The sequence below is a fragment of the Malus domestica genome, chromosome 15 (genome assembly GCF_042453785.1).
Source record: "Malus domestica chromosome 15, GDT2T_hap1".
Classification (NCBI taxonomy): Eukaryota; Viridiplantae; Streptophyta; class Magnoliopsida; order Rosales; family Rosaceae; genus Malus; species Malus domestica.
In genome coordinates this window covers 36089024-36161112 of record NC_091675.1, presented here as the reverse complement: position 1 = coordinate 36161112, position 72089 = coordinate 36089024, and the positions used below count along the sequence as shown (strand labels likewise).

At 37.7% G+C, this 72089-nt stretch overlaps 2 protein-coding genes and 2 long non-coding RNA genes across 5 annotated transcripts; 3 read left to right on the top strand and 1 right to left on the bottom strand.

Moving 5' to 3' along the window:
- Positions 1 to 16114: 16114 nt before the first annotated feature.
- Positions 16115 to 17154, bottom strand: LOC139191886 (uncharacterized). Its single transcript, XM_070812915.1, has 4 exons — positions 16901 to 17154; positions 16654 to 16774; positions 16453 to 16555; positions 16115 to 16287 (listed from the first exon to the last, which is right to left on the bottom strand). The coding sequence occupies exons 1-4, from the start codon at positions 17152 to 17154 to the stop codon at positions 16115 to 16117; spliced, it is 651 nt and encodes a 216-aa protein (XP_070669016.1).
- Positions 17155 to 30890: 13736 nt separating this feature from the next.
- LOC103401695 (uncharacterized) lies at positions 30891 to 36837 on the top strand. Of its 2 annotated transcripts, XM_008340409.4 has the most exons (7): positions 30891 to 31172; positions 31424 to 31509; positions 32230 to 32376; positions 32477 to 32585; positions 34381 to 34504; positions 35528 to 35798; positions 36423 to 36837. In XM_008340409.4, the coding sequence occupies exons 1-7, from the start codon at positions 31049 to 31051 to the stop codon at positions 36528 to 36530; spliced, it is 969 nt and encodes a 322-aa protein (XP_008338631.1). In that variant the 5' UTR covers positions 30891 to 31048; the 3' UTR covers positions 36531 to 36837. The 2 variants fall into 2 exon arrangements, with proteins under 2 accessions (XP_008338631.1, XP_070670876.1); XM_070814775.1 differs by lacking the exon at positions 32230 to 32376 and having other exon boundaries at positions 30908 to 31172.
- Positions 36838 to 43966: 7129 nt separating this feature from the next.
- On the top strand, positions 43967 to 45743 carry LOC139192404 (uncharacterized). Its single transcript, XR_011576550.1, has 3 exons — positions 43967 to 44089; positions 44629 to 44695; positions 45521 to 45743. It is a non-coding gene; the product is annotated as an uncharacterized lncRNA (long non-coding RNA).
- Positions 45744 to 51280: 5537 nt separating this feature from the next.
- Positions 51281 to 53057, top strand: LOC139192413 (uncharacterized). The gene is made up of 3 exons (XR_011576571.1): positions 51281 to 51403; positions 51943 to 52009; positions 52835 to 53057. It is a non-coding gene; the product is annotated as an uncharacterized lncRNA (long non-coding RNA).
- Positions 53058 to 72089: the final 19032 nt, after the last annotated feature.

Genomic DNA, 72089 nt, shown 5'->3' with positions numbered 1-72089 from the left:
TCCCTTGAGTGTGTATTTTACTCAAGTAGATTCGTCATCAAGTAAAGTTGAGGAAGTCGACTCATCAATACTAAACTAGGAACACGTTAGTCTCAAAGAGGAGGAACTTGCATATGGAAATAAGTCTCACAAAATCCAGATATGGTAAAACCCAATATGGGACAAAAACCCATAGTCAAAAGAAAACGGTAAGTTAAATGCAAAACCAATTTAAATGTCTACGGGACACAAGTGTATGACCAGCCCAAGATGGTGCCTCGTTAAAACTTCAAAGGGAAAAATGCTTCTAATCTTAGGGAAAAATACTACATTAAGTTTAAGCTAGTATCTTCGAGATACTCCCCCTAAGTATGACATAATTCCAAAGAGAACTAATAATATTACAACTTAGGAAGTTTACGCATACCAATTCCTTGAACAAGCTTTTAAAACGTCGTCTTCGACAAAGATTAGTGAAGAGGTTGGCCAGATTGTCCTAGAAATGGATTTGCTTGACTTCAATCTTCTGATGCACTTTGTTGTTGATGAAAGAAAAAGTAGTGCAATGTGCTTGGTGTTGTCTTCTTTGATGTATCTATTCTTAAGCTATGTTACCTTCAAACTTCGCAGGTATTTCGAATGTGTTCCACAACTGCTCTCAACCAGAAGCATCTTTGAGTAGCTTCATGTAGGGTAAGAATCTCAACATGGTTTGAAGAAGTTGTAGACATGTAAATTTCGTTGCATACAAATGATGCATCACAAAGCTCCACGTGGCATATGATTCATCACAAATGGACAAGTCATCAATGACATGTGGCACAAATCAAGCAAAGGAAATATAAATCTTCCTAAACATCGGTACAAGAGAGAAAACTCCCTTAAATTTGGCAGAAGGGTCTAGATTAGTCGTAAAACCGAAAAGAAAGTTAAGGCATCTTCATAAAACAAGCAAGAAATGAAGATTGCTCACAAAATAGGCAACAAGGCCTCATAATTTTTGCCAAGGGAGTAAAGTGGTTGAAATTAAGACACAAAACATTCCTAAATTCTCCCATGAACGAATTAGGACATAAATCAAAGCCAAATCCACCCAAAGGCAAGCCTTGACTATAAATACAAGGTCCTCTCACAAGCATAAAGGTCAAAAATTTTACATTGAGAAGAACCTCTGCACAAATCTTTAAAGACTAATGCGCTGCCAAAGCTCTATTCGAAGAATGTTCAACCAAAGCCAAAGCTTTATTTCGACCAAAGCTGAAGCATTCTCTTGAAGAATTAACAAGCACTTATGCCGATTCGTTCAAGACTTTGTTACAAGCTCAAAACTTGTAAAGACGTTCGATTTAAGATCAAGTCGCCAAGACCCTTGTATCAATGAAATCCTGCATCAACACTACCTTTGCCGCAGTCCTAAACCTAAGGTGAAAACTATCCAAACATTGTTTCAAGCTCAAAACTTGAAGCATTGTTCAATCGTTCGTCCGAGATCAAGTCATTGCGACCCTTGGATGAACAACCCTACACATCTACATCAAATTTGAAGGCTGAATCAAAGGAAAATTGTAAGCAGATATTGTAACCTACAAATTTAAATCAATACAAATCTACTTTGTACACGTGTGGGGCGGCAAAGAATAGTAATGATATTATTCTTAAAGCACTTGAAAATACCATGGCTATAACAAAATAAACAAAGCAAAATAAGCACAAAAGTGGGATGGCAAAGAAAGAACAAAAATTGTTTCACTAAAGCAAAAGACATGCAAGACAAACCTCGTGAATGTTGAAGAATGACGATGACAACGTCACAACAAGAAGAAGAAATCAGGCATGAAGCTTGATCATGCACGACAAAGAGGACAGCTACAAGATGGTCCTTCAAGGCACGCTACAGTAGCAAAGAAAACCAAAATGCCACTTAATCGCACTACGCAACCCCACAGTGATTACGCAAGAAGTTTCTTGCACTGCATGGCCAAGAGGGCAGCTACAAGATGATCCTTCAAAGCGTGCTATAGTAGCAAAGAAAACCAAAATGCAACGTAATCGCACTAAGCAACCCCTCAACAATTACGCAAGCAGTTTCTTGCACTGCACGACAACGTCACCATCGAGGAAAATTGTGACCAAAATGCACTATACAGCATAAACTTGATGCAGTCTTTTGTACAGTCCTACACGGTAAAAGTGACGCACTGCAACAAGCTTCAAGCAACTACAACTCACACCAAACAACAACAAGGGGCACAACAGCAACATCAACAAATACGCATAGCAACATCACTACCAAGGGAATACTGTGACCAGCGTAAACACGTTGCAATCTTTTGCACAGCACCACATGGTAAACAATGACGCACTGCAACAAAGCTCCAAGTAGCAGCAACAAGCAAAACCCATGGCAAAAGCTCCAAGCAAGTCCACGACAAGGAATTGTGTGTGTGAAAAAAATACACACACAATGGTCCCATATATAGAGGTCAATTGCTTCCTAATGCTATAAGGGAAATACATGCCCAAATAGCAAAAGGAAAATTAAAAACAAAGAAGCACATTCCAACCAAAAGAAGGAAGAAAATTCCAAAAAAATGGCAAGTTTCAGCCAATTTGTGCAAGCAGAACGTTTTTGGTGTTAATTCAACTTTCTGAAGGCGTTTTGATGCAAGACCAATTGGAGAAGGAAGCTAAGTGGCTGAGGATCATTTTTTCCAAATTTCATAAGTTTCCCTAAAGCCAAACATTCCAGTTTTCAAAGTTATTCCCGCAGAAGTTGTTTTCTCGTCAGGATTGCGCAGCTGTAGGAAAATGCAAAGTTGAAGTCTTTCCCGATTTTTTCATAGTGGCGTGCGATATATGCCTGAAAAGATAAGGGATAAGTCTCTGTTTCCCATATTTTTATGGAATTTTCCAGAAAAGAAATCAACCTCAAATTGGGCGTGCAAGTCAGATGACATGTTTCCCAAAACAAAAAAGGGAAAGAAAAAATACCTCCTTGCTGTGGGGATTCAAAAGAAAAAGAAAAACCCCTCCTTGCTGTAGGAAATCAAAAGGGAAAGAAAAGCTCCTTCCTTGCCATGGGAAATAAAAAAAAAGGAAAGAAAGATGTCTTTCTTGCCATGGAATCAAAACAAGGAACAAAACATCTCCTTCCTTGCCGTGGGAAAAAGAAAAGAGGAAACAAAAAAATTCCTCTTTGCCGTGAGGAAGAAAGAAGGAAACAAAAATGCACATCCTACTTACCTAAGGACAAGCATTAAATCTTTCCAAAACCTTGAAGGAAATCACCAAAGCTTTCCAACACTTTGAAGGAAGTCACCCTCGTTACCAAAATTGAAGGGGATTCCTATTGAAGGAAGGAAAACATTTTTCCTACAACCACAAGGAAAATTTCAAAATGCACCAAATGTATTTTGTCAAAGATTATGGAAAATCAAATACGCACAATAAGTATGTGCCGATTTATCCATTTTCAAAATTTCTTTCAAGATCAATCCTCTACAGCCCTTGAAGAAACAAATTTCATTTCTTTCAAGATCAAGCCTCTACAACACTTGAAGAAACAAATTTCATTTCACTCAAGATCAAGCCTCTATGGCCCTTGAAGAAAAATTTCATTTCATTCAAGATCAAGCCCCAATGGCCCTTGAAGGAATGTTTCGTCCAAGAAATACGCCTCAACTGCCCTTGACGAAATTCATGATTTCAATTCAAGTTCAAGCCTCTACAGCCCTTGACGAAATTCATTATCTCAATTCAGGATCAAGCCTCTACGACCTTTGAAGAAATGTTTCATCTAAGAAATACACCTTAACGGCCCCTGACGAAATTCATCATCTCAAGTCAAGAAATACACCTCAACGGCCCTTGAAGAAATGTTTTGTTCAAGATCAAGTCTCTATGGCCCTTGAAGAAGCAAGCTAATTAAAGATCAAGTCTCAACGACCCTTGAGTTAGAACATTCACATTGCAGGACTTCAAAACACGTTTCCTACATGTGACAAGCACATGCTTACAACGCGCCTTGAAGTGGGGACATTTGTAGACATGTAAATTTCATTGCATACAAATGATGCATCACAAAGCTCCACGTGGCATATGATTCATCATAAATGGACAAGTCATCAATGACATGTGGCACAAATCAAGCAAAGGAAATATAAAATCTTCCTAAAAATTGGTAGAAGGGTCTAGATTGGTCCTAAAACCGAAAAGAAAGTTAATGCATCTTCATAAAACAAGCAAGAATTGAAGACTGCTCATAAAATAGGCAACAAGGCCTCATAATTTCGGCCTAGGGAGTAAAGTGGCTGAAATTAAGACACATAACTGCCCTAAATTCTCCCATAAATGAATTAAGACATAAATCAAAGCCAAATCCACCCAAAGGCAAGCCTTGAGAAGCCTATAAATACAAGGTCCTCCCATAAGTATAAGGGTAAAAAATTCTACATTGAGAAGAACCTCTGCACAAATCTTTGAAGACTAATACATTGCCAAAGCTCTCTTTGAAAAACGTGCAACCAGCGTTAGTTCGACCAAAGCCGAAGCATTCCCTTGAAGAATAAACAATCACTTGTGCCGATTCGTTCAGGACTTTGTTACATGCTCAAAACATGTAACGACGTTCGATTCAAAATCAAGTCGCCAAGACCCTTGAATCAACTAAATCCTGCATCAACACTACCTTTGCCTCAGCGCTAAACCTGAGGTGAAGATTATCCAAGCATTGTTTCAAGCTCAAAACTTGAAGTAATTGTTCAATCATTCATCCGAGATCAAGTCATCGCAACCCTTGGATCAATAACCTATGCATCTACATCAAATTTCAAGATTGAATCAGAGAAAAATTGTAAACAGAGATTGTAACCTACAAATTCAAATCAATACAAAAATACTTTGTACACGTGTTCTCGTTTCATTCGTTACAGAATTTTCGTGTTTACAGAAGTGGCAACTAAGGTCTGCTTGGTTAAACTCCAAGATATTGTGGTACCTCTAACTGTAGAGACGTATCCTGTTTAAGAGTGCACCTTGTACTGGATGGATAAGTACCATGCGTTAGCATAACCAATAAGGCGGGAATCGACTGGAGAACCAAGGAGGGCTCTTGAGGATTTGTAAGGATAGAACAAATGCAAATTCATCGTACCTTTGAGGTAGCTGAATATGTCTTCTAACACCTGTCCATTGTTTGTGTGTGGGCGCGTGATTATATCTTACCAACAGATTGATAACAAATGAGATGTTAGGTCTAGTGCACTGAGCTAAGTCCAATAAAGTGCCAATTGCACTTATATATGGAACTTCGGTTTCCAAAATCTCTTCCACGTCCTCCTTAGGATAGAAGAGATTTCGTTTTGCATCTAGCGATCAAACGACTATAGCAGTACTCGAAGACTTCGCTTTATCCTCATTAAAACAATGCAACACCTTTTAGGTGTAGTTCAATTAATGTACTAGGATTCCATCCAAACAATGCTTAATCTCCAGACCGAGACAATATCGAGTTTTCCCAAGATCTTTCATCTCAAATTTCGAATTCAGGTGCGCGACAGTTTTCTCAAGCTATTCAGAAGTCCCAATGAGATTCATGTCATCGACATAAACTACAACAATCACAAATCCAGAATATCACTTTCACATATCCCTAACTAATCAAATACTCACTTAGACAATTATACCACATCCGCTCGAATTACTTCAATTCGTAAAGTGAACTCCTCAATTGAATGGAGTGGGTGTTCCGTGGTCTAGAATTATTTGATCCAATCAATGTAAGTCCTTCAAGAACTTTCATGTAGATTTCCGTATCAAGATCCCCATAGAGATACGTGATTACCACGTCTATGAGCTGCATATCCGTTTTTCGGGAACTACCAAACTGATAAGGTAGCGAAACATAATCACATCTATATGGGAGAATACATTTCATCATAATCAATCCCAAGACGTTAAGAGAAGCCTTTCGCTATAACACGTGCCTTATATCACACTATTTTATTCCTCTCATTACACTTTCTTACGAAAACTCACTTGTGGCTAACAGACTTCACATGTGGCGGTGTAGGAATTACAAGCCTAAACATATTGCATTTCGCAAGTGAATCGAATTCGACTTAGATTTCTTGTTTCCAGTTTGACCAATCAGTTCGACGTCGACATTCATCAACAAAACATGGTTCAATTTTATCGCTCAACATGATCTCAGCGGCTACTGCATATGTTAATGCATCATCCATTATCATCTCATTTTTATTCCAAACATCATCCAAGCTAGCATAATGGACTGAAGTCTCTCAATTCTCATGTGGTGAATTCATCTCTTCTAAGACGCGTCCATAGTTTAGAATTTCCTCATGCGTTGGATAGAATGAGTAGGCGATAGTCAGATTCCCGATAGGCTAATTGGCACACTTTAATTTCAGACTGGGTGATATGGGGATCTAAATGAGACAATGTAGGAGTCGTCCATGATAATTTGCGCCGTTCTTCTGGAATGTTGACGTTCTTATCTCCCTTTAACAATGAGAAGATTGTCTCGTAGAAATGACTCAAAGGCTCTAAGTGACGAATGATAGAAAGAAATCATAATCAACAGAGACTCTCATCCTTCTCTGATGGCCCATTTTTAATACATAAGGGCGTCACAATCATCACATAGACCATGCAACCGAAAACACCCAAATGCGAGATGTGTTGAGTGCATAAAGTTATACTTTTACACCCTCTTTTACTTAGGTTTTTTTACTTTAAATCTCTATGCATCACAAGGTATTTTGTTGTTTGTATTGTATTTTAGGATGAAAGTAAGGACTTGAAGAAATCATGTTATTTTGAATATTTTAAGAGCCTAGAATGGATAGTTTGAAGCCCAATTTGCCCAAGATCCACTAGTAAAGGCCCTTGTAGAACAGGCAACTTGCGAGCTTTTCCCCGAAGTGCTCAGAATGAATTAGAAAATGGGCCATATATGCTTGGAAAACCCTGGAAATCTTCTTTCTCATGGTTTTTACAACTTATGATTCGGAGGTTTCGACAAGAAATTATGACAAAATAAAGAGGAGTTGTTCAGTTACAAATTCTGATAACAACTAGTTTTCAGTTACTCTTATACTAAAAGCTGATTGTAATGAGCTATAAATGAGAGTTAATTTAAGGATGTAAATGTGTCAGATGTTAGAAAACTCCTAAACCTTTTAATAGGAGAAAAATACATAGAAGGAGAAGAGGAGAAAAAACAAAAAATACACAGAATCTAGAGAGAGCAAGAGTCTTCAACCTTGAGCAGTTTTTAGGGTCTAGCCTTCCTAACTTTTTATGTATTTTGTTATGTTTTTAATTCAGAATATGGATACTTAGGGCTTCATGATTGAATTAATGTTATGATGCAGTTTTAGTTTATCAATTTCATTTGCAACCTAGAATCAATTTTTTGTCTCAATTGTTTCAAGCACATATTTTCAAGCTTAGCTACCTTGTTAATGTTGCTTTCTATTGAGAATGATAAGGATGACTACTGCCACATCTTCTTTCATTCCTTAGCAACATGTGGTTAGGTTTAAAACTAATCATGTAAGCTGATTCCATGAAAATCTAGGATAAATGCCATGCTCTAGGGTTCATATGATGTTCATAATCCTCTTTGTTCTTAATGAGTTTCTAGGTGCTAAATATGTGTATATGCCATGCTAGGTTGCACCTACAAATAAAAGTTTGATGTATATGTCATGCATCTAACATGCAAAGAAAGTGAGAATTCATACAATCTAGTTATATGCCATGCTAGATATGTGAACATCTTAGTTGTGCATTTGATATGGATAAGTTAAAAGATCATCTCATTCATTCATGAATGTTTAGGGGAAGGCCTTAGATCATTTTAATTCAAATTTATGTCCTAAAAATGTTTCTAACCTATTTCATGTCTTAGGTTTATTTTTAGATAGTTCTAATTTTTCCCTTTTCTTTTTGTCTTTATTTCTTTTCCAAAATTACTTAAACCCCCCAATTTTAAATCATAGGAGTTGTTAACTGATGCTAATATGTAATAGTCAAAGGTTTTACTAAGTTGTTTATCAGTCCCTGTGGTTTGACACCCTTACTTGTGCCACTATATTATCCTTATATTTGCACTCGAAAGGAACTTCAACAAGATGTTAGGCTCGTATCTAGTAACCAACTCAAGCGCATAATAAGGTTAGGCTGCGACAGGTCTCAGGTGGGCCAACATAGCTGCTTGCAATATTGCATGACCCCAAGTAGCGATTAAGAACTTGGTACGTATGACCAATGACTGAGCAATCATTTGAAGATGCTTAATGAAATCTTCTGCCAGGCCGTTCTGGGTATGAACATGGGATACATAATGTTCAACTTCAATCCCAACCAACATGCAATAGTCATCGAAAATTTTTGATGTGAATTCTCCAGCATTATCTAATCAAATAGATTTGATTAGATAATTAGGGCGGTAAGCCCTGAGCTTGATAACCTGAGCCAACAGTTTGGAGAATCTAGCATTTCATGTGGACAAAAGGCACACGTGTGACCAACGTGTAGAAGCATCAACCAATTCCATAAAGTATCTAAATGGTCTGCAGAGTGGTTGAACTGGTCTACAAATGTCCCTGAATCCTTTGTAGCAAAGTAGGAGGATCCGAACGAATCTTGTCATAAAAAGGTCGAATGATGAGCTTGTCACGCTGTAATTTTTTTTAAGAGCATGAATTAAAAGGGTAACTTAAATATAATAACAGGTGAATGTGTAAGTAATTTACATAGTCATTACACATAAAAGAAATAACAACAACTCCTCAAAAAGTTTTAAACTATTTACAAGCAGTCTCTTCCAAGTCAACCATTGTCTTATATGATTAATCTTATTAATGTTTTATGAGTAATGCAAGATTGTATTTCTTTTCTATCCAACCTGTTAATATATATATTAAAAACAAACAGACTTGCATGTCGTGGTATGCATTTTACCACTCTGGTCCCTAGTGCTTTTAAAAATAATCCCCATATAATATCCAAAGTTCATAAACCTCTTTTGCTATTCATCTTATCTAATTCATTAATCTCCAGCCCAAATCACCCACATCGACGATTTATCCTGCTGATACCCTATTCTAATGTGCATATCGGGCTTGCCTCGAACTGGTTTTACAATGAATAGATTCAACTACACAAAAGTTAATTTCCATATTTTCCCACAACCCAAGTAACTCCTTTTACTTCATTGACAATGATAATGATCATGCTAGTATAAATATACGACATGTATAATTTATCACATTTAAGCTAATAGTTAAAATATAGCATGTTAACATATCAACATTTCACGTAATACAAATAACCCATGTAATTAATTAATCCCTAAATTTCCCCTACCTCAAATCTAAAGCCATGCACTACACGAGTAAAGCACCTCAGTTCTTATTCCACAAGTACTTTTTCCGCTTATCTCCTCTACCACTCTCTTACTCACTTTCTACGTAATGCATGTATTGCATGAGGCTCTGTGTTATAAAAACAAGGAGTGTTGCTCCTATTTATACTACCATGAGGCGGCTCCAAAACTTAAGGACTAAGGAAATATATAATAATATATACATAAGGATTGGATGAAATGATGACTAAAAACAAAGTAAAACAAGGGGTGGATAAACATAGGTTAACAAGTAGCTTGGTAAAACAGGTGGTACACATAAGCACTTGACAAATGGCTAAATGAATGTATGAGAATTCGACACTTGTTTCTTAGGTGTCTATCAAGATACAAGAGTAACAAAGGTTTGTCACAAGGTTGCAAGAGGTGGCTGGTAAAAAAAAAGAAAAAAGAAAAAAGAACTCATATTGATCTCTTTCTCCAAATGGAGGTGTACAATTGGACAAGCGCAACTTAGAAAATGAATAGGATAATAAAACTAAGTTCTAAGTAATGCACGTATGGAGGCTCCCATGCATGTAATTATATTTATATAGTTCTACAAAAAAATTAATACATAATAGTTTATGAAAACATTTTGAAATAACTTTCAGAATACATGATCTTACAATCTACCCTACTTAAAAGAAATTTCATCCTCGAAATTTAAAACTTACCGGTGTCGAAAAATAATTGACACACCCCGACCGAGATCGAGGCATGCTGGCCGTCACGTGGGGGTGACGTAGCCATGTGCACAGTGCAGAAGCAATAAAGATAAGAGTTATACGAATAAATAAACACCGAAACCTACTAAGGTGCACTAATAAATAGGAAGTGTTAGGAGTGAGATACAAAAGTAAATACTCTGAATCATAGCATAGAAAGTCTAGGTGCAGTCTAGTAGGACAAATACTAATTATACAGTACCAGAAGATGTCCTACAAATATTTTATTATGTCAGAACCACCGAAATCCTCGATGCCACCAACAGCAAGCTTACCTAAAACCTGGAGGGGCGCAAAACAAAAAACGTGAGTGGGCAAAAATAAATGTTTTACAAAACCATTTCATTTCTCAAAAGTTCTAACCCCTCGCCGTAAAACATGTATAATTTTTCCAGAAATAAAATATAAACAAATGCATAAATATATAAGTAAATATCTCAATTCAAATCATGCTTCACATATTCATAACCATAAGTATGCCATGCCAAGATATAACAGAATAAGTAATTTAGGTGAGAATAAATTCATGGAAAATAACATATTAGCCGGAACCCTTGTAAAAGTCTGTATGGCTGAATTCGTAGCTCATTAGTCAATCTAGCCAGAGTCACTATAATGACCTATACGGCACTACACTGCACATAAGTCGGAACCACTAAAAAAGGGTATGTGCGACAAGACTGGGTGTAATATAATTATGCTCAATACTATTCTCTCATGATAGCTGGGCGATAAATCGCTAGTCACCTATGAGTCGGAACCACTTATGATGGTTTGTACGACAAGATTGTGCACCTAAATTGAATCCAATATGAGCATATGGTACTGGAGGTGACATTAATAACATGCATGTACTCTATCTTTAGCTAAATCACAATCACCCTAAGTGCAAGTTTATGAGCTCAATGTTTCTCAATTAATCACAACCGTTAATCACATTCACAATTCATAAACTCACCTGGGCTTACATGAGCGTCCACAGTACCATTATATATTATGCATCATGTATCAACTCATATACAGAATATAAATTTATATGCATGGCATTTCAATGCATACCTTCATTTATACGCATTTTTTGGGAAAATATCAAGTATATAAGTATATACTGAAAACCAAAAGCCCATTCACTGGAATGTTGAACGGTCGTAGCCCCTGAGTCACCCTTAACTACGCTCGTCCTCAGGATAAGCCTCCCTTATATGCGAAATAACTATAAAAACGTTAATTTAAAGCACATAACCAATACTAGATAATAACTTCTCATACATTCCTCAAATGGGATGTTTGAATATACCAACGTGATCTACATAACCTCACGAACATCCCTATATTTTTAGAAACATTTTTCGACCACTCACGCGCCGGCAAAGGCACGGCAACACGCGCCACCCACGCGCAGGGACCCTAATGGAATCCCTTAACCCCGTTAGGAATATTCCTTTAAACAGTAACGGAATCTGTTAAACTAACCAACGCCTTAGGAATATTCCGTCATCCCCTACCTCAGAACTCCAGCGACCGTCGCAGGCGTCGGAAACTGGGAAATTCTTTAAACCTTCATTTCTCGCCCATTTCTCAATCAAATTTCACGAATTATATACCAAAATGAAGCTTAAGACAAGTAGAACAAACCTTTACCAGTTTTAGGACCTAAATCTCACGGAATCTCGCTGGAAAAATCCACGATAATTCGGCCAAACTTAAAACTCGTCGTTCTCGATACTCCGACGTCCAAATTCTTCCAACGAACCACTCCTAGCCTCATGAGGACCTCCTTAAGCTACCTATAAGCTTGAAATCCCCAAAAACATGTGATTTTATGTTTGCATGAATAGTACCTAAATCGGAGTTCGAGAGAAACTAGGGTTTTCGAAAGAGTTCTTACCTAAAAATGGTACCATTCAACTCGTATGAACTTCAGGAACACGATGGAGTCATTTAAACCCTCGATCTCCAAACTTTCTGCTAGATTTGTTGTTCGTCCGTACGGGAGAAAGGAGGGAGAGTGAGTCCGAGGGAAAGAGAGCACAGGAAAGAAGAGAGAGGAAGGGTTTGTATGTGTGTGAGTGGTCCACGTGGGTCACCAACCAAAACCATAAAAACTAAGTGCTACTTTGGTCCAAAAATTAAGGAAAAACATAAGTTTGGACCACCCCTAACATGCATAATACACACCACAACATTCACGTCCAAGGGTAAAATAGTCAATTCACGTCATCGATAATTTATTTCAGGACGTGCTGTGACAATCTACCCACCTTATAAAATTTTGTCCCCGAAATTACACACAACCTATACATCCACTAATAATCATAAAATAGATGTGGATATATCTCTTTCATCCGGTCCTTTGTCTCCCAAGTAACTTCTTCAACTTAATGATTTCTCCACAATACTTTAACCAAATGCACTGTCTTATTCCTCAGCTCCTTATCTTTCCAATCCAAAATAGTCACTGGTTCCTCATCATAAGTCAAATCCAAATTAATTTCCAAAGGTTGATGAGGAATCATAAGTGAAGGATCTGCAACATAATGATGAAGCATTGAAACATGAAACACATTACGCACCTTAGACAACTCTTGAGGCAACTCAAGCCTGTAAGCAACCTCACTGACTCGCTCGATGATCATATATGGTCCAATATACCTAGGACTCAACTCGCATTTCTTTCAAAATTGTACAACACCTTTCCAAGGTGATAGCTTCAGAAATACCCAATCACCTACATTATACCTCCGGTCAGTGGTATGCTTGTCTGCTAAACTCTTTTGTTGATCATGGGCCACTTTCAGGTTAGACTTAATTACCTGAACATTTTGAGTAGTCTCGTCCACAATCTCAGGGCCCACTAAAACTCTTTCGCCAACCTCTTACCAACATAATGGTGTTCGACAAGACTTGCCATAAAGTGCCTCAAAAGGTGCCATACCAATACTTGAATGGTAACTGTTGTTGTAGGCGAATTCCATCAAATCCAAACAATCATGCAAACCATCACCAAACTGCAGCACTGAAGATCTCAGCATATCTTCTAATGTCTGAATGGTCCTCTCAGATTGCCATTTGTCTGAGGATGATATGACGTACTATAAAGTAATCTCGTACCAAGAGCTTCCTAGAAAGCTACCCAGAACTTGGAAGTTAATCTAGGATCTCGATCTGAGATAATATTAACTGGAACACCATGGTACTTCATAATCTTCGATATGAATAACTTAGCTAATCGACTTAATGAATATTTCTCCCTCATTGGAATAAAATGTGCTGACTTAGTAAGCCGATCAACTATCACCCAAATGTCGTCATAACCATTCTGTGTACGAGGAAGCTTGTACACAAAGTTCATAGTAATATTTTCCCATTTCCACTGTGGAATGGGAAGTGGCTGCATCAATCCAAACGACTTCTTCCTTTCAGCATTAACCTGTTGGCAAATGGCACACCTACTCACATATTTAGCAATTTCTCTTTTCATACCCGGCCAATAATAAAATGGTCGAATGGTATGATACATCTTGGTACCTCCTGGATGCATTGCATACGCTGAAATATGTGCTTCATCAAGGATTTCCTTCTTTAACTCTGCGTTATTCGGTACATACATTCTACTCTCCTGCATAAGCATACCATCAGTTTCTCGAATCTTGAAATCTTTCTTCTTCCCCTGATTCGTTGCTTGAATTATTTCATGGGTCTCTTCATCATTCATCTGGGCCTCGAGCACATGATCAATTAAAATTTGCCTAACTTGAAAATTTACAAGCAAGGCTTCCTCTCGATGTTCCACTCCTAACTCCACTCTAGTGGACCTCAAATCCACAAGAAGAGGAACATGACAATCATAGATGACATTAAGTCTAACTGGAGTCTTCCTACTAAATGCATCCGCCACTGCATTTGCACGACTAGGGTGATACTCAATCGTGCAATCATAATCACTAAGTAACTCTATCCACCTCCGCTACCGAATATTAAGATCCCTTTGAGTAAAAAGATACTGAAGACTCTTATGATCTGTGAAGATTTTACATTTCTCACCATAAAGATAATGTCTCCAAATCTTCAAAGCAAAGATGATAGATGCTAACTCCAAATCATGAGTAGGGTAATTCTTCTCCTGATGTTTCAACTGTCTCGAAGCATAAGCAATCACCCTACCATGTTGCATTAATACACAACCCAGACCATTCAAAGAAGCATCACTGTAGACCTCAAAATTACCGTTATCATCTGGGAGTGTTAAAACAGGTGCATGAGTGAGATAATACTTCAACTGCTGAAAACTTTGCTCACAATTAGCATCCCACTCAAACTTAACATCCTTCCGGGTCAACCTCGTCAATGGCAAAGCAATCATTGAAAAATCCTTTACGAACCGTCTATAATAGTCTGCTAGGCCAAGAAAAGTCCGTACCTCAGTGACGGTTTGAGGTTGCTCCCAATTCTCTACCGCTGCCACTTTTTGAGAATCCACTTAAATGCCTTGAGTAGAAATGACATGTCCCATAAATGCCATTTGATCCAACCAAAATTGACATTTGCTAAACTTAGCATATAACTGGTGTTCCCTCAAACTTTTCAACACCAATGTAAGCTGTCTAGCATGCTCAACCTTAGACTTAGAGTATACCAGAATATCGTCAGTGAAGACAATAACAAACATGTCCAAATATGGCTGGAATACTCGATTCATCAAATCCATAAAAGCTGCTGGTGCATTAGTTAACCCGAATGACATCACAAGAAACTCATAATGACCATATCGAGTCCTGAATGCGGTCTTAGGGATATCTTCATTTCCAATCTTCAACTGGTAGTAACAAGACCTCAAGTCAATCTTAGAGAACATACAGGCACCTCGGAGTTGATCAAACAAATCATCTATATGGGGTAACGAATAACGATTTTTAATGGTTCCATCTTTCTTCCTTACAAATAAGACTGGAGCTCCCCAGGGTGAAGTACTAGGCTGAATAAAACCTTTATCCACTAATTCTTGAAATTGAACTTTCAATTCCCTCAATTAGCAGGAGCCATTCTATAAGGAGTCAAAGATATAGGATTCGTACCTGGAAGCAGATTAATAACGAACTTCACATCTCTATCTGGCGGCAATCCAGGCAAATCATCAGGAAACACATCCGAAAAATGCCTAACCACATGTACATCCTCCATGCTACTAAGAGCATTATTATCCAGCACCATATGAGCCAAATATCCTTGACAACCTTTCGACAACAATCTTTTGGCTTTCATGGCAGAAATAACATTATGCCTCACCCACTAGGTTCTCTTACAAATGTAACTTCAGGTAATCCAGGATGATGGAAAGTAATTGTCTTTCCATAACAATCTATCTTGGAATGATTATAATGCAACTAATCAGTGCCCAAAATCACATTAAAATCCACAATGTCCAACAGCATAAGATTAGCTGGCATAACAACATCCTCCACCATTACTGGACATCTTGGGTATACCCGATCCACAAAACATTTATCCCCTATAAGCATAGAAAACTCTAAATCGTATCCTAGAGGTGTAGGATGAGGTTGCGTCATTTGAACAAATGCATGAGAAACAACAGAATGCGTATCACCACAATCAATCAATACTCTAGCAAAATGACCAAGAATATTTAACGTACTCATGAGTAAATCAGGATTGTTCTGAGCATCTTGCAGTGTTATGTTATGGATACGTCCCTGATTCTGTTGTCGTCCACCACGACTTTTGTTAGCATGAACACCACGTCATTGCCTTGGCTGACTAGACTGCCTCAAAGATCCTGCATTGCTAGCAGTAATCTCTACCTGCTGGGGCTGTCCCCTTTGATACCACTGGGATCCACTGGCTGAATGTGGCTGATAAGGCATAGAACCTCCCTGATACTGTCCTGAAGTATAAGGAGCGGCGTCGCCTTGATAATGATAAGCACTTCCTCGTCTAGTCTAGGCATAACCACTAGATCCTAAGCTTGCTGGGTCGGCGCAGGTGGTGGTAAGGGAGGCTGTTGGGGCCTCTGCTGATTCTGAGGGCAATGAGCAGCCCTATGCCTCATTTGTCCACAAGTATAGCATACATTGCTGCCTCTCCTACACTCCCCATAAAGCCTATTATTACACATGCGGCATAAAAGACCACCTGAACCACCAAAGTCCATTTGTCTTTGAAATCTCATGCCTCCAGAAAATCTACCACCTCTCATCTGCATATTAGAGCTCAAACCTCCACTAGAAGAGCTGGAACTGCCACTGCTTCTCTTTAAACTCTAGGTCTTACGAGGTCCCTAAGATGATTAACCTTTACCTTTATCATCTTGCCTCTGGTTCCCATTCTTTTCTTCTTCATCTTCACTTTCACTAGGCATGTTCTCTGAGTCCTTAATCTGCAGTAAAACCTCATAAAACTCCTAGTAAATGACACAGAGAGTCGATGTCGCTATAGAACGCATTTCTTCTTAGTACTTAATCTGAAGCGACGGAACATCTCGACCGGGTTAGCAGCGACATTCGGATCATATCGAGACAAATCAGTGAACTTCCTGTAATACTCATTTGCTGACATCTTTCTTTGCTTCAAATGGGTAAACTCTTGTTTCTTGCGATCAATGTACTCAGGATGAATGAACCTTTTTCAAAACAACTGCTTAAACACTTCCCAATCCACTACAACCTCTGGTGTCATCTGATATGACTCTTGTCTCCACCATGATGCAGGCTCCGGACCCAGAAACCAGGTAGTCATCTCAACCCACCTATCAGGAGGAAGATTTCCCTGACTCTGCATCACAAGGAAAGTCTTCTCGACATAATTAAGCCACTTATTCGCTCCCTCATATCCTTCATTTCCTATGAAGTGATTTAGCTTCAGATTATACATAGTCTCAAGAGGTGTCCTTTGAAGAGGCCGAAGCGAAGACTGGATGGCATTAGCTATAGCTTCCCCTAATAAAGCAATATCAGGGAAACTAGGCTCAGCTGAGTGATGGGGCTCTCTATGAGGCTGCATAGTTCTGATAGAAGACATCACAAAGATTAGAATATTCATGAACCATACAAGACTGCTAAACCTATGCTATGATACCAAATTGACACACCCCGACCGAGATCGAGGCATGCTAGCTGTCACGTGGGTTGACGTAGCCATGTGCACAGTACGGAAGCAATAAAGATAAGAGTTATACGAATAAATAAACATCGAAAGCTACTAAGGTGCACTAATAAACAGGAAGTGTTAGGAGTGAGATACAAAAGTAAATACTCCGAATTAAAGTATAGAAAGTATAGGTGCAGTCCAGTAGGACAAATACTAATTATACAGTACCAGAAGATGTCCTACAAATATTTTATTATGTCAGAACCGCCAAAATCCTTGATGCCACCAACAGCAAGCTTACTTAAAACCTGAAGGGGCGCAAAACAGAAAACGTGAGTGGGCAAAAATAAATGTTTTACAAAACCATTTCATTTCTTAAAAGTTCTAACCCTTCGCCGTAAAACATGTATAATTTTCCCAGAAATAGAATATAAACAAATGCATAAATATATAAGTAAATATCTCAATTCAAATCATGCTTCACATATTCATAACCGTAAGTATGCCATGCCAAGATATAACAAAATAAGTAATACAGGTGAGAATAAATTCATGGAAAATAACATATTAGCCGAAACCCCTGTAGAAATCTGTACGGCTGAATTCGTAGCTCAATAGTCAATCTAGCCGGAGTCACTATAATGACCTATACTACTCTCTCATAAGTCGGAACCACTAAAAAGGGGTATGTGTGACAAGACTGGGTGTAATATAATTATGCTCAATACTACTCTCTCATGATAGCTGGGCAATAAATCGCTAGTCACCTACGAGTCGGAACCACTTATAATGGTCTATACGACAAAACTGTGCACCTAAATTGGATCCAATATGAGCATATGGTGCGAGAGGTGACATTAATAATAGGCATGTACTCTATCTCTAGCTAAATCACAATCACCCTAGGTGCAGGTTTATGAGCTCAATGTTTCTCAATTAATCACAACTGTTAATCACATTCACAATTCATAAACTTACTTGGGATTACCTGAGCGTCCACAGCAATACAATTATATATTATGCATCATGTATCAACTCATATACAGAATATAAATTTATATGCATGGCATTCCAAGGCATACTTTCATTTAAACGCATTTTCTAGGAACCAAAAGCCTACTCATTGGTATGTCGAAGGGTCGTAGCCCCCGAGTCGCCCTTGACTGCACTCGTCCTTGGGATAAGCCTCCCTTATATGCAAAATAACTATAAAAACGTTAATTTAAAGCACATAACCAATACTAGCTAATAACTTTTCATACATTGCTCAAATGGGATGTTTGAATATACCAACGTGATCTACACAACCTCACGAACATCCCCATATTTTTAGAAAAAATTTCCAACCACTCATGTGCCGCCACGCGCCGACCAAGGCACGACAACACGTGTTGCCCACGTGCAGGGACCTTAATGGAATTCCTTAACCCCATTAGGAATATTTCGTGGAATATTCCATTAAACAGTAACGGAATCCGTTAAACTAACCAACGCCGTTAGGAATATTCCGTCAAAGTTGACGAAATATTCCGTCATCCCCTACCTCAAAACTCCGGCGACCGTCGCCGGCGTCGGAAATTGGGAAATTCTTTAAACCTTCATTTCTCGCCCATTTCTCAATCAAATTCCAGGAATTATATACCAAAATGAAGCTTAAGACAAGTAGAACCCTTACATGTTTTAGGACCTAAATCTCGCGGAATCTCACCGGAAAAATCCACGATAATCCGGCCAAACTTAAAACTCCTCGTTCTCGATATTCCGACGTCCAAATTCTTCCAACGAACCACTCCTAGCCTCGCGAGGACCTCCTTAAGCTACCTATAAGCTTGAAATCCCAAAAAACATGTGATTTTACGTTTGCATGAATAGTACCTAAATCGGAGTTCGCGAAACTAGGGTTTTCGAAAGAGTTCTTACCTAAAAATGATACCATTCGACTCGTATGAACCTCAGGAACACGATGGTGTCCTTTTAACCCTCGATCTGCAAACTTTCTACTAGATTTGTTGTTCGTCCGTACGGGGGAAAGGAGAGAGAGCACGGGAGAGAAGAGAGAGGAATGGTTTGTGTGTGTGTGAGTGGTCCACGTGGGTCACCAACCAAAACCACAAAAACTAAGTGCTACTTTGGTCCAAAAATTAAGGAAAAACATAAGTTTAGACCACCCCTAACATGCATAACACACACCATAACACTCACGTCCAAGGGTAAAATAATCAATTCATGTCATTGATAATTTATTTCTGGACGGGCTGTGACAATAATTCTGGGTACCTTTCTCTCATTTCAGTTTCTAATTTTCATGTAGCTTCCTCTACATTTCCATGTAGCCAAATAACTTTGACTAATGAAATAGTCTTTGTACGCAACACTTGCTCCTTATGGTCTAATAATTGTATTGGTCTTTCTTGAAATGATAGTTTCTCATCCACGTTAAGTTCTCCCCATTTTAGAACATGTGTCAGATCCAGCTGATACTTCCGAAGCATTGAGACATGAAAGACGTTATGTACCTTCGAAAGTTGAGGTGGTAATGCTAACTTGTAAGCCACTTCTCAAATCGTTCTAATATTTAGAAAGGTCCGATAAATCTTGGAGCTAATTTTCTGGATTTTCCAAAACTTTTAACTTCTTTTCTTGGTGAAACCTTAAGGAAGACATGATCGCCAATATTAAACTCCAATGACCTTGTTCTTTTATCAGCGTAATTCTTCTGTTGACTTTTAGCAATAAGTGAACATTGTTTTATAATCTTGATCTTCTCTGTAGTTTCTTGTACCATATCTAGTCCTAGTAAAACATTTTCACCTACTTCTGCCCAACACAAAGGCGATCGACATGGTCTTCCATAAAGTGCTTCATAAGGTGCCATCCCTATACTTGAGTGAAAACTATTGTTATAAGCAATTCTGCTAAAGAAAGATGATCTTCCCAGCATCCATGAAAATTCAAGACATAAGCTCGTAGCATATCTTTTATAATTTGAATAGTTCTCTCTGATTGACCATCAGTTTGGGGATGAAATGCACTACTAAAATTCAATTGAGTCCCTAATGCTCGTTGTAAACTATCCCAAAAATGAGAAGTGAATTTCGAATCTCTATCTAAAACAATTGACAATGGAATTCCATGTAATTTGACAATCTCTCGAATGTAAATTTTTCCAAAGATTCTTGTGGAATCCATTGTTTTCAATGGTATGAACTGAGTAAATTTAGTCAAATTATCTACAATGACCCAAACATCATCTTTCTTTTTAGGTGAATGCAATAAACCTGTAACGAAATCCATAGTTATATGATCCCACTTCCATTCTACAATAGGTAAAGATTGAAAAGAGCCAGCCGATTTTTTATGTTTGGCTTTTACTTGTTGAGAAGTCAAACACTTGGGTACATGTACCATTGTAGCTTTCTTCATACCACTCCACCAAAACTAACGACGCAAATCATGATGCATTTTTGTACTGCCCGAATGATTAGTGTATGACAAGTAATGTGCTTTATGAAGAATGTCATCTCCCAATTCTTGGAAATCTTGTACATATAACCTGCCTAAGTATTTTAGACTATCATCATCATGAAGAGTCCATCCTTCATGCTTATCTTTGACTAAAATTTGTTCTCCAATTAACTTGGAAAAGGCATCACCTTGTTGTTTTTCAACTACTTTTCCCAACAAAGTTGGTCTTGTAACCAAATTATAAAGACATGCCTTAATTTCATGTATGTTCACTTGTAAATTGTAGTCCAAAATAGACTCAATCATTTTCCATTTCTGAATTTGTAACCACGCTACAAATCCATGTGATTTTCTTTTAAAGGCATCTGCTACGACATTCTCTTTTCCAGGATGATAGTGTAAACCAAAGTCAAAATCTTCTAAATATTCCATCAAACATCGTTGTCTTAAATTGAGCTCTTTCTGAGTAAAAAAATATTCAAACTCTTGTGATCAGAGTAAAGCTTAAATCGATCACCATAAAGATAATGTCTTCAAGTCTTCAAAAGCATGCACAATTATAGCTAACCCTAGGTCATGTGTTGGATAATTCCTTTCACATGTTTTCAATTGGCTAGAAACATAAGCTATTACTTTATCAAATTGCAACAAAACTCATCCAAGTCCTTGTAAAGATGCATCAGTGTAAACTACATAATTTATGCCTCTTTCAGGAATAATTAATACTGGTGCCATTGTCAAGAGAGTTTTCAATTCTTGAAATGACTCTTCACAGTCCTCATTCCAGATAAACTTCCCCCCTTTTGTGTCAACTTGGTTATTGGTGCAGCTATTTGAGAAAAATCCTTTATAAATTTTCTGTAATAACCAACCAATCCTAGAAAACTCTGTATTTCTGAGACATTCTTTGGTTGGTTCCAATTCAATACTGCTTCCACCTTAAAAGAATTAATTGCAATGCCCTTACTGGAAATTACATGTCCTAAAAACTTTACTTCTGTCATCCAAAATTCACGTTTACTCAACTTGGCATACAATTTATTTTCTCTTAGTGTTTGTTTAACAATTCACAAATGTTCCTCATGCTCTTCTTTGGTTCTAGAATAGACCAAATTGTTGTCGATGAATACAATCACAATTTGATCTAAGTAATGTTCAAAGATTCGATTCATCTTATCCATAAATGATTCTGGTGCATTTGTCAATCCAAAAATAATAACTAGAAATTCATTGCCCATAACAGAGAAAATTCCATGTTTTGAGTTTCTAACCCAAGAGTAGATGCAAAACATTTTGATATAAACGAGTGTGTAGCGCCACCATCAAATAACACTCTAGCCAAAGAGTTGAAAACTAGAAACATACCTTCCATTAGTTCATGCTCAGCTTGATTTATCGCAGTTCCTATGGTGTAAACTCGTCCTTGTGTGAGTTGTCTAGATTTGTATTTGGAAGAGCACTTGGTCTGGCTTGTGAAAATTGCCCTCCTGGACGTTGGGATGGTTGAATAATTTATGGTATTGGCCAACTTCCTTGAGTTTGATAAGGAACATAGTTCTAAGGCGGTGGTGCACGACATTGTGTTTGTGGAGTATAACATTGTACTTGGGGGGCACAATATTGCACTTGAGGTTCTTGATTCCTTTGTCGCCGTGGACAATTCTTCCTAATATGTCTGATTTGATGACTCTGATAACATATCTGGGGTTCTTGCCTTTCCTGTGGTTGATACAGAAGAGGAATAAATCTTGTTCGCTTATTAGTATGTCCATCACTAGAGTTCTTATAATCCAAGATTCTCTTATTTTCAGACCGTTCCGCTATGTACACCTTTTCCTTTACATCAGCATACTTGCTTAACATTAGAATTTCCACCTTTTCCAAGATTGGTTGTCTCAATCCTTCTTCAAATTTCCTTACTTTTGGCATCGTCAGGAATCATATACGATGCAAAACCCATAAGCTCTTCAAATTTAACCTCATATTCATTGATAGTTAAGTCTCCTTGTATGAGATTAACAAACTCTCTTGCTTTCATACTCCTCAAAGTACCTGGGAAATACTTCTCCAGGAAGATAGTCTCAAATTCTTCCCAAGTTGTAACTTAAGTATTCGGAATACTTAAAATTGACTCTCACCAATGGTATGCTTGTTCTTCCAAATAAGTACAAGCAACAACTCCTCAAACATCTTCTGGAACCTCTTGGTTATCCATTTTTCTCATCATCTAGCTCAACCATTCTTCCGTAGCTATAAGGTTTGGCTCACCACTAAATATAGTTGGTTTTGTCTCGTGGAATTCTCCTTGTATCGTTTTAACTCGATTTTCTTTAGTATCATAATGTCGGTCTTGGTTATTACTTTCTTTAATTGCTATGGCCATGTCCTGAATAGCTAAAATTACTTCGAAATTTCTGTTGAACTCGTTTTAATTGTTCGCCATCTTGAATCCAACAAATAAATTATCTTGAAATAAAAGAAAGAAAGAAAGAAATAATTATAATATATAGTATATGATAATACAAAGACAATTAAGAAAGCATATATTTAATAACATTTACACTATTTTACAGCAAAATATTGTACACACTACTTCAACTATCTTACACTATTTTACAGCAAAAAGTCTTATACCCTACCCCCCCCCAACTATCTTACACGATTTTACATCAAAAGACTATTACTTAGCTTGTAAGACTTAGTAGGGTTTTTCTACAACTATTAACATGTATACAACTACCACTTCATTTTTTTAATCTTCCTCATCTGAATGAATGATGATCACTTTTAGTGGTGTGCTTGGTGCGAAATAGATAAGCACACAAATTAAACCCTCTTTTGTCAAATTGTAGTAAAGATGTAAGTAGGGATCGTTCTAAACCGGGGATTAGGAGGGATTGCTAAACTCTTGAAAACTAACTCAATAATGTAAAAACAAAGTTTAAAACACTAAACTAGACTCAAAGAATGTAAAATTAAAAGTTAAAACACCAAAACAAAGCAAAGGAACCAAAACAGCAAATAAACACTCAAAACTGCCTTAGAAGCACAATCTGGGCAGTTTTGAGTACTAACACGGATTTGGACGAATATATGTTATAACTTGACTCAAAACACTTAAAAACACAAATCAAAACACTTTCTAACTAATCTAAGACTTCAAAATAAAGGGGGATTTGTTTTGGACGAAAATTGAAAACAAAACAGAAACTTTAAAACAAAACAGATTGTAAAACGTTTTGGATGAAAAGGATGGATAAAAGGCTAGTTAGGAGGTTCTTCTCCACACATGACACACTTGCAAACAAAACGATTTTCAGTTGTTCTTCCAATAAATTATGAAACTCAACACCCCAAGTTAATTAGATACGCTTAAATTAACCTTCAAGTTCTCCTTAAGTTAATGAATTGGATGGGAAAACGCATACAACAATTCAAAGCATTCCTCAAAGGTTCCTTACGTGATGAGCACAATAAAGATACAATCAAGAATCATGAAGCACAATGAGAACTATAAGTGTTGACGAGGCATTCGTTACTATGATGAGCATGAAACTAGTGCCAAGAATTCATTCAACGCAATCGTTTTCAAGCGACCTTCACTACTTGTGATTATAAGATTGTAACTATTAGGTGAAACTCCCTCATAATCTAGCATCATATTCATGCATGAAAACTAAGCGTGCACTCTCAATCAACATACACAAATAAGTTATCAATCAAGTAGAGGAACGAATTGAATCCACAACTTATGAAATAACAACTGAATGTAATCAAATCATAATGCAAGCATGTACATGGTTTCGAATCACCCCCCAACTAAGGGGGTTTAGTTCCTCATACTCACAACACAAAGTTTATTGAATTGAAACATTGAAAACATAAGAAAGATTACACCTAAAAGTTCCAGCAATCTGCAATAGACTAGCAAGCACATTCAAGAGCACTCCTTCTTCCTTCTTGCTGCGGCACAAGGTATGGAGATGGTTTGGATGGGTTTTGGATGATGGAGAATGGTGGGAAGGTGTCTAGGATGGGTGTATGGCACGGCTAGGAAGGTTTGGGGTCAGAAGATATGGATTTGGGTGAAGGTTGGGCACGGCAAAGGTAGGGGAAAGGTTTCTGGCGTGAATGGATGTGAATGGGTGTGTGTGGAATGTTTTTGTGGTTGCAACAAGGAGGTTTATTTAAAGGAAAACAGAAATTAAAACCCTAGGTTGATTAGGAAATCAGAAATTAAGTCTAAGGATTCTAGAATTAGGAAATAAAATCAGAAACTTAAAGGAAACCCATCAAAAGTTGCGGCAATTACTTAAAACACAAAAGGAATGTGTTTTAAGTCAGATTTTGGGAAAGAAACCCTCTCCCTTGCACGGCAAGGAAGAGGAAAGGATGAGGGAGGTGCGGCAAAGGTCCTAGAGTGGTTTAGGGCCTTTGTTTGGTGTCCCAAAGTGCTTAAAAGGTATTCAAAGTGGCTGGAAATTAAGGACATTTAGGAATAGGGAAGGTCAACCAAAATAGGAAACCTTGGCTTAACTTTCCTACTTCAAGTAGGAATCCTTGTTGGAGTAGGAATCCTTGTTCTTCTAGGAATCCTCAAATGAGTAGGAATCCTTCTTCAATTAGGAATCCTTTGTTGATTAGGAATCCTTCTTGGATTAGGAAACCAACTTTCTTCAAGACTTCAATTCATCAATTCCTTTTGCTCCAAAAGGCTCAAATTTGCTTCTTTTTGCACACTTTGGCCTTAGAACCTGAAAACACACAAAAGTGACTTTAAACACTAAAATAGCTAAGTAAACACAACTTAAATGCACGAGAACAAGCCAATTAAGTAGCATAAATATGCTCCTGTCAGTGCTTCGCGGTGGTGTAACGCTTGTAACTGAATTTTCACTCGGATCTTCTTCTTCTTCGTTTTCTTCTTGTACTGGCTCATTAGGTGGGTCTCTAGACAATGAATTTTGGATATCTACTGGAGACCACATATTTCCATTCTCTTCTTAATGGTAACAAAAACAAAACTTCCTTCTTAATGGTAAGAGTACTTAAAATGGCAACTCCTAATCTAAGGATTGCAAACCTAATTCTCTTATACCAATTTGTCACGCCCTAATTTTTTTTTTTTTAAGAGCATGAATTAAAAGGGTAACTTTAATTAAACAAAGTTATTTATATAGTCATTACGCATAAAAGAAACGACAACAACTCCTCAAAAAAAAATTAAACTATTTACAAGTAGTCTCTTTCTTTCAAGTCAGCCATTAGAATTCTATCTAAACTCCTATAACACAATTAATACGGGGTGAGCTAAAAGCTCAGTAGGGGCCCAATGTCTTATGTCATTAATGTTATTAATGTTTTTTGAGTAATGCAAGAATTTACTTCTTTTCTACCCAACTTGTTAATCTATATATTACAAACAAACAAACATGCATGTCCCATACGATGCATTTTACCACTGTGGTCCCAAATGCTTTAATATATAAAATAACCCCCATAAAATATCCCAAGTTCATAAACCCCTTTTGCTAGTCATCTTATCTAATTCATTGATCTCGAGCCCAAATCACCCACATCGACGATTTATCCTGCCGATACCTTACCTTATTCTAATGCGCACACTAGGCTCGCCTAGAATTGGTTTCACAATAAATAGATTCAACTACACAAAAGCTAATTTCCACATTTTCCCACAACCCAAGTAACTCCTTTACTTTGTTGACAAATGATAATGATCATGCTAGTATAATTATACTATATGTATAATATATCACATTTAAGCCAATAGCTAAAAGATAGCATGTTAATATATCAACATTTCACTTAATACAAATAACCCATGTAATCAATTAATCCGCAAATTTCCCCTACCTCGAATCCTAAGCTATGCACCACACAAGCAAAGCACCTCACTTCTTTCTCCACGAGTACTTCTTCCACTTATCTCTTCTATCACTCTCTTACTCACTTTCTACGTAATGCATGTATTGCATGAGGCTTTGTGTTATAAAGACAAAGGAGCATTGCTCCTATTTATACTACCATGAGGCAGTTCCAAAACTTAAGGACTATGAAAATATATAATAATATATGCATAAGGATTGGATGAAATGATGACTAATAACAAAGTAAAGTAGGAGGTGGATAAATATAGGTTAACAAGCAGCTTGGTAAAACATGTGGTACACATAAGCACTAGGCAAATAGCTAAATGAATGTATAAGAATTTGACACTTGTTTCTCAGGTGTGATCAAGATACAAGAGTAACAAAGGCTTGTCACAAGGTTGCAGGATGTGGCTGGTAAAAAAAGAAAAAAGAACTCATATTGATCTCTTTCTTCAAATGGAGGTGTACAATTGGACAAACACAACCTAGAAAAGGAATAGGATAGTAAACCCAAGTTCTAAGTAATGCATGTATGGAGGCTCCCATGCATGCAATTATATTTATATAATTATATAGAGAATTAATACAAAATAGTTTATGGAAATATGCCGAAATAACTTTCGAAATACAGAATCTTACAAAGCTTTCCCATGAAGCAGGTTTGGCATGCTATATCCTGCTGAACCTCACTAAACCTTCTGGTTAGGGGATGCTAGTGAGTAAATTTGAGAACACGATGCATAAAGTGCAATTAAATTGATCGCCTGAACCTTAGTAAACACACCAAGCACTATGTCTCATCTCGATCCTCGTACCGCACGAGTATGATAAGCAAGTGCGATGAATTCTAACTTTCAAAGTGTTGCTCCAGACCCATTCCTCTGATCTAGCTAAAATGACGAGATCATATATCAGCTGTAAACATGCCTGTAAGGATAAACGTACCTAACAGACATCGAGTTAACATCCCTAAAGGGTGTGCCACATCTGAAGAACGGTTGGCCACCCCCGTTAAACAACCGTGTGTTGATGAATAACCAATCAATCTATCCATGGCTTAATGTGCAACAAATCACTCAGTTTGTAGGATTCACTTCCCAAGAAGATGAAGGATAAGGCACAAAATGAATCCCTACTCGATCGTGTCGTAATCATTTCCATCTCATGAGATTAATCCAGATTACTCCCAATAATTGAAGTTCTTAGACCAATATATGCAATTGGAATAAGATCATCATTGATGATGTTTTCACTTATAGGGTAACTACCGACATAAATGAAAAGCGACGATATCGAACCATGTTCTGTTGGTTAGCGAAAACATAGAAGTGATTAGACAATTGAAAGTACAAGCCATGTTGAATTAGATTCCTTACCAAAGTGTTTTGAACGTGTCGTTCCTACACTGCTTAAAGTAACCCTGTTATGTTACAACTAGGAAAGGAAGGTTAATGAGATGAATGAAATAATGTGATGTAATGCATGCCTTATGACGTAAGGCTTCTCTCAAATGCCATGTGATTGATTGTAGCATTATGAATGAGGTTAGCGTTTCTCTATGGGGATATCGATTTGTGTAAATCCCCAAAGAGTTACATGGACTGATTCAAATAGCTTTAAACCACATAACACCCTCTCAATTCAAATAAGGCTTTCACTTTACGGATTGAAGCAATTTGGACAGATGTGGTATACTCATAAAAGTGATTATTTAATCAGTCTGGGATGTGAATAAAGGCCATTGTGTGTTCAATTAAGAAGTCATATCCCGATTGCTAGAGTTGAAGTTTTTTACTAGAAGAGTTTGAGAAAACTACTTCACACTTGAAGACAAAATTTGAGATAAAAGATCTTGGAAAAACTCGTTTATACCTAGACCTGAAGTTCACGCGTTTTTCTTAGGGTAATTTGGTCCACTAGTTGAACTACACCTCGAAAGTGTTACCTTTTGAGTATACCTATGATCATCCATTCACTGGATGCAAATAAGACCTTGAAGAGGTTCCATATCTAAGTCCAACTTTGCGCTTTGTTGTACTTAGCTTATTGCATTAGGCATAACATCTCATTTGTTGTTGATCTATTGTGAAAGATGCAGCACTGCACCTACACCAATCACTAAATTGACACTTATAACGTATTTTACGCTACCCTGAAGGTATTATGGATTTGGGCTTATCCATATGTATTATGAGCGGATCTAACCCCCTAATCTTCGGAATGGTTTTTGCCTTGTTTGTTATGCCGACACATGTTACTTATCATACCAGCAGAAGACACATTCTTAAATGGTTATGTCTTTACTATTAGGGATACTGTAATATCTTAGAGGTTCATGATATAGACCTTGGTTGCGAAATCTTTTAATCATGTTCCAAGACTCACTACACTTCACTGCGCCACATATGAGACATGGTTACGAGCTCTTGTTGAGCATATTCGAAGCACTTGTTGATCCATCGTTGAGTCTCAATGACTATCCATAAAGACTATGATGCATGTATCTTTCAAACCAATACTTGATACATCAACAAAGTCAACACCAAGCATATTGTCTACATCTCACTAGCAAAGCATCAGGAGATTGAAGTTAAGGAATCCGATCCTAGACTACCTTGTCGACCTCTTCACGATGTCATTGTTGAAGTCTACCTTCCGAGGAATTGATATGCGTAACTATCTCATATGCAACACTTGTAGTTTTATTTGGAAGTTTTGTTAACCTCAGAGGGAGTATTCAGTGTATTATTTTTCCCACTGGCTTTTGGCTACCTAATTAGGTTTTAACGAGACACTTATGCCAGGCTGGTCATACCCTTGTTAGCTTTCCACTTGCATCTAAAAGACGTATAGTGTTGACTTAATGCAAACTTCTCACGTTTCTTCTTAGACTATGAATTTTATTCCCCTAATGAGACCATAGCTAGGTTTGTGAGTTTTACTACTAGTGCATTCTTCCGTTTAATTTGAGACTCGTATTCGCTCATTATGCCAATGACTTCAGCAACTGAACTTCATTATCGAAGACTTGATGCGATATTTTACTTGAGTATTTATACACTTAAGGGGGATTATTGGAGTCCTAATTAGATTAAGAATGTGATTGTGAATATTCTGTTTAGGTTATGTTATATCTTTTAGATAGTGTCCTATTTCTATTGTAATACTTAAAAGGTAAGGAATCTACCTTCTCTACTACTATGAATAACGGCACAATGAGTTGAGAAAACACATCACAAAATTCACCCAATTTTCTACTCTTTGCCACACCCTCTCTCTATAATTCTATAGTTAAGTAGGCCTCCAATAGTTTATGAATTGTAAGTTAAGTTATAAAGCCATAGTTATATATAACAGGATAGGATCCTCTTCGGATCCAACCCATCTGGATCCTACAGATCTTTCTTCTTCTTATTTCATCTCTTCAGTTTTGCTTCTGCTTCCTCTTGTTCTTCAATCTTCTTCTATAATTCTTCTTCTTCTTACGGATCTTTCTTCTTCTTATTTCATCTCTTCAGTTTTGCTTCTGCTTCCTCTTGTTCTTCAATCTTCTTCTACAATTCTTCTTCTTCTTCTTCTTCTTTCTGGGGAACTTCTATGCATACTATTTTTCAGAATGACGAGCGGAGTTTGTCGTTCCAGATGACTATGACGTTGCCGATTACCAGCGTTGGGGAAGCCACCATGCCAACTTCGGGGAAGCTAGGATGCCGACTCGGACTGTAAAGAAGAAGGATCTGGATGGGTATGCTCCGGAGACAATCCGATCCCATATGTAACATGGGCGTGTCTCTTTTAAGTACAAAGAATTCTTCTATTTTAATATTTACTAGAAATTATTTGGTTGTGAATTCGCCATGCACGAGATTCAAAACTCAGACTTCTCACTTACAAGTGAAAAAAAAATACAACTAGACTGTAATGCCAAGTGGTAACGTTTGTACAAACTAAGTGAGGGAGAAACACATGAGTGTTCCTGAAAACTGTTGTGCACAAATTTAGTTGAAAGAGTCTTTGAAATCTATGCAGAGAATAGACACAAATATCAAATTTAAGATTATCAAATGATAATAAATAGAATAATGAGCATTAACAGATAGTGAAAAAAAAATAATGCTAAAAGATTAAATTTTTACATCAAAATTACAAACTACAAATTATGTTCCATCGATAAGAAACAAATACCTTAAAATAAAAAGTCCCATAAGGAAAGCAAATAGGGTCCACATATTGGAAACGCACCAAGCGAGAGACCTTTTTCGCTTCTTACTCTTGTCTTGTCCAGTTGTCTTAATAACCATTCCCCAATTAACAGATATATAGTGGGGAGCAACAGAAACAGAGAGAGAGAGAGAGAGAGAGAGAGAAATTGGGGAAATCAATTAGGTCTTGGCTCAATGCAATACTTACAGTTTCGAAATTAAAGAGCCCCATTTCTCTGAATTATTTCAATGGCCGATCACTCAGACGCTTCGCCTCTCATGCCTCCGAAGCAGATCACCGAGCCCAGCGAGATCGACCTCGAGGCGGGCCCTGGCGAACAAATCCAGTGCCGAATTTGCCTTGAAAGTGATGGTATATCTCTTCAACTTCACTTATTCGCTCGCCCAATTGATTTCATTTTTCTATTGGATTGGTTTTGCCAAATTCTAATTTTGTTTTTCAAGTCCACCAGCCTGATAAGCGTGTCTTGCAATTGGAAATGTTGCACAATTCCAAATGTATTTCGAATTTGAGTGTGAAACTGTGATTTTTTTTTCTTTTGGGTTCCTTTTAAATGCTTAGAGTTTGGTATTAGAAGCTTATAGTGGGGGTTTTCCACTCAGGTAGGGACTTCATTGCTCCCTGCAAGTGCAAAGGGACTTCCAAGTATGTCCACCGGGAGTGTTTGGATCATTGGAGAGCTGTAAAGGTTTGGTTGCCATCTCTATTTTTTTGTTTTTGTTTTTGTTTTTCTCTTTTCAAATTCAGTGCATATAACACCATGTTGTCGGTTTCCATGCAAATGTAAGCTGAGTGATCCCATCCATCCATCTACTATATCAATTTTTATTACTTGTCATTCTTCTCAAACTGTTACTGTATCGTGTTGTGTTGTGTTGTATGATTTTTTTGGGTATTTGAAAAATAATAGAATGCAAATCCAATGACAAGGAAAGGTCATTAATTAGAATCTAGATTGGTGTGTCGTGTATGGGCTTCAAAATGTGCTTGTTGTAGTTCAATTATGAAATCAATTTTATTGAAGTGAAGTTCCCTCAACCCTAATGTCTCGGGCTTCCCAGCATATATGATGAAATGGAATCGAGATCTTGTTTCGCTTGCATTGTCATGATTTGTTGCCACTTGCCAGTTGTTTGTTAAGAATATATTGATCGCAGTGTGTTATACATGCATAGCAAATCAATTTTGTTTTCCTTGTTGATGACTATTTAAGTCAGTTTTAGACTGTCAGTGCATTGCAGTAAGACCACACTTGTAGAACTCAGAAGTGGGCTTTAATTGGTCCTTCCATTATGTGTATGATTTATCTAACTAAGACAAATTAGCAACATATGTCCACATGTTCATGTCTGGCTTCTTGTTAGGTTTCTCCAAATGATATCTGATTATCCTATTTTAACTTTTCCAGGAAGGGTTTGCATTTTCTCATTGCACAACCTGCAAGGCTCCTTATCATTTGAGAGTTCATGTCATTGCTGATAGAAAATGGCGTACCTTGAAATTCAGATTCTTTGTGACGAGGGACATTATATTCATATTTCTGTCTGTTCAGCTTGTAGGTCATTTGTTTTTTTCCTGTAGTTGCTTAGTTTTGCTTGATAGTTTGCATATGTTTTGCATATATAAGCATTAAACATTTTTGTTCATTTGTACAGGTGATTGCTTCGTTGGCCTATTTGGTTTATTTAATAGATGCTTTACAGCAATTCTGGCTTCGTCTTGCATGGGGTTTTGACAGTGAGCTTAGCTTCTACTATATATGTGGTAAAGTCTCAAGTTATAATGTAAATGCTTATGCTAGACAAATAAATAGTGATAAATGTTATAGTGTATGCGATTCTTATTTTTGGGCTGTATAAAATTATGTATGGCACCTTAGCCTGAATTCTCTCTTTTTGTTAACTGACTTATATATATGTCCTTACTAACAAGGTTTCTGAGATGAACATGTTCATCAGATTGAAATTACATAGGAAAGTAACATTTGATTGAATAGACAAAAAAACCAAGTGACTGAGCAAGCTAGCAAGAAAAGAGGAAGAATAAAGAATATATATTGGTCTGTAACTGTAGATGTATGTTCATCACTTTTTTTTTTTTTTTTTTGTAGTTTTTTCTACTCTATCCTTATTTGTCACGGACGTGATTAGGTGTTAGCACTTGCAATTGTATAAGAAACTGTGGCCTTCAGGGCCCACTACAGTCTTACTTCCAATTTAAATTATTATTCACCAAACAAGCTCTCTTATGTTTTGATCAAAGCAGCTGAGAGGATATGATAGTCCTCGAAAAGTAACTGGTTAAGTGCAATAGAATTAGTGGGTCTAATTTTGGTGCTAAAACACTAATCAAGGATCATTCATATAAAAATACGTCTGGAAATAAGCGTACTACATGTTAAATGTCTCATTTATTATTGTGTCAATACAGAAACATTCTCTTTGCCCTTTTAAATAGTAGAATAGAGGTGAAAAAATGGAGATTTGATGACTTTATTAAACACCTGATGAACTTTGTTTTTGTCTCCATCTGTTGAACAGTTATTGACTGAAAGAATTGACATTTAGGCGTCACAACAGTGAATATTTTTGTTCCCAGATGAAATCACATGGATTTGTCTCACTTCACTTTCATGTTTGTTGATAAAATGGTTTGAGAAAACTCATGATGTTATTGGGATTTTCGTTTTACAAATTAATAGTGTTTTAAGCCAATCTGAATTTTATGGATCAGTTTGAGATTTCAAAGTTTCGGAAATAAATATATAATGAAAATCTGCAAACGTAGTCTAGTGATATTTTCTGTAGCCATGTTGAAACCCGAGAAGTTTTTATCCCAATAAGAAAGGGGTAAAAGGAATACAGAGTGGGGTGGTCTTCAAGGTCTTCACGGGAGGAAGATACTAACTGTAGGGGTAATAGATTTATTAGTGTGTTACTGGAATTACTGGCTGAACACCGTGCTGTCAAACAATGACATTTAGCATTTTGTAATGGTATCTCAAACTTTATTGCACAGACTAAGAAAAATTTCAAGATAGTTACAATTGTTCTCAGATAAAATCTTCTTTTTTTTTTTTTTTTTTTTTTTCTCATTTATATGAAACATAGTTATCTCTCACAACACTTTCTGAGTGTGTTTTATACATAATATTCCTACATTTTACTCTGGTTCTCTGATTTTTGGGGAAAATTTTGAGGGTTTAGGGTTTATATATTGTGCCATGGTAGTTGGTGTGGGTGGAGTCTCATTGCTACCTTTAACCACAAGTAGTACATGTTTTAAGTGCCTTCTATCTGAGATCTTTATCTTATGTTTTTAGAAGTCAAAAAGAAAATAAAATAGCAAGATAGTGTTATGTTTATTTGACCACGATGAAATCTTTGTTGCAACTCTTTGTTTTATAACTTTTCTGTTATTTAGCTTGGCAATTAGTAATCAATTGATTGAAATGTATATTTAGCATAATGGAAGAGTACATGTTTGCTCCCTTGTTCTCTGGGTTAATACTTCTCCATTTTGGTTTTGGTAATTTACATACTTCTATTGTTGACTACAGGAGCTCTATTGTTTTTCGCTTTGCTTGGGTTGTCTGGCTGCTTCATTACATGTTACGACCGTAGGGTGCGCAACGATTTGGCTCAGCCATGTCGTGAATTATGCCTTTGTTGCTGTCAACCTGGGTATAAGTCTACACTTGGAAATCTTTGACCCAGTTGGTACACATGATTTACGTGGTTATATTATCACCTGTAAATGTATTAAGTTTTTTGTATTTACAGTGAAGAATTTGTGTTTGTAAAATATAGATGCATAGTAATACAACCATAGCAACTCTTAGAAGAAAAATGATCAAACACCTCTCATCTTTTACCGGCAAACTCTGTATTGTTTGTGACACACACACACATATTTATATGCTATTGCTATGCATGTGAGGTGGTTTTCTTGTCAAGCTTCATTAAATTTCAACTGGCAAACGGGCACATGCTATGCATGTGAGGTAATTTTTGCTAGAAGAAATTGAAAAGTGGGAAAAAAGCAGTGGGGGAGAGAAATATGGGTTTATTTTATTTTTGTTTTTTATATAAAAAATTTAATTACTATTATCCCCTTAACATATTAAATTTATTTTATTCAAACTACAATAAATAAGGGTATGTTTTTCTTTTCAACCTCATTGGTTGATAAGGAGGGTTCTCTTAATAATGTATATAAATTTGAAAAATTTGACATTTGATTCCATGCATGCATATTTTGGATTGTCCAATTGCTGTTCCTTCGTCCCTTTTCATTTCAATTGTTTCTTTGGCAAATGAGGAAATGTGTCTTCCTTGCATATATTACACTTTATTAATATGTTTTTTTTTATTTATTTATAATGTTTTTCAATTAATATCTTGTAAGACAACTTTTTGTTGACTTTCTGTTTACTGCAGATAGGTTTCATTCATATTATCACATACCAAACTTTCTACTTGTAATTATCAATTTTTGTTTTGTTTGCTATTTTTGATTAACTGCATCAATAGTTGGATACTGTATTATATATCACAACCCAGACACTTAATGTGCTACATCTATCCACTTCTTTAGTGTGCATAATATATTGTCCTTATGATTCATTAATTCACATCACAATTTAGTGTTTATTCATTGAAATCAGTTTTTGAACGATGCAACTTAATTTTGAACAATCTCTGCAGTGTGTGCGCAGACTGTCATTTACCTGGAACACTTTGTATGTGGACTGACTGTACTACATGCTGGGGAAGTTGTGCAAGTATGGCAGGTGAATGTGGTTGCTTGGGAGGCGCTGGTGAAGCAGGGCTACCGATATTATTTATAATGGCTCTGATTGTGCTGGGACTTTTCACCGTGATTGGGATATTCTATAGTGTCCTCGTAGCTACAATGGTTGGACAACGGATTTGGCAGCGGCATTATCATATACTTGCAAAAAGGATGCTGACAAAAGTGAGTTAGGGACCTTACTTTTATAATTTGGTTTTTCAGGTCATGTTAATATATCGTCTAGACACTGACTAGAGATTACCATTTCATCATGCACTATGCCAAGTAAAGATCAATGACCGAACGTAATTTATTTTTCTTGATTTATTTATTTATTTATTTTAACTACTAGGACCATTAAATTATAGTTGAATTCAGTAGAGGGACACCTATAGCAGACTAAACAGTATCGCATGGTAACCCATGTCATCGATGAGAAATGGCGTAGTTAATAATATAATCTCTTGGTGAAACATGATTGAACTTTGCATCTACCCGCACATGTTGCAATTAAAACTCAGTATAAGATGTTGATCATGTCCTCTTGGCCCATTTATGGAGCAAGGAATGCTCAACTTTGGAAGCTTATGTCATCTGCTAAGCCGGATCTGTGAGTTGTTCTGATGAATTAGTAGGTCTACTTGAGTCCGTAATAGATTAAACAGATTTTTGTGTATACCAAACTAACTAAACAATTTCTGTTTATCAAAAAAAAGGGAAGAAACAATTGATCGTTTCTGTAATTTGTAATGATACTGGATATTGTCTACAGGATCTTTATTTCTTAAAGTTTGTTTACTGGTGTAGGAATATGTTGTCGAGGATGTTGATGGTGAGATAACAGGATCTGATTGGTCTCCCCCACCTCTCCCAGCTGAGCATATTCAGCAGCTGAAAACGCTTGGCCTACTATAGATATGAAGAGGGCTTGTTTACTGTTTACCAGAATAACACGATATTGAGATAGACTGCCTGCCGCTGCATTTGGTGGGTCAAGTGCTTTTACTACAGGCTTCCGAGTCTCGTTCGCTCGCTTTGATCCGAAAAGAGTTGATGATGCTCACTGAAAATATCCCATAGCCATTTCTTCTTGTTTGACTTATATTTGTAAAATTTTATCAGTATAAGAAATCAAGAGTAGGATAATCTCAAAATCACTAACATGTATATCGTTGATGTTTTCTAGCCATAAAAAAGAGAATGACTCCTTAAGTTTCTCGCATTTCTTAGTTTTGGGGGAAATGTCTGAATGTTATCCTGTGGTTTTTATGTTTTTCTGTTTTCCTTCCAGGCAATGAAATCTGCACGTCTGATGTGGCCCTTATGGTACTTCTCTTCACAAAAAATGACCTGTGCTATTTGAAAATGTGGAACCAAATGCTGTAAGCATTCGGTATTTGCGGGGTTCAAATTATTACTATACCAGAGCATTATTTACTTGTTATTGGTTTGATGGTACTTCTCTTCGCAAAAATAACCCCGTGCTATTTGAAAATGTGGAACCAAATGCCGTCAGCGTTTGGTACTTGCAGGGTTCAAATTAGTACTATACTTGATTAGAAATTAGAGATTGAGTGAATTTTTGCGCACTCTTCTAAATTGATAGGGTGGTGCTTATTTAGTTTAAATTTTAAAATTCAGGTTTTAAATCAATTAAATTAAAGTAATCTAACAACAATCAATGGGATGAGTATCACCTTTATTTTAGAGGGTGTATGAAGTTGCACTTACAGAGATTAGAGGTGTGATTTTCCGTATTTTAAAAGTATTTTGTTTGGATAATGTTAGGGATATAAAAAAATTTAAATTAAATTTAAAAACCAAATGAGGTGTCATTAATAAGAACACAAACATGTTAATCGATACTTAATTAATAATCAAATTATCTACAATCAAATAATTTAATTTGTAAATTTAATTTAAAAGATTTGGTTTCCCAACATTATCTTGTTTAATAAGCTTCTTAATCTTTTGGGGTGATGATGGGGCTCCTAGATTCTTAGTGGGTCCATATCATCTTAATAGATCAAAATTGTTCTATAGAATAATCGAACATTCGAGATGTAAGGGATTGAATCGTGTGAAATGGCGGGTTTGGTCTGGTTGTTTGTATCACAGAAATTGCAGATTTTTCCATACATGGATGCCCCTGGCATATAAGAATAATACTAGAGAGATTAAATTAACAAATCAAATGAGATGTTACTAATAGAAAATAAACACATTTATCAACGATTAAGTAATAATTCAATCACCAACTTTCATATCATTTAATTTACAAAATTTAATCTCTTTAACATTTATGGGCATATAAATATGTATTTCCGATACAAGACAGGTGTTAGCCCTCTAGAGGCTTTTAGCAACGCATGACAATTTCCCCTCTTCGTCTACCATTAAAAGTAAAACAATCAAAATGGAAGCCAAAACCAGGAAACCACCCACCCTCCATAAACAAATATAAATATGGAATATATATATTGTAAGCCTTATCCACTTTTGTTAGCATCTCAACTTCCTTTCCTATAAATAATTGCCCCCGACAGGCCACATTATGTCAATCAAATTATCAATCAAGTCCCAACAATTTCAAAGCAAGTTAGGAGAGAGAGAGAGAGAGAGAGAGAGAGAGAGAGAGAGAAATGGCAGATATTGCAATTTTGGTGGCAGAAGAGTATGAGAGAAGGGTAAAGAATGGAAGAAAGGATGATGATCATCATCAGCAGCAGCAGCAGCTAAAGAGTGAGTTGGCTTCTGGTGTTTCCGTTTTGGCTCAAACCCTGCAGAAGAAGATTGGACACCCAAAGATGGAGTTTTTCAAATGGACAAAGGAGCCCAGAAGCCAAGTTGGTCTTGAGGCCTCCAATTGCTTCTTCTCTGCTTGATTAATTGAATTCAACGGAATCATCTTCCAGCTGCTTTTCAATCTTCTTTTTCTAATCTGTTTTCCTGCTGTACATGTAACATGATATCCGCTTTCTTTTTGTATCGTCATCTGCACAAAGCCTGTTGTTTTTCTTTCTTTCAATACTAGAATTGGGTCGATCAACATTTTATGCTTTTAAGGAAATATCAATGAAAATAAATTTTAGCAGTTAGAGAGGAGAATTGAATTTTATTCACCTTACTATAGGTTTTAGTACCACCTTACTCTTATTCAGTCTGATTTTTTTGGTCTTCGTAATCATGTCATGGCTTGTTTCATGTGTCCTCCAAAACTTCTAATGCCCTTATGATCAGAGAAGCTCATTATCTCTTTTGGGAAAATAATGGCAACAACCCTCTTGTATCCATTAGCCTTGCTCATTGTTTTAATCTTCCATTGTTAACTAAGTTGGGATGAAATGTGTTGACCAAGCCCGATAACTGGTGGCGAGATCATTTCTTGGTTGTTAGAAAGAAAACTACTGCTTTAGCTGCTTAGAGCGGTATTCTGAAATCTAGGACGGTTTGAGATGGTTGGTAATCTAAGATTAAATTGTAGCAATGGTCCATTAACTTTAACACAATCAGAGCAATGGTCCCTCAACTAAAAATCCATTACCGTTAATCTTTCAACTCATCAAAACGTGCAGATATGGTCCCTTAACTAAAAATTCATTCTATTGATCCATCAATTTTAATCCAACTGCAGAAATGGCCTCTCAACTTTAACCAAATTGGAGCAATGATTTCTCAATTTTAATCCAGTTGTAGCAATGGTCCTTCCTGTTGGAAATGTGCCCTAAAGCCAATCATGTGATGATACTTTACGGACATTTCACATGTTAAACTAATCTAGTTTTACATATAAAGGGTAAAGATTATTGTTTGAGCCGTCTCATATAAATGTTATATGCTTAAACGATAAAGTCCAAGGAATATGTGATTGGGAGAATGTAATCTAATGAAGTTAGATTCATGAGACCATTCTTTCGTAGACACATCCTAAACGTTCCTGATCATAGGATTGCCAATTGGGCGTTGACAGTCCGTTAAGATCAGTACGTACTATGTCTTCTCTCAGGGAGAGTGATTAGTCTCGAATCATTGGTGTATGTGACATCAAGACAAGTACGGTAGGTGCTCAATAGAGAATGAGTTCACTGAACGCGATCAACGAAGAGTTCTCATATTCCATGTCACATGAGAACTCATGGTTGGGATAATGCAAAGTAGTCCTTTGACCTGAGGCATCATAGTTGTCTTGTGGTTAAGTCCTTGACCTTTGATTATGTCAAAGTCACTCCATCAGGAGGGTGTCCACGGCATCGTTGGGGTCAAGCCACTTATCTATGGAGACAAGTGAATGCGCAACAAGGGATCTCTAACCTTCAAACCGTTTGAGGGAGAATACTCTCTGATATGATTTGAATCTCTGGCCAGAGTATGAATGAGATTAGGGAATGCGTTCCGAATCACATTCAAGGTAATCATATAAGCACAAGACACACATTGGATAGTAGACATGAGAAAATAAACTATCAAACCAAACAATGTGGTCAAGAGTATTAGATTAGAGAAAGACCGTATTGCATTTGTAATCTCGAACTGAATAGGTTCTCCACCTCTTCTGATTAGCTTGGATAACCATGATATGCTGCTAGGTGTCACTCATGGTTTGTGGAAGCCCTAAACGTGTGTAATCACTAAAGGGAGAATTGAAAATAGTTTCAATTCACAATCGATGTAAAATGGTTTTAATCGCCCACTACCTCGCTAAAAGGAACCTAATGGATCGCACACCATAAAAGGTAGAGATTGGAGATTAAATGGAAATGAGTAAGAATGATTAAATGGTTTAATCATTTATTTATGGCAAGGATTAATTAATATGTTAATTAATCAAACGAATAAGTTCGTTAAATGACTTCGGTATAGTTTTGGACCTTAAGGCCCAATGGGCTTCGAACGTCAAGCCCATTAACTTAAGTTGTATGACAATTTAATGAATAAAGATTCATTAAAGCCCAAAAGCCCAAAAATCCCTAAATGGCCAGCCATATGGAATGAATTAGGGTTTTGGTTATTTAGGTCACTTAAAGAAGTGACTATATAAATGACTTTATAGCCAAATATTCATTAAGGATAAAAGGGTTTATTTTTGGGGAAAAATGGGTGAGAATTGTCTCTCCATTTCTCTCTAAAGAGGCCAACACCTTGGAGGGTACATCTAGCAATCCTACTACTCCAAGGTCACTCATTTCTTCTACAATCTAACCTTGGTGAAGAGACTTAGAGGTTCTCAATTTTGGGAACTTGGAGAACCTATTCTTCCATCCAAATCCATGGATCTAAGAAGCAAGGAATGAAGGCCCTATCTCTTTGGGTGATTAGCCTTTGCTTATGCAAAGAGGAATCTACAAAGGTATTAATTTCAACTCACTTTGTTTTGAGTTGATTATTGGTTCACCAATCTACTAGGCTTTGAATTTCATGGTAATGTTTTGTTTTTGAGTGCATACAAGCATGATTCCGCCTTTAATTGTTAATTGCATGCTATATGATGTTGCTCAAATGAACATGTTTTCCCAAAAGATTTCCTTCACTTCCAACATAACTTATTTTGACAAAATTCTGACGAATTTGACGAAAATAATCATAGCTACACGTTTTGATGAGTTCAAGGACCCCAATTGTAGCAATGGTTTTTCCAACATAACTTATTTTGACAAAATTCTGACGAAATTGATGAAAAAGACCATAGCCACACATTTTGATGAGTTGAGTAACTAATAGTAATGAATTGTTAGTTGAGGGACCATTGCTCCAATTTAATTAAAATTGAGAAACTATTGCTACAATTTACTCAATTAAAAATATTTTGTTTTGGTCTTATAATTAGGGTTTATTGTTCCTTTTGTTCTCTTTACTTTCTGCTTCTCAAGTTAATGGTATTCCTTTGGCAAATTTTCTATCAAGTTAATGGTATTCCTTTGGCAAATTAAAGGAGAGGATCCTCATTCATTGAACGTAACTGTGGGCGTTGTCTTCCTTTGGCAAATTTTCTATCAAGTCTACTGCTCGGATTCAGGTATTTGGATTTCATCTAGATCTAAATTGTAAGGATCCTAAAGATTTTTACATTTTAATCATTTATTGTGCATCGCACGGTCAGAAATAATTTGACTTTTTTTATTTAAACTTAAACACAAATAATATCTAAAGAAAACTAACCGCACAATATACAATAAACAATTAGAATGTGAGAATCCTTATAATGTTTGACAGACAGACATGCATGTTTCTCTGTACGATGTCGGTGGCAAATGATATAATCTGTGTTGTACGAGACAGGTGTTAGCCCTCTAGAGGCTTTTAGCAATGCATGACACTTAGCCCACTTTCAGTTATATTTTCGGCGGGCGCCCTCATACCATTAAAGGTTAAAACAAACAAATGGAAACCAAAACCAAAACCACGAAACCACCCACACTAAAATAAAATAAAGGAATCTTAATGAACACTTATGGTAATATTTATTTTTAACGTTAAAGATATTTTTATCTCGAAAAATCACTTCTAGTAATATTTACTTACATCTTTATTTTGTTATTTTCGTTAAAAACTAAAATTTTTCGAAACTTTCTTTAGTTTTCCTGCAGTAACCTGTAAGCCTTATCCGCTTCTGTTAGCATCTCAAGTTCCGTTCCTATAAATAATTGCGTCCGACAGGCAACGTTATATTGTCTATCAAATTATCAACCAAGTCCCAACAATTTCAAAGCAAGTTGAGAGAGAGAGAGAGAGAGATGGCAGATATTGCAATTTTGGTTGCAGAAGAGTATGAGAGAACGGTGAAGAATGGACAAAAGGATGATCATCATCATCAGCAGCTAAAGAGTGAGTTGGCTTCTTGCGTTTCCGTTTCGGTTCAAACCCTGCAGAAGAAGATTGGACACCGAAAGATGGAGTTTGTCAAGTGGGCAAAGGAGCCCAGAAGCCAAGTTGGTCTTGAGGCCTCCAATGGCTTCTTCAGTTCTCTGCTTAATTGAATTCAATGCAATCATCTTCCAGCTGCTTTTTCATCTTTTTTTTTCTTTTATTTAATTTTCCTCTGTTCATGTAAAATGATATCAACTCTCTTTTTCCTATGATCATTTGCACAAAATGTGTGTGTTTTTTTATTCCTTTCTATTTGTTGTAAATTAGATTCTGTAATTCAAAATTCACATCACTTGTACCTAGTTAATTATCCATTTGATTAACTACTATAGTTAATTTCTTAGAGCATCTTCACCCGTTAGTGGATGGCAAGGGGTAAAAAAAATTGCCTTTACTATTCTCAAAACAGTAATTGTTTTTGTGCAAATCCACCCTTTTGGAAAGATGAAGGGTAAGGGTAAGGGGGATTGCTATTTACAAATAATTTTTGAGTAATGTTATTTACGGTTTTTTACTTCTCACATACCTTTGTTAAATTTTCTTCCATTGATCTTCTTCAATTCATTCGATTTGATGACCAAAAATTGAGAAGAATGTGTGAGAAGTAAAAGTCGGGGTGTGCATAACCCTACTTTTTTTTTTCACGTTTTGTGTCTTGTAAATGTGTAAGTTTATTCTTTAAAAATAAAACTCTCTATTATAATTTTAAATACAAAATTAACATTACAAACAAACATAATTAATAAAACAATAACATTTTGTTCAAAAAAATAGAGCAGTAACAAATACATAGCATTACAGACAAACATGCATAAATGTTAGTACAAGTTTTTATAAGGCTAATTTTCAACTACGTCTCTTAGAATTCTATTTTAATCTCATTTTATTTTCTATAATTTTAAAGGGAAAAATTAGCATCCGGTCCTTAATTTCTAATGTTTATTGACTAAGACCTTATTATTTTGTAGATTTTGATCAAAGTCCCTAACATTAATATATTAATTGTCACAGCCCGTCCCAGAATTACTTAATACCGAGGACGTGAAATTACAGAAACGCCCTTAAACGGGATTAAGGTGCGTAATTTTGACATTTGTTTTACTTTAAGATCCTAAACTAGGGTTAGAATTATATATTTGTATGTGTTATTATTATATGGGTTAAGGTAGGGCCTTATACCCTAAATCCCTCCCCAAAACCCGTTTTGTTGTCTCTCTCTCATCTCCTTAGTCACACTCTCTCTCTTTCTTCATCTCAGAAACACTCTCTCACTCTCTCTCTTACTCTCATTCTCTCTCAAACTCTCGGACAAACACCCAAGACCTTGAAAACTTCACAAGTTAAGGTCGAGGAAGGTAGCATCGTGTTCGTAAGGACCATACGAACACATTGATATTGTTTTCAGGTAAGATTTCCCACGATTCCATGTAGAAAACTTAAGCTCCGAGATTGCTACTGTTCATGAACTTTGTGTTTGTTGATTTTTAGGCCAAACTAAGATCATAGGGAGCTCTAGGAGGTTCCCACGAAGCTCGGGGTGTGAAGTTTGGAAAGTTTGGACGTTGGGATCGTTGGGTTCGAGTTTGGCCGAATTTGAGGAATTTTGGAAGGTATGATCTCGTAGTTTTTAGGCCTTAAAACCCTTCCAACGTGATAGTACATGTTAAATGCTTCATTTTGGTATAAAATGCGAAGAAATTGGTTGAAAAACGAAGGAGAATAGTGGATTTGAAAATTTTCCAGAAACCGGCGAACAGCCGCCGGCGACCGGCGACTCGCCGGAGAAGACAGGGAATCTTCCGTCAAGTTTGACGGAATATTCCGACGCCGTTAGTTAACTTTAACGGAAACCGTTAGTTTTTAACGGAATATGCCGGGAATATTCCTAACGCCGTTCACTGTACCGTCAGTGTGCCTGGCACGTGGCTGCGCGTGGGCCGCGCGTAGGTCCGTGCCACGTCAGGCGCGTGGGGGCGCGTGGAGCATCCAAAAATTATTTTAAAAATATGGGGATGATCCTGAGGTTGTGTAGGTCACTGTGGTATATTCATATACCCAATTTGAGCATCGTATGAAGAATTTATTACCTAGTTGGTTTAGGTGCGTTAAATGTGCGTTAAATGATTGTTTTAAGTTATTTCACTTCTAGGTGGAACTTTTAACGAGGACGAGCACATCCAGGGGCGTCAAGGGGGTTACGACCCGGCGACATACCAGTGAGTGGGCATTTGTTTTTATATATACCTATATACTCGATTTCCCCAGAAATCAAATTTAAATGAAAAGTATATTGAAATGAAATGAAATATGATGTGATTGCCATGCATAGAATGTTATGGATATTATGAACTGTCGTATGATGCATATATGTATGATGGTGCTGTGGACGCACAGGTAAGTATTTAATTACTGTTATGTTGAGGATGATGATATATTGAGCTCATATCCTGCACCATGGTTTAGTGCTTATAGTATTCACCGCATCGCACGCTCGCCTTGGATCCAAGTAGATGCTGGTCGTACAGTCCACGCGGAGTGGGTACGACGGGCCAGTCGTAGAGTGTTAGTGAGATTATGACTGGTGGGTGACCTTAGGTTATTGTATACAGATGATTGATGAGAGAAGCACTAGAGCGAATATTACCATGAGTCGTTCAGACTACATTAGGTGGTTCCGACTTATGTGCAGAAGGCCGGACAGGTCACGCGGAGTGACTCCGGCAGAGAGTGAGATTGATAGATGTTGAGCTCTAGGTTCAATCGTTCAGGGCTATTAGAGGGCCTCCGATTGATTATTTCTTTTACCTGATTTATATTATGTCAATGCATTCATACTAAACTGCTGAATTTGGCATGGTACATTCTTTATTGAATCTGTTATAAGATTGTTGATCGAGACAGTTGAGATATATATGCTATATACTATTTTTCTGGGAAAGTATACAGGTTTTCCAAAAAGGGGTTATAAATGTGGATTTATGAAATGTTTTGGAAAAGCTTTATTTTCGCCCACTCACGTTTTCTGTTTTTCGCCCCTCCAGGTTCTAGTTGATAGTTGAGGCGTTGGTGGCCTACGAGGACTGCTTCGGCGTTCTGACAGACTAAATAAATGTAGGATTCACCCGAGGGTGTTGTAAAATAGTTATGGTCCTACTTGACTGCACCTAGACGCTTATGCTCTGTTTATGTGTGTTTAGTACACTCTTATGCACATAGAATGCTAGGTTGTAAATAACTGCAATTAGTGGTTTTCGTTGACTCGTATTTTATTATTAAATCGTTTCCGCTTGCGTTATGGTTACGTCACGCTCACGTGACGGCCAGCATGTCCTAGTCTTCGGGTTAGGGTGTGTCAGTTTGGTATCAGAGCATAGGTTGCAGTCCTGTATAACTAGTGATTTTACTTATTAATTTTTGGATGTTTTCTGTCAGAATTATGCCGCCTCGTAGAGATCCTCGCCGTGCTGCTGAGCCTAATTTCCCCGATATAACTCAGCTAGGGGCAGCAATGGCTCAAGCTTTTCAGGCTAATATCCGTCCTCCTCAGAGAACACCTGTAGAGACGATGTATAATCTGAAATTGGAAACCTTTGAGGGAAATGAAGGTTATGAAGGGGCAGAAAAGTGGTTGGATCGAATTGAGCAGACCTTTCAAGTGATGCAAAGTCAGGGAAACCTGCCAGCTAATAGATGGGTGGAGACCACCACCTGGTTTTTGGGCCGTGAGCCAGCGGCATGGTGGATAAATCAGTCGAGGCACATGGCACCTGAAAGGGCAGCCGAATGGGAGGTATTTAAGGAAAATTTTATGAAGAGATTTGTTCCTCCGGAATATATAGATCGCAAGAAACAGGAATTCACCAGTCTGAAGCAGAGGAATATGTCTGCACATGAGTACTACAGGAAGTTTACTGATTTATCCCGTTATGATTCTGATTTAGCGGGTAATCAAGCAGAAATGCTTCGTCGTTTCAAGTTAGGATCTAAGAAGAAGTACAGAACGTTTGCCAATGCACTTCCCTGTGCCGATTATCATGAGTATTTTGAGATTCTGGTCCGGATGGAAGACTCTGATAATCTTCCGGACAATGAGGATGAAGAGGATAAGGGTAATGGTCAGAAGAAAAATGAGAAAGGTAAAGGTGTTTCCATTCCAGGACCTCGTCAGACGCAGAATTTCAAGAAAAGTGGAATGAGTTCCAGTTCTTCCAGTGGTGGATTTAGTGCCACAGGTCCGAGGAGAGGAGGTGGTAGGTTTGGTAATGGACCTAGATTTTCTGGTCAGAGAGGTTTTGGTGGTACTGGTAGTTCGGGTTCTCCGTTATGTCGCCGTTGTAATTTCCGACATCATGGGGAATGTAGGAGAAGCAGTGGTGCATGTTTTACATGTGGTCAGACAGGACATAGAGCTATGTATTGTCCCCAGAATCAGCAGAGGCCCTAGCAGCCTGTTAGGCCAACACCAGCACCGACTCAACAGAACTTTAATTCAGGCAGTTATGGCCAGGGTGGTCGTGGTGGTGCTTATCACTATCAGGGTGATGCTGCTCCTTATGCTCCGGGACAGTATCACTATTCCCAGGATCCTTATTTTCAGAGTGGATATTCTCAGGATCAAGGAGGTTATACTTCATATCCGTCTATGCCAGCTAGCGGATCTCAGTGGTATCAGGGGGGTCAGCCCCAACAGAGCGGAGTTGCTGCTAGCAGTGCAGGGTCGTTTAGGCCGCCTGCCCAGACAGGTCAAGGAAGTATTCATCAGGGACGAGGTAATCAGAGTGGCAGAGGTCGTGGAGGACGACAGCCAGCTCAGGGACGTGTTAACCACATATCGCTGCAAGATGCTCAGAACCATCCAGACTTGATTATGGGTACGTTGAATGTTCTTGGTCATTTTGCTAGAGTCTTGATTGATTGTGGTGCTACACACTCTGTGATTTCTCATACATTTGCTCAAATAACGCAACCTCATCCTTCACCTCTAGGGTTTGATTTAGAGTTTGCTATGCCTAGAGGGGATAAATGTTATGTTGATAGTTTTTACTCTGGGTGTCCAGTGATGGTAGATAATGTCATTATGCCTGCTAATCTTATCCCGTTAGACATCGTGGATTTTGATGTGATTTTAGGGGCGGATTGGTTGCATTATAATCGCGCCCATATAGATTGTTACGGGAAATCAGTTACTTTTCTTCGTCCTGGACTACCCGAGGTTACATTTGTGGGTGAAAGAAATGGGGTGAGGCATGGTGTTATTTCAGCCATAAGGGCAAAGAAATTGTTATCCAAGGGTTGTCAGGGATACTTGGCACATGTGGTGTTAAATGATGTTGATTCCGGTAGTGTGGAGGAAGTCGGAGTAGTCAGACACTATCCTGATGTATTTCCAGATGATTTGCCTGGATTGCCTCCAGATAGAGACGTGGAATTTTCGATTGAATTACTTCCAGGTACGAACCCTATCTCTTTGACTCCTTATAGAATGGCACCATCGGAATTAAGAGAGTTGAAAATTCAATTGCAAGAATTAATTGATAAAGGGTTCATTCAGCCTAGTTCTTCACCGTGGGGAGCTCCGGTGTTGTTTGTAAGAAAGAAAGATGGAACTTTGAGATTGTGCATTGATTACAAGCAACTGAATCGGGTGACGATTAAAAACCGTTATCCCTTGCCTCGTATAGATGATTTGTTTGATCAGCTCAAGGGTGCCTGTGTGTTTTCTAAGATCGATTTGAGGTCTGGGTATTATCAATTAAAGATTAAAGATGAGGATGTTCATAAAACAGCTTTCAGGACTCGTTATGGGCATTATGAATTTTTGGTTATGCCATTTGGACTGACTAATGCCCCTGCAGCTTTCATGAGATTGATGAATGAAGTATTCCAGGAATATCTTGACAGATTTGTCATTGTTTTTATTGATGATATCCTGATATATTCTAAGTCGAAATCAGACCATATTCGACATCTTAACTTGGTGTTAAGGAAATTGAGGGATCACCGATTATATGCCAAGTTTAGTAAATGTGAATTTTGGCTGGATCAAGTGGCATTTTTGGGACATGTAGTATCAGCTCAGGGAATTCAAGTGGATCCTCAAAAGATAGCAGCAGTGGAAAATTGGGAACAACCTCGAACGGTCACTGAGGTGCGGAGTTTTCTTGGTTTGGCAGGTTATTATAGACGGTTTGTTCAAGACTTTTCTATGATTGCCTTGCCATTAACGAAGTTAACCAGGAAGGATGTTAAGTTTGAATGGGATGAAAGTTGTGAGCAAAGTTTCCAGCAGTTGAAGTATTGCCTTACTCATGCACCTGTGTTAGTACTTCCTGATGATGATGGTAACTTCGAGATCTATAGTGATGCTTCTTTGAATGGTTTGGGTTGTGTTTTGATGCAGCAGAGTAGAGTGATTGCCTATGCTTCTAGGCAGTTGAAGACTCATGAAAGAAACTATCCGACTCACGATCTTGAGTTAGCAGCTATTGTGTTTGCTTTGAAGATTTGGAGACGTTATCTCTATGGCGAGAAATGTAAGATCTTTACCGATCATAAAAGCCTTAAGTACCTTTTCACTCAGCATGATCTTAATCTTCGTCAGAGAAGATGGTTGGAATTGTTAAGTGATTATGATTGCACGATTGAGTACCATCCGGGTCGTGCAAATGTGGTAGCTGATGCTCTGAGTAGAAAGCCTCAGGGGCGACTTAATGCTTTGTATGCCAGTCGTGTTTCTCTTCTGGCAGAGTTGAGATCTACTGGAGTAGAATTAGAATGGGAAGAGCAAAGTGAAGCTTTTCTTGCCAATTTTCAAGTCAAGCCAATTTTAATTGATCGGGTGCTTGCAGCTCAATCGTTGGATGAAGAAATTCAAGAATTGATCAATTTAAGAAATGAAGGGAAGAAGAAAGATCTCAAGATCCGAGGATCAGATGGTATGCTTATGCAAGAGAACAGGATGTATGTGCCTAACAATGAAGAACTGAAGAAAGAAATCTTGGATGAAGCACATTGTTCGGCTTATGCTATGCACCCAGGAGGAACTAAAATGTATCATACCATTCGACCATTCTACTATTGGCCGGGTATGAAGAGAGAGATTGCAGAGTATGTGAGTAGGTGTATTGTCTGCCAGCAGGTTAAGGCTGAAAGAAAGAAGTCGTTTGGGAGATTGCAACCACTTCCCGTTCCCCAGTGGAAATGGGAGAATATAACGATGGATTTTGTGTATAAGCTGCCACGTACACAAAATGGTTTTGATGGCATTTGGGTGGTTGTAGATCGACTTACCAAATCAGCACATTTTATTCCAGTAAGGGAGAAGTATCCTTTAAATAAGTTGGCTCAGTTATTCATATCGAAGGTTGTAAAGTATCATGGTGTCCCAGTGAATATTATTTCTAATCGAGATCCAAGATTTACTTCTAAGTTTTGGATAGCTTTTCAAGAAGCTTTGGGTACTAGATTGCTTTACAGTACAGCTTATCATCCACAGACAGATGGTCAGTCGGAGAGAACTATTCAGACACTCGAGGATATGTTGAGATCCTCTGTGATGCAATTTGGTGATTCTTGGCATGATCGTTTGGATTTGATGGAGTTTGCCTACAATAATAGTTTTCATTCGAGTATTGGAATGTCTCCATTTGAAGCACTTTATGGAAAAGCTTGTCGTACGCCATTATGTTGGTCAGAGGTTGGTGAAAGAATACTTGAAGGGCCCGAGATTGTGGATGAGACTACTCAGAATGTTCAGGTAATTAAATCTAACCTGAAAGTGGCCCAGGATAGACAAAAGAGCCTAGCGGATCGACATACCACGGATAGAATGTATAATGTGGGCGACTATGTATTTCTGAAATTATCGCCTTGGAGAGGTGTGGTTCGCTTTGGAAAGAAAGGAAAGCTAAGTCCCAGGTACATTGGACCTTATGAGATCACTGAGAGGATTGGTGAAGTTGCTTACAGGTTGGAGCTACCTCCAGAGTTGTCTAAGGTACATAATGTGTTCCATGTCTCGATGCTTCGGCATTATGTGTCAGATCCTTCACATGTGATTCCTCCTCAACCATTGGAAATTAATCCGGACTTGACGTACGATGAGGAACCAGTGACTATACTGGATTGGAAAGATAAGACTTTGAGGAATAAGACCGTGAGCTTGGTAAAAGTATTGTGGAGGAACCATTCAGCGGAAGAAGCTACTTGGGAGACAGAAGAACGGATGAGAGATATGTATCCGAGGCTATTTTATGAGTATTGAGGGTTTGGTTGGTGACTGGAATTTCGGGGACGAAATTCTATAAGGAGGGGAGATTGTCACAGCCCGTCCCAGAATTACTTAATACCGAGGACGTGAAATTACAGAAACGCCCTTAAACGGGATTAAGGTGCGTAATTTTGACATTTGTTTTACTTTAAGATCCTAAACTAGGGTTAGAATTATATATTTGTATGTGTTATTATTATATGGGTTAAGGTAGGGCCTTATACCCTAAATCCCTCCCCAAAACCCGTTTTGTTGTCTCTCTCTCATCTCCTTAGTCACACTCTCTCTCTTTCTTCATCTCAGAAACACTCTCTCACTCTCTCTCTTACTCTCATTCTCTCTCAAACTCTCGGACAAACACCCAAGACCTTGAAAACTTCACAAGTTAAGGTCGAGGAAGGTAGCATCGTGTTCGTAAGGACCATACGAACACATTGATATTGTTTTCAGGTAAGATTTCCCACGATTCCATGTAGAAAACTTAAGCTCCGAGATTGCTACTGTTCATGAACTTTGTGTTTGTTGATTTTTAGGCCAAACTAAGATCATAGGGAGCTCTAGGAGGTTCCCACGAAGCTCGGGGTGTGAAGTTTGGAAAGTTTGGACGTTGGGATCGTTGGGTTCGAGTTTGGCCGAATTTGAGGAATTTTGGAAGGTATGATCTCGTAGTTTTTAGGCCTTAAAACCCTTCCAACGTGATAGTACATGTTAAATGCTTCATTTTGGTATAAAATGCGAAGAAATTGGTTGAAAAACGAAGGAGAATAGTGGATTTGAAAATTTTCCAGAAACCGGCGAACAGCCGCCGGCGACCGGCGACTCGCCGGAGAAGACAGGGAATCTTCCGTCAAGTTTGACGGAATATTCCGACGCCGTTAGTTAACTTTAACGGAAACCGTTAGTTTTTAACGGAATATGCCGGGAATATTCCTAACGCCGTTCACTGTACCGTCAGTGTGCCTGGCACGTGGCTGCGCGTGGGCCGCGCGTAGGTCCGTGCCACGTCAGGCGCGTGGGGGCGCGTGGAGCATCCAAAAATTATTTTAAAAATATGGGGATGATCCTGAGGTTGTGTAGGTCACTGTGGTATATTCATATACCTAATTTGAGCATCGTATGAAGAATTTATTACCTAGTTGGTTTAGGTGCGTTAAATGTGCGTTAAATGATTGTTTTAAGTTATTTCACTTCTAGGTGGAACTTTTAACGAGGACGAGCACATCCAGGGGCGTCAAGGGGGTTACGACCCGGCGACATACCAGTGAGTGGGCATTTGTTTTTATATATACCTATATACTCGATTTCCCCAGAAATCAAATTTAAATGAAAAGTATATTGAAATGAAATGAAATATGATGTGATTGCCATGCATAGAATGTTATGGATATTATGAACTGTCGTATGATGCATATATGTATGATGGTGCTGTGGACGCACAGGTAAGTATTTAATTACTGTTATGTTGAGGATGATGATATATTGAGCTCATATCCTGCACCATGGTTTAGTGCTTATAGTATTCACCGCATCGCACGCTCGCCTTGGATCCAAGTAGATGCTGGTCGTACAGTCCACGCGGAGTGGGTACGACGGGCCAGTCGTAGAGTGTTAGTGAGATTATGACTGGTGGGTGACCTTAGGTTATTGTATACAGATGATTGATGAGAGAAGCACTAGAGCGAATATTACCATGAGTCGTTCAGACTACATTAGGTGGTTCCGACTTATGTGCAGAAGGCCGGACAGGTCACGCGGAGTGACTCCGGCAGAGAGTGAGATTGATAGATGTTGAGCTCTAGGTTCAATCGTTCAGGGCTATTAGAGGGCCTCCGATTGATTATTTCTTTTACCTGATTTATATTATGTCAATGCATTCATACTAAACTGCTGAATTTGGCATGGTACATTCTTTATTGAATCTGTTATAAGATTGTTGATCGAGACAGTTGAGATATATATGCTATATACTATTTTTCTGGGAAAGTATACAGGTTTTCCAAAAAGGGGTTATAAATGTGGATTTATGAAATGTTTTGGAAAAGCTTTATTTTCGCCCACTCACGTTTTCTGTTTTTCGCCCCTCCAGGTTCTAGTTGATAGTTGAGGCGTTGGTGGCCTACGAGGACTGCTTCGGCGTTCTGACAGACTAAATAAATGTAGGATTCACCCGAGGGTGTTGTAAAATAGTTATGGTCCTACTTGACTGCACCTAGACGCTTATGCTCTGTTTATGTGTGTTTAGTACACTCTTATGCACATAGAATGCTAGGTTGTAAATAACTGCAATTAGTGGTTTTCGTTGACTCGTATTTTATTATTAAATCGTTTCCGCTTGCGTTATGGTTACGTCACGCTCACGTGACGGCCAGCATGTCCTAGTCTTCGGGTTAGGGTGTGTCATTAATGAATTACATGTAAGTTACATAATTTTTATAATAAAAATTAGTAATTGATTTAGAGTTTTAATACTCACACCCTTACTAAACTCCTAATTAATTTTAATTCAAACATTTCCAAAATATAAAAAATAAAATTAGAATAAGTTTGTAGCCATTAAATTTTTATAAAAAAATGATATGTACCCATTCTTAAATATATCAGTTTGTTATATGAAAAGTGTACCCTTTTTTAATATCAAATGTATCCATTTTTTATTTAAAATTCATTCAATCTTTTCTCTATCCATTTTTATATAAATAACTACAGGAAATACATTATTTAAAATCCATAATTCATTTGATATTAAATAACTACAAAAAGGGTACACTTTTCATATAACAAATTCATAATAAATAACTACAAATTTCATTTTTAGTTTAAAAATAAAATAACCTACATAGAAATACATTATTACATTAATGTCAGAGACTTCGATAAAAAACTAAAAATCACAAAGGTTTTAGTCAAAGAACAGTGATAGTTAGAGACCGCATCCAAAATGTCACATTTAAAAGTCACTACTTTACTCTTTGAAACTCAAATTTCGTTCCACTTTGGCTTCTGGACTCACTCTTCTCCCTAAGGTCACCTCCTAAAACACATGGGGGCATGTTTGCTTATCACCTTAAACTTTGGTGTATACTCACCATACACCTAATCATCTACCACGTGTTCTTTCACTTAACCTTGGTCAATTGGATAATATTAAGTTTAAAAGAAGCTAGTTGAAATCAAAATTGAGATCAAATGACAAAATGAAGCGAATTTTGAATTTCAAAGAGTAAAATGGTAACTTTTGAGTTAGAGAGAACAAAGTGAAAAAAGGTAGATAAAAGTAAGCCTTTTTATTGTTGTTTAATTGAGTTGAATATCAGAGTGCGCAACGAACAAGACTAACAAAATAATAGGAATATTATTAAACAAACGAGAATGCCGAAACGGCTACAAAACCCTAAGAGGCTACATTGTGACTAACTTGATATTCTAAAGAGTTACAAAGTACAATATATATAGAAAACTAACCTAACCCTAATAGGCAAGGAAACGAAACATTAATACTAATGGGCTAAGCCTAAAATATCAAACATTAAAATAAATCTAAATAATAATATTTTCCCATGCCCCCGTTAAACTCATGGCGATACACGACATGAGTTTGCCAACAAGCAGATGCGGATGCAAGCTCCATTATGCTAATTTCCGATGCCAATTTTAATACAAAATTCCATCGGTATAAGTGCAAGATTCCAAATTCCAATGTCAATGCCAATGCCAATACCAATGCTAATACCAAAGCCAATGCCAATTTCCAATTCAGTGCCAATGCAAATTGCGAACTTCCGAACAAAACTTGAACAAAAAACAAAAAATCCAACTTTCGTAACGTCATTTGAGTGGTTACCAGTCCAAGCACTCGAGCGATCGTCGCGGTGGGAACAATAGACAAGCTAAACAAAAGGCTCAACAATAACTTCAATCAACAAGTCCCAATAGCAGCAACATGAGAGCCCAAAACATTAAAAAAAAAAAACAACCAATTTTTTTTCTGCTTGCCCGTATGGGCACAAAGTCAACCTCAAAAACAAAGCATTTTCTTCTATTTCCCTTTTGTCTTTTTACTCCTCCTTTTTCTGTTTCGTTTTCCCCTTTTTTTTTCTTTTTTTTTTCTAGATCTTCTTCAAAGTTTCAAACAGCAGCAATACTACAAAATGGGTTTTGCATTTACAGTTCGGTGCGACGGCGTGAATCAAACAACCTTTAACAGGGCAAACTATGGATGTTGGTCAGATTCAAACGGGTCTGATGCAGTGCGGAAAACAGTGTGGTGATACGGAATAGAACAAACGCAGCGGTGGGTGATAGCAGGGGCTGGTGGTTCGGCACAACTTCGGCTTCAGACTTTTAACAGATTTTTTTTTTTTTTTTGTAAAGACAACGAAATGGTAACTCAATCAGAAAACAAAACTGGACAAAAACATAGGCAAACTGATACGAACAAACAGAAGCATATTATATGCTTCAAAAGAATCAAACTTACTCTGATATCAAATTGAATATCAGAGTACGCAACAAACAAGACTAACAAAATAATAGGAATATTATTAAATAAACGAGAATGCCGAAACGGCTACAAAACCCTAAGAGGCTACATTGTGACTAACTTATATCTCAAACTAAATTACAAGCAATATTTATAGAGAACTAAACCTAAGAAACCCTAACTAGGATGGGCTAGGCCCAAATCCTAAAATAACAAGGAAAACCCAAGTACTAAAATAAACCTAAATACTAATATTTTCCAACCCCCCCGGTCAAACTCATGGCGGTACACAACATGGGTTTGCCAAAGTAGATGTGGATGCAAAACTCCAATTTTCAGTGCCAATACCGATACCGATGTCAATACCAACTTCCAAACAAACAATAAAAAAATCCAACCAAACAAACCATATATTTCTTTCTGCCCGTGTGGGCCTTCAAACAAAAAACCAACGTTTTTTGTCTTTATTCTTTTCTACTTTTTTTTTCTCCTTTTTTTTAAAAAAAAAAAATCCCCCTCTTTTTTCTTATTCCTTTTTTATTTTCTCCCTTTCCTTCTTTCCTCCTGTTGGGCCTTTTTTTTCAATGCATGCAGTAACCAAGTCGAACAAAAGGAAAGGGATTGCAGCAAACAAAACAACTCCAGTGCAAAGTCAAACTGCATGACTTCATACCGGTAACTACAGATTCGAATTGTAGAAGTCGATGCGGGTACGACCCGAGTCAAGGTGCAGATTAAGCTGTGAGATGTAGGTTTGTGAAGGGTGCAGATGCTCCAAATGCGGTTTAGACTACCAACAACTAATATTGAAATCCAAAAACAAACAAACTAATACGAGCAAACAGAAGCAGATTAAATCTCGAAGGATCAAACCTGCTCTGATACCAAGTTGAATATCAGACCAACGAGAACGGATATCAGAGTGCGCAATGAACAAGACTAACAAAATAATAGGAATATTATTAAATAAACGAGAATGCTGAAACGGCTACAAAACCCTAAGAGGCTACATTGTGACTAACTTATATCTCAAACTAAATTACAATCAATATTTATAGAGAACTAAACCTAGGAAACCCTAACTAGAATGAGTTAAGCCAAAATCCTAAAATAATAAAGAAAACCCAAATACTAAAATAAACCTAAATACTAATATTTTCCAACAAAATTGCCGTATAAATTGCATGTGATGTACATGCAAGGGACAAATGGAACCCAAACATGCATTGTTGGAGCCAAACAAACATACATGATGTGCAGAGACATGTGCACGTGGGTGGGCCACAATCGTGGCTTTTTCTGTACCGAACGGGCGCAAGCCCAGGCGGTTTATGAAGGGGCAGCAGCCTTAAGTCCGATCGCCCTCCAATCTATCCACCGGTGGAGCAAAATTTTTTGGATTTGGCGGGCAATTTAACCCAATTGCATGGGCAATTGAGGATGGTTGGAGATGCTCTTAAGGTATATTTTGTTCAAGTCTTGATGTCCATGAGACTTGCAACATAAAGATGAATACATTTAGATAGTAGTATTAGTAGTTTGGATTGTCTGTATTTTTTGTTTTTTGTATTTTTTTTATTAAAAACAATATTACTACTCTACACTACACTAAGGGGAATAGGAAGAGTTTGAATCTAGGACTCAGTAGGTTAGAGAAGAAGGCCATATCCACCAAGGCGTTGTACATACATTTACCACTCTCGAAATACCGTTTTAAAAAAGCAATATAAGAGAAGATATATGTAAGCTATCACCTTGTACATTACTTAGGGTTGATTTGGGAAACGTATTCTCTAAAGAGGTAATTTGTTTGTTTTCACAAAATATTTCCAATACTAAAATTGGTTGGATCAACATTGTGCTTTTAAAGAAATATCAATGAAAAGAAATTGGTAGCAAGTACTATTGACTTTAGTTAGAGAGGAAAATTGTTAATATTTACCATATTATAGGAGAAAATTTGGGTCTATTGAGTCTAATCTTACTCTTATTTATTCTATTCTTTCTGGTATCTTTAATTATGTCATGGCTTGTTTCATGTGTCTTCTAAGATTACTAGGGATGTGCTATCCACACACTCTTTTTTACTTTCCAAGCTCCCCTCTCAATTTCCGGCCATTTGCTCAAATAAATTGAAGAATATTAAATAAAAGTAAAAATGGGTGTGTGGATAGCACCACCCAATTACTAGTGCCCTTGATAGAAAAGCTCATTCTTTCTTTTGAGGGCAACAGCCCGCTGGTAGCCTGGCACGATGTTTGCCTGCCTAAATCTATCAGGGGCTTAGGTAGAAGACCTGCTCATTGGTTTAACCTTGCAGCGTTAACCAAGTTGGAATGAAAAGTGTTGAGCAAATCCGATAACTGGTTGGCTCAAATTGTTTCTTCTAAATATCTCTTGCGAAATCATTTCTTGGTTGTTAGAAAGAAAGCTACTGCTTTAGGTGCTTGGAGCGGTATTCTCAAACCTAGGAAAGTCTTGCTTCACGGTTTGAGATGGTTTGGTAATCATAAAAATATTTTGGTTTGGTCTTTATAATTAGGGTTTTCTCGTTCCTTTGTTCTCTTTACTTTCTGCTTCTCAAATTAATGGTACCGATTGGCACCTCACTGTGGATAAAGTAATTTGTACTTGTCTTCCTTTGGCAAATTTTCTATCAGGTCTACTACTTGGATGCAAATCCAGGCTAGTCCCCCTCACCCAAAAGCTTGTTTCATATGTTGAGGAAGCTTATTATTCCCCTAAAGTTCATATTTTTGCTTGGTTGTTAATTATTTAAGGATTGAAGGATTCAATCTATTATCTTTGAACCCTTTTGCCCCTTATGTTATTAGGAGCTAGAGTCTACTAATCTTCGTTTTGTCTCTTGCCTTTTGCTTTCTCTATTTGGATGCATTTTTACTCGTTGGTAAATATGAGAAGTGTTGAGCAAATCCGATAACTGGTTGGAGGAAGAGTACTTCCAGAGAAGATGCCACATCTACCTACGAGACAGATAAGGCAAGTCAAGACGATACCACACTCCGGAACTTAGAAGTTTCGTGATTACGAGATCATTCTCCCACAATATTTCCTAATGTCATTTGTACTAAATCACTCACTTGTACTCACTGAAAGAGAGCTTGAACCTATGTACTTGTGTAAACCCTTCACAATTAATGAGAACTCCTCTATTTCATGGACGTAGCCAATATGGGTGAACCACGTACATCTGGTGTTTGCTTTCCTATCTCTATCCATTTATATACTTATCCACACTAATGACCGGAGCAATCTAGCGACGATCACAAAAAGCGACCGTTTTCGCTACCTAGGATCTATCTTGCAAGAGAACGGAGAATTAGATGGAGATCTCAACCATAGAATACAAGCTGGATGGATGAAGTGTAAGAGTGCATCCGGCGTGTTGTGTGATCGTCGTAGGTCACTGAAGCTCAAGGGAAAATTTTATAGGACGGCAATAAGGCCAGCGATGTTGTATGGCACAAAATGTTGGGCGGTGAAGCATCAACACGTACACAAAATGGGTGTAGCGGAGATAAGGATGCTTCGTGGGATGTGTGGGCACACGAGAAAGGAGAAGATTGTGAATGAGGATATCCGAGGTAAAGTAGGAGTAGCCGAAGTTGAAGGAAAGATGAGAGAAAATCGGTTACGGTGGTTTGGACATGTGCAAAGAAGGCCTACTGACGCTCCGGTTCGAAGATGTGACTACGGAACAGAGGTTCGGGGCCGAAGGGGTAGAGGAAGACCTAGGAAAACTTTGGAAGAGACCCTAAGAAAAGACGTAGAGTACTTGGATCTAACGGAGGACATGACACAAAACTGAGCGCAATGGCGTTCTAGGATTCATATAGCCGACCCCACTTAGTGGAAAAATGCTTTGTTGTTGTTGTTGTTGTTGTTGTTGTTGTGGTAAATATGAGAATCTAGAAACCATCTTTTGTTCAGGAATTCTAATCCCCACCCACTAAAGTCATTAGAGCTCTATTCAACTTTGGTCAGACTTACCTCTTGATCATATTCCTTTTGAGCAAACCCACTCATGTGTCCAACTCTTCTCCGCGACCTCAAAATCTCATGATTGACCCTACCCGCAATAATTTAAAAATATAGGCTTTTTATATCATCTAGCTATTTGTTTTATGTACCCCTTATTGTTTGTCCCGAAGTTCTTAGTAATGAACGAACACTAAAATTTCACACAACCATATTTTTTGACCTAACTATTTTGTTCCCCACATTACTTGTCCCGAAATTCTTAATAATGAACGAACACTAAAATTTCACACAACTATATTTTTTTGACCAAACTATTTTGTTTTTCTATGTAGACTTGCAAATGAGTATGAAAATTTCATCAATTTAAATATAATTTGCACTTATGAATATGGCCCGTGAATCAAACAAGAGAGAGAAGACCATTTGCTAATATAATAAATTTCTGCTCACATGGTTTTCTTTTTGTTTGAAACACATCTCTTTTTGTTTAGGAAATAACTTCTATTCTTTGATACAACGATGTATTTAGACTAAGAAAATGATCGATCAATAAATTAGTATAAACTCAGTATTTACAAAACTTGCCCAAAACCATTCCCTTGCAAATAAAATAAAAAAAACTTTAAGAGCACCCAAGGTCTAAACATATCAAATGCAAACGCTTATCCCAAATCACATTCAAAACTAAAAAGATAGTAAAAAGTGAAAGGAACAAGAAGAGATGAGTCAGCTGTGCCGTCTCACCACAGGGAACACATAGCCATTACTTGACAAATACAACGGATCATATTAAAATGGATCAATATTAAAATGGCTCTTGGCCACGTTGAAACTTTGCAACAAGCAAGTCCTAATCTTACCTGCCCTTCACCTTCATTTCTCTAAAGTCTCATATTAGGTCGTCCAACTACAACCTAACTATACTATATTGGAGATCTTCTCCCCCAACCACACACACAGAGAGATATATATTCATGTTTGGATTTACAATATTGCTAATATAGTTAGTAAAATATAGAACGGGTATACATAAAAAATATGTAACTGCATTATTTGGAAGCTTTTTCTATAACTACAACAAATAATTCGCTAATTATTTGTTCAATGTTGTGAACTTTCCTAATTTAAGTGTGATTGTGTAAATTCTAAATTAGATTTGATTCTAGTTATTCTTTCCAATATGGACTTGTATTCCTTGGGGATGAAGGATTTCTTCTCTCCTTTTACTACTATAAATAAGGCACTACGTAGGGGGGATAACAGATCCTAAACACAATTCCCTATGATATCACAAACACATCTCTCTCTCAATCTCTCTACCCTTGCCGCCGGCCCCTTTCCCCTTGTTAGATAAAATAGGCTACAACATGTTATTAGCACGTTCCTACCGCTGCGCTTAGAAATTTGACGAGGAGATTTTCTACATCAAACTAGTTCATCCATATCATCACGCAATCAGGTTCTTCCAAAACAAGGATTTTTATCTCGATATTTTTGCAGCCCTGATAGCATGAACATTCACCATAATGCATGACCCAACTTTACATTTTTTGAATTTTAGATTCTACATAAATTGTACATGCATATTCATAATTGTTGAATTATGTAAATTTGATATTTTCCATGAATTGAATCAAATATATGTACATGCATTAAAATTATTAAATTGAATATGCTATGAATTGAATTGAAGAAAAAAAAAGAAAAAAAAACATTGAAATCACCATCTGGGTTCTTTGAACCCATGACCCCGAGCAAGCATGGAGCATCAAGCTCCTTTGGAACCCGACGCTTATGGCGTCCAAACCCAGAAAACCAACATCGCTTGAAGCGAGACCACGGCCTTGCAGTGTATTTTTCTGCCTAAAGAATTTCATCGAATTTGGGTGAAATTCCAATTTGAATTTCTTAGGTTTCCTTTTTCCCTCGATGTCGAGGTATTCCCTCAATCCCTAGGAACTTGCTCGCCGTCTAACCGATGACCTTGCACTGAGAAATTTCTTCCAAAACACGGCTACCTACAGTTGTGGCACCGACCTTCATCCCCGGTGACTGCACCCAGCTCCGACTGGGGTGTTCTTAGTTGAAACCTTAAGCCCAATATTTGGGTTGGCCTTCTCAACTCACAGAGAAAGAATTTTTTTTTCATTCCAGAACAGGCTCGCGGATGCAGCCCAATACCTGGCTCGACCCAACACTAGCCCGAAAGGCCATGGTGTCCCGAAGATGTGTACCGCACCAGATCCCACCTCTATTGGCGTATCTGTGTTCCCCCGTGTCGTGTCACATATGATTTGGCCCCCACAGGGCCATCTTTTTGGGCAAGACTCATTTTGTACACCCGGTTTACTATATTAGGCGTACATCCCACTATTAATATTCGAGCCTGATCAGCTTGTGCCCACTCAAGCCCAATTTTTGGGCCTGGGCCACATATTTCACACCACTCAGCCCACCCTTGGGCTAAGGCCTTATTTTAGGCCTAATGGGTTTTATTTTTTCACCCATATTTTAGTTTTGGCCCGAAGTTCTATTTGCATATTTTCTTGTTGCATATTTCTGTGTATATATTTGTGTTTTCTTGCAGGAACATATGAACCTAAAGTTCATAATTACTTTGAAACCTAAAGTTTCTACAAACATGCCTTATTTGAAAACTTGAAGTTTTCTTTAAAAACATCACCCATGAAAACCCGAAGCTTTTTCATGCGAATTTAACCAATACATGTATATTAGATCTTGAATGTTCTACTCCTATGTGAATAGATTGATTTTTTTTTCTCCATTACACTAACCACATCTTGTCCATCTATTTTGTGATAGGAACATGTCGAATTTGAACAAACTCGACTTCACCGCTTTAGAGGTCTATGGAAGAAACTACCTCAAGTGTGTCTAAGATGTGAAGCTCCACCTCACTACAAAAAACTTGTGTCCCATCATTGAAGATAAGACGGACAACCCTGTTGGCGAAGCTGAGAAAGCCATTGCTATGATCTTCATCCGAAGACATATTCATGACGCCCTTCAAACTGAATACCTTGCTGAGAATGATCCATGTGCACTATAGGTCGCTTTGGCTGATCGTTTTGATCACTAAAAGGACATTTTCTTGCTTGAAGCAAGACATGACTAGCAGCATTTGTGCTTCCAAGACTTTAAGTCTATGAATGAATATAATTATGAAGTTTGTCGAATTCGATCACTTCTCAAGTTTTCTAATGAAACTTTGACCGAAGAGGATCTCTTGGAGAAGACTAATTCGACCTTTTCTGCTACTAATATTGTACTGCAACAACATTATAAAGCTCAGAAATTCACTAAGTTCTTGGATTTGATCTCTATTTTACTTCTCATTGAAAAGCAGAATCAGCAATTGATGAAGAATCATCAAGCTCGACCTACTGGGGTGACTGCTGTGCCTAAAGCACATGATAGCACAAACCAACACCCAAAATGCCAAAAGAGGCGTGGTAGGGGTGGCCAAAAGCCATCCTGCCAAGGTCAACAGAGCCAAAGCCCATCCAAGAGAGGAAACAAAGCCCATAAGCACCCATACCTCGCTCCCAAGGCCTCGAACTTCAAGAATAAGGGCAAAGCACCTGAAACCATGGATGCGGATATGTGCTATCGATGTGGTTCAAAGGACCATTGCTCATGTGTTTCCCCAAAAGGTTGTAGCTGGATATCATTCTCGTCATAAGAAGTTTGAATCAAACTTTTTGCAAGTGGACGAACGGGAGAATACCAAAATGGAGGTTTCTGACTTGGACCTGGCTTCTCTACCCTCCCACTTCCCATACACTCCCATACCCTCTTATTTTGTGCAGTCACGGTTAAGCCACGTCAACATTTTATATTGATTTTTTATAGAGATAATAAGACAAAAAACAATAGTAAAATAAAATTTTGACGTGGCTTAACCATGATCGCACAAATAGGAGGGGATGAGAGTGTATGGGAAGTGGGAGGGCAGAGCAGCCAAGTCCTTCTGACTTTCAGGAGGATACCACCCCTATGAAAGATTAGAATCTTAGAAATAGACTTATTTTTAGTTGAAATAAGACATTGGGGCCGAATTCCACCTAGGGGTTGACCCCATTTTCCTTTATGTTTGGATTATTTGTTGGTGATTTGTATTTGGATATTAAGTTTTTAATTACTTATCGTCCTTGAATTACTTAAAATTATTTTGAATTGATATTTGTTTTTAAGAACTTTTATACATGTGACCAATTCAAATTAATTTGTCATTCTAGGTATGACTAGTGGGGACATTATTTGTTTGGCAGATAGTGCAACCACGCACACCGTTTTGCGTGAACACATCTATTTCACTAACTTCATACCTAAGAACGCATCTCTGACAACCCTCTCAATCCCATCCAACTTGATTGAAGGATACGGTAAGGCACATTGTCCAATGGTATAATCTTGACCATTGATGATGCTTTCTATTCTCCACATTCCGGAAGAACATTGTTGACCTTTAAGGACATTAAAGATAACAATTACCATGCTGAAACCCGTGTAGAAAACGGAGTTGAATTTAAGTGCATAACTTCCTACAAATATGGCCAGAAGCCTATTCTAGAGAAGATAGAGCGTATCTCGAGTGGTTTGTACACTACGACCATACGCCCCATAGAATGCCACTATATGGCCGCCCTACATCTGGGACTGCGCATAAAATTACACTTTAACATGACTGTTTGGGACATCCTGGACGAATAGTGATGCGTCGTATCCTCAAATCATCACACGGGCATTCACTAACCCGAAGTTTAGGTTCGATTCAAGGAATCGCATGTCAAACATGTTCTATGGGAAAACGTATCACAAAGCCTTCTTATGACAAGATTCATTCGAATCCTCCCATTTTTCTACAACTGATTCAGGGGGACATTTGTGGACCGATTCACCCTCCATGCTGACCATTTAGATACTTTATGGCTTTGGTTGACATTTCCACACGTGTGCTTGTTGACCACAAGGAACATTGTATTCTCCAAACTATTGGATCAGGTTATCAAGCTCAGGGCTCACCATTCTGATTATCCGATCAAATCTATTCGATTAGATAATGCTGGAGAATTCACATCTAAAACTTTTGATCACTATTGCATGTCGGTTAAGGTTGAAGTTGAACGTTCTGTACCTCATGTTCACACTCAGAACGACTTGGCAGAGGAATTTATTAATCGCTTACAAATGAATGCTCGATTGTTGGTCATACGTACCACGCTTTTGATTGTTGCTTGGGGCTATGCAATATTGCACGCATCAAAGTTGGTCCATCTGAGGCCTGTTGCGACACAACCATTTAATAGCCTTCAGTTGGTTACCTGATACGAACCCGACATATCGCATATGCGCATTTTTGGTTGTGCGATCTATGTGTCGATTTTGTCGCCCTTACGTACAAAAATGTGGCCTTAGCGAATGATGGGAATCTATGTCAGATATGATTCTCATTCGATCATTCATTACTTAGAACCTTTGACAAGAGATCTGTTTATCGCTCGTTTCACGAATTGTCACTTCTATGAAACAGTATTCCCGTCATTAGAGGGAGAAAATAACGTCAACATTCCTGAAGAACGACGTGAATTATCATGGACAACTCCCATTTTGTCTCATTTAGATCCTTGCATCACTTAGTCTGAAACTGAAGTGCAGCGCATATTAGATCTCCAGAGCATGTCAGATGCTTTCACCGATCTAGTGCACGTGACAAAATCATATATTCCAGCTGCGAATATGCCTACAAAGATGGATGTACCAAAAGCATTTTACCCTACACAAAAGCATGGCAGACCTCTTGGCTCAAATGATTCACACCCCCAGAAGAGGAAAACTATGGTACAAGGTCCCGAAGAGTCTACAGTGAATTTAACCTTCGATTACTCATTCTATCCAACTCATGAGGAAATTATAGATTATGGAAATGCCCTTGTAGAGACGAATCGTCCTCCGAAAAATCGTGAGATTTCAGTCTATTATGATAGCTTAGATGATGTATGGCGTAGAAATAAAATGATCGTCGATGATGCAGTAGCTACTGAGATCATGTTGAGCGATGGCATTAAACCGCATTCCATTGATGAATGTCGACGTAGAACTAATTGGTCAAACTAGAAACAAGAAACCCAAGTCAAACTCGATTTGCTTGCGAAACGTAAAATGTTTGGACCTGTATCTTTTACTCTTCCACATGTGAAGCCCGTTGGCTACAAGTGGGTTTTCGTTTGTAAGAGTAATGAGAAGAATGAAATTGTGCATTACAAAGCCTGTCTTGTTGCACAAGGCTTCTCACAACACCACGGGATTACTATGACGAAACTTATTCACTCGTTATGGATATGATTACTTTTCGCTACCTTATTAGTTTGGTAGTTTTCGAAAAACTAAGTATGCAGCTAATGGACATAGTAACTGCGTATCTCTATAAGGATCTTGATACGGAAATTTATATGAAAGTTCCTGAATGACTTACATTGACTAGTTCAAATATTTCCATACCCCGAAACATGCTCTTAATTCGGCTAAGGCGTTCACTTTATGGTTTAAAGCAATCCAGAAAAATGTGGTATAACCGTCTGAGTAAGTATTTGACTAGTTAGGGATATGTCAACAACGAACTATGCCCTTGTGTGTTCATTAAGAAGTCACATTCCGGATTTATCATTGTTGCAGTATATGTAGATAACATGAACCTTTTCGGAACTTCTGAAGAGCTCAAGAGAACTGCCGTGCACCTGAAGTCGAAATTTGAGATGAAAATTCTAGGTAAGACTCAATACTGTAATACTGTTTCAGTCTCAAGATAGAGCATTGTTCGGATGGAATCTTAGTTCATCAATCGAACTACACGTAGAAGGTGTTCCACCGCTTTAATGAGGATAAATCGAAGCCTTCAAGTGCTCCTATGGTCGTTCGATAGCTACATGTAAAATGAGATCCCTTCAATTCGAAAGAAGATGATGAAGAGATTTTGGAGCCTGAAGTTCCTTATCTAAATGCGATAAGCGCTTTATTGTACTGAGCTTAAGGCACTAGACCTAACATCTCATTCGCTGTTAATTTGTCAATAAGATACAGTAATGCACCAACACGCAGACACTGGACTGGCATGAAAGACATCTTCTGTTACCTTAAGGGTACTACATATTTGGGCTTGTTCTATCCCTACAGATCCTCGAGTGATGCCGCACCCTTTGGTTCTCAAGTTGATTCTCGCCTTATTGGTTATGCCAACGCAAGATACTTATCTGATCAGCACAAGGCTACAAGTGGGTTTTCGTTTGTAAGAGTAATGAGAAGAATGAAATTGTGCATTACAAAGCTTGTCTTGTTGCACAAGGCTTCTCACAACACCACGGGATTACTATGACAAACTTATTCACTCGTTATGGATATGATTACTTTTCGCTACCTTATTAGTTTGGTAGTTTTCGAAAAACTAAGTATGTAGCTAATGGACATAGTAACTGCGTATCTCTATAAGGATCTTGATACGGAAATTTATATGAAAGTTCCTGAATGACTTACATTGACTAGTTCAAATATTTCCATACCCCGAAACATGCTCTTAATTCAGCTAAGGCGTTCACTTTATGGTTTAAAGCAATCCAGAAAAATGTGGTATAACCGTCTGAGTAAGTATTCGACTAGTTAGGGATATGTCAACAACGAACTATGCCCTTGTGTGTTCATTAAGAAGTCACATTCCGGATTTATCATTGTTGCAGTATATGTAGATAACATGAACCTTTTCGGAACTTCTGAAGAGCTCAAGAGAACTACCGTGCACCTGAAGTCGAAATTTGAGATGAAACTTCTAGGTAAGACTCAATACTGTAATACTGTTTCAGTCTCAAGATAGAGCATTGTTCGGATGGAATCTTAGTTCATCAATTGAACTACACATAGAAGGTGTTCCACCGCTTTAATGAGGATAAATCGAAGCCTTCAAGTGCTCCTATGGTCGTTCGATAGCTACATGTAAAATGAGATCCCTTCAATTCGAAAGAAGATGATGAAGAGATTTTGGAGCCTGAAGTTCCTTATCTAAATGCGATAAGCGCTTTATTGTACTGAGCTTAAGGCACTAGACCTAACATCTCATTCGCTGTTAATTTGTCGATAAGATACAGTAATGCACCAACACGCAGACACTGGACTGGCATGAAAGACATCTTCTGTTACCTTAAGGGTACTACATATTTGGGCTTGTTCTATCCCTACAGATCCTCGAGTGATGCCGCACCCTTTGGTTCTCAAGTTGATTCTCGCCTTATTGGTTATGCCAACGCAAGATACTTATCTGATCAGCACAAGGCGTGCTCTCAAACAGGTTATGTCTTTTCTGTTAGAGGCACCATAATCTCTTGGAGGTTAACTAAATAGACCTTAGTTGCCACTTCGTCTAACCATGCTGAAATTCTCGCCTTACATGAAGCAACTTGGGAATGCTTTTAATTGGGAGCTTTGGTGGGCCATATTCGAAGCTCATGCAATCTTTACCCCGCCATTGATGTCCCGATGACAATCTATGAAGACAACATAGCATGCATCGAACAACTCAAGAAGAGTTACATCAAAGGAGATAACACCAAACACATTGCGCCGAAGTTCTTTTTCTCACATGAACAACAAGAGCATCAAAAGATTGAAGTCACACAAATCTGTTCACTAGAAAATATGGTCGACCTCTTCACAAAATCACTGCCAAAACCGACGTTTCAGAAGCTTGTTCAAGGAATTAGTATGCGTAAACTTTCTGAGTTGTAACATTGCTATTTCTCTTCGGAATTATGTCAAACTCAGGAAGGGTATCCTGAAGAACACTTACTTGATCTTAATGTACTCTTTTTCCCTACGATTATGAGCATTTTTCCCACTAGGTTTTTGCTACCTAACTAGGTTTTTACGAGGCACCCACCTTGGGCTGGTCATATCCCTGATGACGTCCCGTAAACGTTTCTTTTAACTTTTCATTTCTCACGCATTTTTCCTTAGACTATGGATTTTTTCCTTACTCGGGTTTTTGTCATAGCCTTAGGGTTTTTTAGTGAAACTTAATTCTTTATGCAAGTTCCTACCTTATTGAGAATAAGAGTTGTTCCTTCGAATCAGTGTCGACGAGTCGACTTCCTTAACTTTTGCATGATGCTGAATCTACCTTGAGTATTTACACACTCAAGGGGGAGTGTTGTGAACTTTCCTAGTTTAAGTGTGATTATGTAAATCCTATATTAGATTTGATTCTAGTTATTTTTTCCTATATGGACTTGGATTCCTTGGGGATGAATGATTTCTTCACTCCCTTTACTACTATAAATAAAGGCACTACGTAGGAGGGATAATAGATCCTAAACACAATTCCCTACAATTCTACAAACACACCTCTATCTCAATCTCTCTACCCTTGCTACCGGCCCCCTTCTCCTTGTGAGATAAGATAGGCTACAACAATCAATAATATGTTTTATTTTGTCAAACCATAAATTTTGTTAGATTAGATATTAGTTTGGTCACCAACGGGGTTTGAACCCACGCCACCATGCATTGGTCACCAACGGGGTTCAAACCCACACCGTCATGCAATGACTCAACACCATTCCACCACTGTGGTAAGGAGCCACTTGCTTCGTTCAATAATATGTTAAAAATATCATATTTGAATTTTATAAGCATGTGTAGCAATCGTGAAAATACATACATACCTCTATAATATGTGTATAGCATGTGTGATTTTAAATATAATTATGTTAACAATTCACTATCAAAAGTGTTCAAATAAATGAAGAATACTTTTAATAATACATATGAATATAATACCCATATTATACCCAAATTTTTTTATTTTATAATTGTAACCTCACGTAATATATTGATGTGATAATATAATATTACGTTGCAATCCTATTATATTAGAAATGTGATTGTGTAAATCCTATCATATCTAGGATATTTTTATGGGATTCTATCATATCTCTTAGACTAGATATTGTCCTATTAGATTTGTAATCCTATTGGGGTAAGGAATTTGCCTTCCCTACTACTATAAATAAAGGCACAATGGAGTGGCATAACACGCACCTCACAATTACACATCTCTCTCTTTCTCTCTACTGCTGCCGCACTCTCTCTTTATGTCCTTTATATTGTTCAGTAAATTAGGTCTAAAACATGTTATCAGCACGCTCTTGACGCTATGCTAAAGAGAGTTTGATCTTCAGTCAAGGGAGTATTACGTTTAATCATAATTTAATGATTAATTTATTATTTTATTGAATTGATCTACATGCTATTGATTTAACTAAATTTTTCTTTGTTGAGAGTGATACAACGCATTGGAGATGCAACAATTTTCAAGAAGGATCTTTGACAAATTCAAAGGCTCAGTTGTTTTCTGCTAGTCAGGTACGTTTATAATAAAGGAAGATATTTGAAACGACCAAGAAGCATGAAAAAATTCTCCATGATGCATGAACCCCCTTACATTTACATTTACCTTCCGATATATATTGTATATGTTTATATATTTTTCAATATATATAAATGTTCATGCATTTTTGCTATGTGGAATTTGTGAGTCAAAGAATCAAAAGAAAATATAAACAATTAGGATTTTATCAAAAGAAGATGTTTTGTGGTTGAGTTGCTGCCTGCAACCACACCACCGCCAAGCCAAAGCCAAGCCGAGCCAACAGCTCAAGCCTGCTTCCTCTGGACTGTAGCAGCCCCTTAGGCTTTGTTGCAGGTGTGCGAGACCTCCACGTGTAACAACCCGTCCCAAATTTTACAGTTGTTATAAGTTTAAAGGCGTGATTTTACGAAAACGCCATTTGAGGTGAAATCATTGATTTTTGTTGATCCTCGTATCGTGAGATGTATAACCCATTCTATCAGCATATCCTCATAGTACTTGTTGCTATGAACACATGGGCGTAAACGGGATTGAATTTGGAGCTAAAACGATGATTTTATGAAATTTGGAACGTAAGGGCATTTTGGTAATTTTACGTTTCGCGTGATTTTTCTATTTCGTCGTTTCTTGCCTTATTTGGTGAGCCAGTGGAGCCCACCCTTGCTTTTTCGTCTCCCGGCTCTCTTTCTTTCCCCCCCCCCCTCTTTTCTCTCATTTCTTCCTCCCCGTGAAGCCTCTCTCTTTAAAACTTTCTTTTCTCTTATCCCTCTATTTGTCAACCACCCTTCCCGAGGGCACCACATGCAAACAAACAACAATGGAAACATCACTAAACCACCACCGCCCTATGAATCTCGTTGTCTCAACCCCAGGCCAAGGCCTTAGAACTCCGACAGTGGCAGAGGCCACTGTTCATCATCTTCCCCAACAAACCCACAATAAGTTCTTGCCACCCCTGACATAGGTAAATCCCTAAAACCCTTTAGATCGTGTTTTAGGGTTAGATTAGTGTATTTTAAGTTATACTTGTGTGTTAGACGTAGAAACAACTCGGGAACCCCTTCCCTAGTTTTCAGTGAATACCACGGTTTTTACAAGTGTTTTTCGGCCAACCTCAGCCACAACTCGGCTTCTTTTTCATATAAATCCCTTCTTCTCATTCCAATCTTCATTTTCATAGGCAGAACGATGATTTTGGTTAAGAAATGAGCTCGAACGAAGCTCTGGAAAAGTTGCCCAGAATCAGGCCCGTTTCAGGCCTCGCGAGAAAGGCAAGTACGCATGTACTCGCAGGTGCGTGAGGCTGCACGTGGGTTGTAATGCTCGACATGTAGAGCACACGCACCTTCACCGAAGGTATTATGCTCCACTACCGTCTACAACGGAGACTTTACGACCAACTTTCTAGCGACCCAACTCAGCGCGTGGCGACGCATGGGGGAACTCGAGGTCCTTCCTTAGGTTTTTAGATGCCCTGAATTAGAATACGACATATGTCTTCTCAAATTCAATAGTTTTAGCAAGTCTTAGTAAGTGGTCTTTTTATGTGCTTAGGTACGTTTGTTCTAGTTTGCATGGCTCTTCGACGATGGAGTATCTGTGAATGGCCCCCTTCTTAAATTGCATGTTTTTATAAAAATATTAGGCTTGCATACATTTCATGAATTAATTATGTTTTATATGTTTTACATATTTCTAGATTTATACTTTATGAAGAATTTATGATTTATTTAATTTACTTTTACGAAATAGTTGCGATTTATCAGTTTAAGGTTTACGAAACTTATGTTTATGAAAGTCATGTTTATGGAGTTGTTTATGATTTCAAATGATGATGTTTTGAGGCCTAAGCTTTGGTATAAGTTTTGAATTACGTTTTATGTACTTAATTAGTGGGTATTCATACGACATATACACACAACACGAGTATGTATACATCTATGGCCATAAAACACAGTTGATGAGCAGTAAGATATTTATGACATACTCCCAGAGTGTCGAACAACTTTACTAGCCACGGCTGGTGTCGGGGTGTTATGTTATATTTCTTCTATGGTGTAACCCAAAGTCGTACAACTTTACCTTCGGATGATGGGACCTACCATATTTCTTCACTAGCGTAACCCAGTGTCGTATAGTTTCACCTTCGGGTAATGGATATGCCTTTAGGCGACTGTGATACCCTTATTTGAGTGCATTAGTGTTTGGATTTATGAGCTTTTGCGGATTTGCCTTTGGATGATTTCGATACCACTTTTAGATATGGTTTTATTATCTACGAATGTTTTCATGGCACGTTAGGGTTTTTAGAAAACCTATTATGTAGTACTATATGAGCTTTTCAAAACAAGGGGTTAGTATGTTCGAAAGAAAAATGGTTTTCTTACTAATATTATTTATATTAAATTGGTCCACTCACGCTTT

Bases quoted from the DNA above. Each gene is read 5' to 3' on its own strand.
- LOC139191886 (XM_070812915.1), bottom strand. From the start codon at position 17,154: ATGCAGCCTCATAGAGAGCCCCATCACTCAGCTGAGCCTAGTTTCCCT. The intron at 16,775-16,900 runs GTGGGTTGAGAT...GTTTTGAAAAAG, and splicing joins GGAAATCTTCCTCCTGATAG to GTTCATTCATCCTGAGTACA. The intron at 16,288-16,452 runs GTAAAGGTTAAT...TTGGTGGTTCAG, and splicing joins CCAGAGGCAAGATGATAAAG to GTGGTCTTTTATGCCGCATG.
- LOC103401695 (XM_008340409.4), top strand. From the start codon at position 31,049: ATGGCCGATCACTCAGACGCTTCGCCTCTCATGCCTCCGAAGCAGATC. The intron at 31,173-31,423 runs GTATATCTCTTC...TTTTCCACTCAG, and splicing joins AATTTGCCTTGAAAGTGATG to GTAGGGACTTCATTGCTCCC. The intron at 32,377-32,476 runs GTAGGTCATTTG...TCATTTGTACAG, and splicing joins TATTTCTGTCTGTTCAGCTT to GTGATTGCTTCGTTGGCCTA.